This window comes from Zingiber officinale, chromosome 5B (genome assembly GCF_018446385.1).
Source record: "Zingiber officinale cultivar Zhangliang chromosome 5B, Zo_v1.1, whole genome shotgun sequence".
NCBI classification, from domain to species: domain Eukaryota; kingdom Viridiplantae; phylum Streptophyta; class Magnoliopsida; order Zingiberales; family Zingiberaceae; genus Zingiber; species Zingiber officinale.
In genome coordinates, this window is record NC_055995.1 from 16,080,295 (window position 1) to 16,152,383 (window position 72,089).

The 72,089-nt window shown below is 37.0% G+C and overlaps 3 protein-coding genes and 1 long non-coding RNA gene across 5 annotated transcripts; 2 read left to right on the forward strand and 2 right to left on the reverse strand.

The window, feature by feature from the left end:
- Positions 1-1,923: 1,923 nt before the first annotated feature.
- Positions 1,924-15,668, forward strand: LOC121984168 (pumilio homolog 24-like). The gene is made up of 17 exons (XM_042536984.1): positions 1,924-2,283; positions 2,578-2,631; positions 8,084-8,145; positions 8,212-8,293; positions 8,488-8,611; positions 8,699-8,782; positions 9,057-9,171; positions 10,051-10,201; positions 10,291-10,503; positions 10,811-10,882; positions 13,142-13,192; positions 13,262-13,312; positions 13,436-13,543; positions 13,621-13,794; positions 14,603-14,677; positions 14,902-15,146; positions 15,245-15,668. Exons 1-17 carry the CDS (start codon positions 2,035-2,037, stop codon positions 15,384-15,386), a joined length of 2,052 nt encoding a protein of 683 aa, XP_042392918.1. The 5' UTR covers positions 1,924-2,034; the 3' UTR covers positions 15,387-15,668.
- A 4,740-nt stretch (positions 15,669-20,408) lies between these two features.
- On the reverse strand, positions 20,409-38,112 carry LOC121984167 (auxilin-related protein 2-like). Of its 2 annotated transcripts, XM_042536983.1 has the most exons (8): positions 37,325-38,112; positions 32,604-34,290; positions 32,390-32,528; positions 32,190-32,287; positions 32,042-32,107; positions 31,822-31,911; positions 22,401-22,577; positions 20,409-20,746 (listed from the first exon to the last, which is right to left on the reverse strand). In XM_042536983.1, the coding sequence occupies exons 1-8, from the start codon at positions 37,978-37,980 to the stop codon at positions 20,708-20,710; spliced, it is 2,952 nt and encodes a 983-aa protein (XP_042392917.1). In that variant the 5' UTR covers positions 37,981-38,112; the 3' UTR covers positions 20,409-20,707. The 2 variants fall into 2 exon arrangements, 1 of the variants encoding a protein (XP_042392917.1); XR_006112801.1 differs by lacking the exon at positions 20,409-20,746 and having other exon boundaries at positions 22,466-22,577; positions 32,011-32,107.
- A 9,123-nt stretch (positions 38,113-47,235) lies between these two features.
- On the forward strand, positions 47,236-48,387 carry LOC121984174. Its single transcript, XR_006112803.1, has 3 exons — positions 47,236-47,773; positions 47,844-47,946; positions 48,322-48,387. It is a non-coding gene; the product is annotated as an uncharacterized LOC121984174 (long non-coding RNA).
- Positions 48,388-66,536: 18,149 nt separating this feature from the next.
- Positions 66,537-67,130, reverse strand: LOC121984173 (rapid alkalinization factor-like). The gene has a single exon (XM_042536991.1). The coding sequence runs from the start codon at positions 67,071-67,073 to the stop codon at positions 66,702-66,704; it is 372 nt and encodes a 123-aa protein (XP_042392925.1). The 5' UTR covers positions 67,074-67,130; the 3' UTR covers positions 66,537-66,701.
- Between the last annotated feature and the right edge of the window lie 4,959 nt (positions 67,131-72,089).

Below are 72,089 nucleotides of genomic sequence, written 5' to 3' on the forward strand. Positions count from 1 at the left end.
ATACCGGAGGTGAGGGTGTGGAAGGCAGAGTAGTAGGCGTTGTCGTTCCTTGACTCCGTGATGGGGAGCCACGTGTCCTGGGGGTCGAGCTTGGTCAGGTGGCCGATCTCCTCCAGGTACCCGCGCATGCTGACCACGACCTTCCGCATGGGGCTGGCCAGCTGCTGGGTGTCCTTAGCGTGCACGACATCGCCGTCCGCGGGGGTGGCCGAAGGCAGTAGGGGCGATCACATGAGCGATGGAGAGTGCAGCTGAGATGGAGGAGCGGAGATCGGCGGGCGAGAGTGAGCTGCCATTACCGCTACCAATTCTGGAGGCGCCGTCGGGGGGATGGAATGCAACTCCGTCACCTCGTCCTCCATGGGTTAGGCCTCCTACGCTGCTACCCTCTGCGTCCTTAGTCAAACAAAAGGCAAGCTGTGTTGTGCATCGATCTAGGAAGGGGAAGAGGGAGATGAGGTTGAGAGAGATAGTCGGACTGGTAGCGGCGAGGAGGAAAGTGGTGGTGGTGTTGCGAGACGGTGTGATATAGGTTTAGGTTTGGAGGGAAGAGTGAAGTGTTACAAATTTCGGCTAAGTATTGGTGGGAAAATTAAATTATTTTATTTTATCATAGACACCAGATTTTAAAAACCGCTGTTAAAATCAGTGTCTATTAACAAAAAAAAGGCGCGCATAGTCATTGGTTTAAAAACCGATGTCTATGAGCGAAAAAATCTGCACTTATAGACACCGATTTTTGGAAAAACCGGTGTAAAATACTCAAAGGCATCAATTTTTGCTTAAAACTGCTGTTGCTCCACCGATGTCTATGAAGGTTTTTCTTGTAGTAGGTACTCCACAACCAATAGGGCTTATAAAGTCTATAACAAAAGTACCCTATAAATTGAAGAAACAACTAATGTGATTTTTTATGAAGAAAATAACTTACTTCATTCAATAAAAGGAAATATTAATAAAAATATAGAAAATATTAATACAAGAAACATAGAAGATGAAGATATTTAATTTAAACCTAAAGAGTCAAAATAACCAGTTGTTAATCATGAAACAAGACTTTCTAGGATAAATTCCAACCACCTATTTGACTAAATTTTAGGTGACCCAACCCTAGGAGTACGAACTAGATCATCCTATAGAAACCTAAGTCAGATAGCTCTTATTTCAAAGATTGAACTCAAGACTATAGAAGAAGTCCTACCTGACCAAGACTGGATATTAGCAATGCAAGAGGAGTTAACCCAATTTGAAAGAAAGCAGGTATGGGAACTAGTACCTAAACCTATAAATAAAACCATAATTAACAATAAATGGTATTTAGAAATAAATTGGATGATAAAGGCGAAATAGTAAGAAATAAAGCAAGATTAGTAGCAAAATGGTTTAGTCAAGTAGAAGGATTAGATTATGATGAAACCTATTTACTTATCGATGATTCAGGGGTTTAAGATGGTTTAGTCGGGTTCTGCCGTCTCTCTGATTTGTACCTTCAACGTCGATGGAGATGACTTAGGGACGAAGTTGAGGAGTGCGTCGTCGATGGTTTGGAGTCACGGAGGTGGAGTGTGTCGCTGAGTTTTGGAGTCACAGAGGTGGAGTGCGTCGTCGAGTTTTGGAGTCATGGAGGAGTGCATCGTCGAGATTTGGAGTTATGAAGTGATGCATTTGACGTTGGGAGAGAAATGAGTAGTTGTATGTTTTAAATTCAAACGATAATAATATAATAATTTTGTAAGAGTTAGAGAGTTAAAATAAATAAACTGATTTGATTAGATATCATAAATAAATTTATTCTGATTCGGAGAGTGAATGTGAATGTTTAAATTTGTCTAGAAATTTATAGGCAATTTTCTCTATCTCTTTTTTATTTTTTTTTAATTTTTTTTATTTAAATGGTTCGGCCGATTCGCAGTCTTCAAAACTGTCGGGTTCGGATTTTCTTCACGGGTTGTGAAATCTGATTAGGGTTTCTCGAATTTGCCTTTTAAACCTATAACCAAAACCCTAACCCCGGAATCGAGTGTAACTTTGCTCATGGCGGCCGGAAAGGAGCGCGGCGGCACGAAGAGGAAGCGCACCGTCTCAGTGGCTGAGGGAAGAAGCGGGACCTGGTCGAAGAAGCCAAAGGAGTCCGCTCCGAAGCCGGCAAAGCTCAAATTGCTGGATGCTAAGAAGTCCAAGGAGCCGGGGTTCAAAGCTAGTAAGCCTCCCAAGTCTGATAATAAGGCCTCTGTTCGGTCGAAGGAGCCTCAAACTCCAAAAGAACGGCGTTTGGCCTCTAAGGTCCGTTTACCTATGATGTTTCTGCATGCAGCGTTTTTGATTCTATTTGGCTTTCAGGATGAGTTATTATGTTGATAATACTCATATTTGTTGAGAAATTTTATTTTATCCTGAGTTTTTGTAAGCTTGATTCGAAGTTCACTGAGTTCAATCGTCGTTGTTTTATTCCCTTGAATTTACTGAGTATGATAATGAGGAGGAACAGGACTATATTTTTTCATTATTAATTTGCACTGACAACGCAGGACCATAAAACCCTGCCAAATTCTCAGTTTTGTTTGTCTGCTGGTTCAGGAAATGTCAGAATCAAGGAAAAAGAAGAGGAAGCCAAATTACCACCTTGAGAAAGTAAGTTCGATTTTGATTGCACAATTGCTCCCTATTCGTGTAAATATCATTAACGACTAGTGCCACTTACAGAATTCAGTATTTCGGTGTTTTTTTTAAAGTTCTTAACCCACCCCTTTATATCTCATTAACTTCACTTGTTCCCACTCTAGTTCCAGGAATCAATGCATCTTGATCGTGGCAGACTTTTGTTGACTTGGAACCAGTGAATCTTGAATCTTGTTTACTAAATGTCTTCTGGCACATAATCCATTCACATGTCTCCCTAATGTTATGATAATATACTGCTTGGTTGATATGCTAAGTTTTTTGGAGTCGTATATGCAGGACATTGTCTGTTAGACATTTTTTTAAAAAACATTGAAAAAGTTAAACTTGGTTTGGGGTTGAGGTTATTCATTTGTTGTACAAGAAGGGGGTTTCCAGTTGACATAATTTGATCATATCACCATATATTTTAAGATAAAATTATTCCCCCCACCCTCCCCTCCCCTCTTTCCTTGTTTTCTACTCACTTTTGCTCTCTCTTTAGCCCTCATTCTCACTGCTTCCCATATACCCTTATTTAAATTTTTTTTTTATTATTCTGCTTCAACAACCACCAAGCTTACCCCACTAAATGGGAGATCAGCTATATGGGGATTATTTGAATGGTTAGTAATGCCCTTTGGGCTGAAAAATGCACCAGCGGTGTTTCAGCGGAAAATGGATATGTGCTTCAAAGGGTGTGAAGAATTTCTGGTAGTTTATATTGATGACATATTAGTCTTCTCGACTAATGAAGAGCAACATTCCAAGCATCTCTGTAAAATGATGGATATCTGTCTGAAAGAAGGTTTAGTCCTCTCCCCAACCAAAATGAAGATAGCTCAACCATAAATTGAGTTTTTTGGAGTAATTATTAGTAACCGGAGGATTAAACTTCAACAACACATCATCAAGAAGATTATCAATTTTGATGAAGAAACCCTTACAACACTAAAGGGGTTAAGGTCTTTTCTGGGCATTCTAAATTATGCAAGATCTCATATCCCTAATCTAAGCAAGCTATTGGGGTCTCTCTACTCGAAGACATCCCCTCATGGGGAGTTACCACCTGAAAATGCATACATTATTATTGAAACCGATGGTAGCATGGAAGGATGGGGTGGGTTTGCAAATGGAAACAGTCAAAATTCTTCAACAAGATGATGGACAACAAGCCATCCTGAGTAAGGTGGATATCATTCATTGATTACATTACTTGTACTGGAGTTGAAATAAAATTCGAGCACATAGAAGGGACAAATAATGAGCTGGCAGACGCATTATCAAGATTAGTGCATCACATAACAAGATGAGGTATCACTTTCGCAAAATCAAATCAAATTATTAAAGCAAGTTGATGACTCAGTGGAAGAAACAAAAGATGCCTCTGCCACGATTAAAGATATCCTTGGTAAGACTATCTTGGCGTTAAGCGCAAAAGCAATATCCTTTTAGATTCCTGTACGAAAAGAGACTGAGTCTCGGGGAGTCGTGTCTTTTCATAGGTGGTATTGTAAGTGGTATTGTAAAACCAATCTAGCGAGGACACACGAAAATAATTCGGAGTTCTACTAGTAAGTGAGTGTGAGAAGATAAGAAGATAGTGTTTGTAATCCTTGAGTTCAAGTGCCTCAGCACCCAGACTCAAAAGATCCTTTGTAAATTTGTGTGTGGCGCCCGGACACAAAAGATCCTTTGTAAATTTGTGTGTGCCACACACAAATTTACTAAGGATCTTTTGAGTCTGGGCGCTGAGGCACTTGAACTCAAGGATTACAAACACTATCTTCTTATCTTCTCACACTCACTTACTAGTAGAACTCCGAATTATTTTCGTGTGTCCTGCTAGTTTCTAAGAAGGGGTTTTTATAGGCTAAGTAAAGTAAGATCTTATAAGAGCGAATCTTATCTTTCTTCTCTTTACACGCCTGTCATCCCCAATTATTAACCATTGTCGGCCCTAAACCAGTGGCCGCCCATTGGTTTTACAATACCACTTACAATACCACCTATGAAAAGACACGACTCATCGAGGCTCAGTCTCTTTTCGTACAGGAATCTAAAAAGATATTGCTTTTGCGCTTAACGCCAAGATAGTCTTACCAAGGATATCTTTAATCGTGGCAGAGGCATCTTTTGTTTCTTCCACTGAGTCATCAACTTGCTTTAATAATTTGATTTGATTTTGCGAAAGTGATACCTCATCTTGTTATGTGATGCACTAATCTTGATAATGCGTCTGCCAGCTCATTATTTGTCCCTTCTATGTGCTCGAATTTTATTTCAACTCCAGTACAAGTAATGTAATCAATGAATGATATCCACCTTACTCAGGATGGCTTGTTGTCCATCATCTTGTTGAAGAATTTAATAATGGCATGACAGTCTGTACGTAAGGTAATCTCCTTACGGTCCAGATAATGAATCTTCATAGCATTAAGTGCCTCCATGCAGATGTATATCTCTACATCAATGGTTGATTTAATTATTGGAAATTTACCGCTTGCATAAGCGCAGATCTTCTCAGTCTTTCTTGAATCGAATTTTGACTGTTTCCATTTGCAAACTCCACCCCATCCTTCCATGCTACCATCGGTTTCAATAATAATGTATGCATTTTCAGGTGGTAACTCCAGGTCAGGTAGAGTTTGTACTAACTTCTTGACTTCCTTAATTATTGCCCAATCTGAAGTCTTAAATCTTCTGTCCCCATGAGGGGATGTCTTCGAGCAGAGAGACCCCAATAGCTTGCTTAGATTAGGGATATGAGATCTTGCATAATTTAGAATGCCCAGAAAAGACCTTAACCCCTTTAGTGTTGTAAGGGCTTCTTCATCAAAATTGATAATCTTCTTGATGATGTGTTGTTGAAGTTTAATCCTCCGGTTACTAATAATTACTCCAAAAAACTCAATTTATGGTTGAGCTATCTTCATTTTGGTTGGGGAGAGGACTAAACCTTCTTTCTGACAGATATCCATCATTTTACAGAGATGCTTGGAATGTTGCTCTTCATTAGTCGAGAAGACTAATATGTCATCAATATAAACTACCAGAAATTCTTCACACCCTTTGAAGCACATATCCATTTTCCGTTGAAACACCGCTGGTGCATTTTTCAGCCCAAAGGGCATTACTAACCATTCAAATAATCCCTGTGGTACCCAAAAGGCTGTCCATGGTACCGACTTAGGGTTCATCATGACCTGATAAAATCCTGACTTCAGGTCAAATTTTGAAAAGATCTTCCCATTTCCTATCTTTTTCATAATCAGATTAATACCAGGTAAAGAGTACTGATCTTTATGAGTATTGTCATTAAGAATCTTGTAATTGAAAACAAGTCTCTCTTTACCCTTCTTGGCCGGTAATAGGATCCATAATAGTTCCTAATTGAACAATGAATGTCATAGTTCTATGTCGGCTTGTACTTGGCCTAATTACCTTTAACTTCAGCAATAAATCAATATGAATTCTAAAGGAAGCTTCCATTGCCGGGGTAATATGTTTCAGAGGTTTATCCTGCATTGTGATGTCAGGATTAATAATATCTAAGGTACAGATTACCTTATTTTTTGCCCAATGTTGCACAGGATTATCTCCAATAAACCCAGCTTCCTTTAACCTTTGTAATGTTGGTGCAAATTGTGTCTTGAAATCAATCCCTATAAGAGCTTGTTGCTTAGGGATTAATAATTCCTCAGAAAGATTTAAATATTCATCCTCATTCATTTCTAACTCTGGAATTGCCTTGGCTGAAACATAAATTTCAGGAGAAGTATTTATTATAGTAATTTCTTTATAGAAAGTTACCTCCGTTCCTTCAATTCTTAGACCTCCTGCCATTGATTTAATAAAATTACAGCCAATTAGCATCTGAATTCCGTCTTTAAGATTCATCTCAAGTTGGTAAGTGAAAGGCATCCGAAATTTATGCACCCCAATCATCATATATCCATTCCTTAACTTCTTTGTTGACTCCCGCTGGGAATTAATTCCTGAAAAGATTACCTTGTAATTAATTTCTTCAAATGCTCCTTTAGGTAAAGTGTCCTTGCATATGCAGCAGGTTGTAGCTCCGGTGTCCAATATGGCTTGGATTTTAGTATCAGCTATACCCGGAATTTGTATCATAACCTCCATGTTATATAACCGGTTTATAAGAGATTTCTTTGCCGCTGAAAAAGCAAACTCTTGACTTGTAGATGCTTCTGTGATTGCTGTGGTTGAGCCAAATGAACCAGTAGCTCTAGCCGTTTCTCTCAAATTTTCTACCTCTATCAGGGGAGGGTTCATAATTTTTTCAAATATCAACTGTGCCACGCAGCTGCCATTTTCAAGTGAAAGAGTTAAAGTTGAAAAATTACAAACTAATAGTTGTACCTTACATCGCCTAAGTATATATTTGTTCCATCTTAGACATGTCTGTCGAAGCTATATATTTCTTTTATATTTTGAAAGAAAAACACTGTTTGTTTTTTCTTCTTGTTTTGACATACTCTATTGCTTCAGCTTTTTCTTCCTCTAATAGTCTATTAATCATTTGGTTCAAGGTAAATCACATAGAATTTGACTAGAATATTTGGAGAAATGGGATTACCATATGTTCTTTTAGGATCCACTTTGGATAGAAATTGTATATTAATTGAAAAAATTAATTACCATCATAAATAAAAGTCAGAGGTTAGAATTAAGAACATATATCTTAATTATGGTCAATAAAAATTGTTATCATAACAAATCTATTTTTTTGGATACATAATGTAATTAATGACATTTAAAATTTTGACTTATGTAATGGCAAATATGCAATTACTCTAATTTCGAAGAATCACTATGTAAACACTGCTAAAAGTTTTGCACATGTGATGTTTGTCTTAATCTGCTCGCCAGGTAATCTGCATTACTCTGCAAGATGACACTTCAATCCACTAAATGCTGCCTAATAATGTTTTGGTACCTGGTTCACGGCATCAAAGACCTAAAGATGAAGATGAGATAGAGTTACTATTTGTAGTTAAATCACTCATACTGAATATCTAGTTGGCCAACACTTATAACACCAAGTTTATAGCAATCTCAGAGAATCCATCCCATGCATTGGCCTTTAGGAGCCCAAATTCAGGGTCAACTTGATCCCATTTTTCATTCTATTGTGTTCTTGCATTCACAAGTTATAAATACATTAACCAATTTGTTCAAACATTTTATTCTTTGTTTTGCCTGGTTGTTTCATATCTTCATCGAAGCTGATTTGATGACATTTATTTCTTTCTCATAGTCATACTACATCGTCATTTTAAAATTTTTACACAATTTTCTGATTTTCTTTTGTTCCCTCTTCACCGTGTTGAGATACATACATTTTCAGAATATTCAAAGCTGTTTGTTAGATTTTTATCTAAGAAGTTAAAGTATCTTGCAGGAGCTTGCTTCTTTGTGGGAAAAAATGAGACGTTACAATGTTGGCAATGAAGAACGATCCAAGTAAGTGCTCAATGAGTTATCTCCCTCCCTATCTTGTTTATCTATAATATTGGTGTATATCTTTAGGCTAGTAACTCAAGCTCTACAGAAGATGAATGGAAAATATTTGGAGATTGCTGGCTCACATGTTCTTGCACGGGTGTTCCAAGTGAGTCAAGTTTTTACTATGGGCCCTATTATTCCATTATGAAATAAAAATCCAGTGCTTGATCTCCTTGTGTTTCAGTTTCATATTGTCACTATGTTACTTGCAGTGGAATATTAGACATAGAGTTCTTCATCAAATGACATGTTTAGGGTTTACATGAATTTAGTTCATTATTGATTTTCACTATTCCTCAGACATGTGTCAAGTACTGTACGCAAGAAGAAAGGGATTCTATTTTTGATGCTCTTCGGCCTCATCTTCTCGCCCTTTCATGCAAAAAATATGCAGTTCATTTAGTAAAGAAAATTTTGGATCATGGTATTTTCCCTAACTCATGGGTAGTAGATGTTTCTTTTATGCAAGTCTTTTGTAAAGTCGACTAAATTTCTTCCTTTTGTACCTCAGCTAGCAAAAAACAATTAGAAGTGTTCATATCCTCTCTTCACGGCCATGTTACCGCACTTCTGCGTCATTCAGTTGGATCTGCAGGTATGCATGATATAAGCAATTCATGCAATGCAATTTTTTTTTTGGATCTTTAAAGCTAATTTTAATTTGTTGAAAAAGGAAGTCGGGTTATATGCAAGCCTATTGTGATTATTCTGCAAGTGCAAGAATTATTGTTATAAATTATATCATCTCAATATCTCAGATTTGTATTAGATAGGATCATTAGCTTGAATCTACATAATCACATTTGATTTAAATAAAAAAGGATTGGTTCTGAGTTTTCAACACAGTTTTATTTTTTTCCTTTTTGCAGTCATTGACTACGTGTTCCATTTGGCGAGTGGGTCTCAAAAACAAAGCCTTTTGGTGGAGATGTACTCTACTGAGCTTCAGTTATTTAAGGACCTAACCTTGACAAATTCTGGCAGGTAAGCGATGGGAAAGGTTCTTTTCCCATATGCATCTTATTTTTGTGACAGTTTGTTGCTTCTCTTTCTCTGACCACCGATTCTGTTAATGCAACATTATTCTAAAAAATTCTACAAGACAGTTATTGGACTAATATAGAAGGGGAGATGGGAGAATGTTAACAAAGAGAAAAAGAGTGTCTTGGAGAAGGTTTTTTAAATGAAAAGTTAGAAATGTTATATTTACTGAGCTGTTTTGACAGTGTACCATGTTGGCACTCAGGATTTTGACATGCATTAAAATTTGGCATGCATTTATTTTAAAAAATAACACTAACAACTACATTGTCAATTGATTTGAAATATTTTAATAAATGCTGTGGCGATACTCCACGACATGTGATAAAGTGCGCCTTAATGAATTTACGCATTCAATCATCTTCAACTTAGATTTTTTTTTACTTTAAATATATACCAATTATACAAATGAATTTTCCTTAATTTTAGTATAACACATGTTGAGAAGAATTTGAGTAAGCATTAATTTTATTTTTAAGTAATTTTGTTTTCTTTTTCTTTGCTTAATTATTTTTGAAAATAAGACTAAAAATTAGGTAATGAATTAAACTAGAATTTTGGAAAACAAGTTACAAAAAAAATAAATTACGTGCATTAGTAAAATTTCACTTAAGCTCATCTCAGTCAGCTTTGATGCATGCTGACATGGGCCAACACAGTACGATACTAATTGGCCAACGCCAAGTTTTGCTAATGTATTGAAGTAGTACACTTTGGCAACCCCTGTCTGGCATGACATGGAATTTCAAACCATGCATCAGAATAACTTTGTTGTTATTTTTTTTTATCTTGATGATCTTATTATGTGCTGTCTTATTTCAGACTGGTGGATATAATTTCTAGGCTCCAACTACAAAAATCATCTGTAGTACGTCATATGTATTCTGTATTTCAGTCATTAATTGAGAAAGGGATTGTCAACCATTCAATTGTACACAAAGCAATCCTTGAGTTTTTTACCATTGCCGACAAGGTGATTTTCTCACTCTAACATTCATGCTAATAAGACTTTGTCTAATGTGTTTCCTCTTAAGATCTTATCTAATATGTTTCCCTCTTAAGTCCTCTGCTGCAGATGTGATTCAACAACTTATACCTCTTCTTGTGCAAGATTCACTTACTGAAGAGGATAATCCACAAATCTCAGCCCCAGAGACGCAGAAGAAGAGGAAAAACAAAAGCAAAAATGTAAAAGAGCCTCTTCTTGCACGAATGGTCCGAACAAGAGATGGACTAAAGATCTGTATCATCTGTGTAAAGCATGCAACTGCAAAGGTGTGTGTTATGATTATGTGTGCTTATTCATTTCTTTTAGCCAGCTCTGGTGCTTATTAGGGACAATTATTTAGATTGATAGCACAAGATTATGTTTGTCCTTTTTATGTTTTTTTTTTGTTTCTATGACCTAGTATTATGACCACCCCTGACAACTTGTTTTAGTAGGTGATTATTTGGCACTTTCATTTGGAAAGATGCAACTTAGTGATTTTCTTAGGATATAGATTATAATTACTTTAACCTCAGAAAAAATGTTTTTTCTGCAAAACCTTATCCTTGAGTTTGAATTGTGGTTATCTCTCAGGAAAGGAAAAAAATTATTAAAGGCGTGAAAAGTCATATCAGAAAGCTTTCTCTTGATCAGTTTGGAAGTCTTGTAAGTGCTCTCTTAACCCTTTAGTTCTGGAAGCATATGAAGCTATCCAAGTTTGATTACTATATCATGTTCTTGCTCTCCTGTAACTTTATTATTTGTGCCCTTTTGGTATGAATATTATTTTCTCTAGATAATAACACAGCTTTCATTTTGTCCGCTTTTCTGCCTTGTGTATATTAATTATCAGTTAGATACATCTATTAATAATTTTCATTATTTTTCTCAGTTCAAAGGTATAGAGTTGTTGGAGTTGCATGAGCATCTATCAAGGTTTTAGATAGTTTGATTTGTTTTTCTTTTGAGTAGAGTTTCATATTACAAGAAAATATTTTTTTGTTAGGACTTTTTTGCATGATTTGTTTGTTTAGTTGGTCATCTTTTGATCTCCTAGTCTAACAATAGTTTAGATAGTTTTAATTGTTTGATATGATTTGTTTGTAAGGGCCCATTAGTAATAATAAGATCTAATGTGTTGTAATTGATTTTTCGGCAATTTACCAAACAACGCACCTAAAGTTTTAAATTTACTAAAAGGCGTACGTTACTTTGCTATTTACAAAGGGAGCACCTTTTCAAATGCAATTCCTGTTTTACCCTCCTGACAATCTAACCTTTTCTATCATTTTTCTCTCTCCTCTTTTTTACAAGCATGCATAACATATGAATAACATTACATAGATTTAGTCAATTTTTTAATAACATTTTAATACATCTAAAGAAGCCAAAATAAACAATAGATAGCATATTTGAACTCCTTGCAATCTCAGAAATCCACTAGAAGTGAAATGAGTGTAATCGGAGCTCTCTAGGTCCATCAGTGGATTTCGTTCAAAATCCACTGATGGATCTAGAGGGTTACGATTGCACCCATTTCAGTTCCTATGGATTTCTGAGGTTTCAAGGAGTTTAAATATGGTATCCATTATTTATTTCGGCTTTTCATAGATGTTAATATGTAAAATGGAAGAATCATCAAAAATGCTCAAATTGAGCCTGATATGGAATCATATCAAGCCCAACGTGGGCCTGGTATGAAATCATATCAGGCCTGACGTGGGCCTGATATGAAATCATATCAGGGCAGTGGGCCTTTTTGACAATTTTTCCATTTTACATATTTACATCTATGAAAAGCTGAAATAAATAATGGATATCATATTTGAACTCCTTGAAACCTCAGAAATCCATAGGAACTGAAATGGGTGCAATCGGAGCTCTTTAGTGCCATCAGTGGGTTTCGTTTCATAGAAATAAATAATGGATGTCATATTTGAACTCCTTGAAACCTCATAAATCCATAGAAACTGAAATGGGTGCAATCGGAGCTCTTTAGGGTCATCAGTGGGTTTCGGTTGAAATCCACTGATGGCCCTAAAGAGCTCCGATTGCACCCATTTCAGTTCCTATGGATTTCTGAGGTTTCAAGGAGTTCAAATATGATATCCGTTATTTATTTCAGCTTTTCATAGATGTAAATATGTAAAATGGAAGAATCATTAAAAAGACCCATATGGAATCATATCAGGTCCACGTATATGGTATCCATTATTTATTTCGGCTTTTCATAGATGTTAATATGTAAAATGGAAGAATCGTCAAAAGGGTCCACATTGGGCCTGATATGGAATGATATCAGGCCTGATATGATTCCATATCAGGCCCAATGTGGGCTTTTTTGACGATTCTTCCATTTTACATGTTAACAAATCTGAAAAGCTAAAATAAATAATGGATACCATATTTGAATTCCTTGAAACCTCAGAAATCCATAGAAATTGAAATGAGTGTAATCGGAGCTCTCTAGGTCCATTAGTGGGTTTTGATCGAAATCCACTGATGGATCTAGTGAGTTTCGATTACACTCATTTCAGTTCCAATGGATTTCTGAGATTGCAAGGAGTTCAAATATGCTATCCATTATTTATTTTGGTTTCTTCAAATGTATTAAAATGTTATTAAAAAATTGACTAAATCTTATGTAATATTATTCATATGTTCTGCATGCCTATAAAAAAGAGAAGAGAGAGAAAAAGGTAGAGAAAAGAAAAACACGGTAGAAAAAGTCAGATTGTCAAGAGGATAAAACTGGAATTGCACTTGAAAATGTGCACCCTTTGGTAAATAGTAAAGTAACATACGCCTTTTAGTAAATTGAAAACTTTAGGTGCGCTGTTTGGTAAATTGCCGTTGATTTTTTTAAGATGAAAGAAAATATCTGACATCATGAATTCATACTAATTTTACAATATTTTATTTCAGTTGCTTGTTTGTACCCTTTCAGTAGTGGATGACACAAAGCTTCTAACAAAGGTTAGTAGTTCCTCTGTTTATTTGATAAAACATTGTCAATTCATAACAAAATTGGAGATCATCTTACAGATTGTGATACAAGAACTCCAAACGATGCTGAAGGAGCTAGTATTGGATAAGGTATTTGCTTTTGCATTATACAAGCTGATGCGTTGCACAGGAACAATTATGTCAGTGTTTGTGGTTTTAACTAAACCTGTTTTCTTGCTACTAATGAAAAAAAGGTTTTTTATCACTTACCAGAATGGAAGGCGAATGATACTACAGCTGCTTCATCCACATAGTTCACTATATTTCACACCTGAGGACCTGGTTTGTTTGAATTTATCTGTTGCTTCTCTCTTTGAACAGGCAAGCACATAATTCTACTCACTTTGTGCTTTTCACCAGAGTTGGGAATAAATCTAAGCCCTTGAAATTCATTGCAGGCGGATGAGACAAAGGATGTCTCAGAAATAAACCAAGTTCCAGTAGAACAAGGGGAGAACTTCTTGATTGATAATAATGAAAAGGAAGGTAGAATAGTTCAGTCTGCTACTGGAAGCAAGAAAGACTCGTTTCGTAGGAGACATGAATTATTAGTCGAGAGTGGGCTTGCTGAGGTAAAACTCACTATTTATTTATTTATTTTTTTTTTTTTGAGAAAATAATATACTATTCTGCTTGTACAATGTGCATACAACACATTATTCTCAAGGAATTATTCTTTTTCTACCTCTTATTAGCCTGAGCTTATTACAACATAATAATATGCAGTGGTGTCTCATGCATGTTCAATATTTTAAACTGGCACATAGTTATTGGGATCTATTGTAAGCTATGCTCTTACAAACTGAAGCACATAATATTGCTAATAAAGATTTTGATACTGCATGAATATACTTGACTCTTCTTTAGCTATGACTTGTAGATTACATTGATTTAATGGATATTAGAATCTAAATTCCAAACGAATTGAATAATCAGATTATGCAGCGGGCTGTTGATGAACACTATCACATATATGATGTTCATGTAGGGATAGATGGAAGGAAATTGTGGGCTCTGTAATCTAGAGGATCAATCAGATATTTAGAAGCATAAGTTAGTGGTATTTAGAAATGGAAATTGTCATATGTTTTCTGAAGTTGTGTTCCTTATGGAGAAAAGGTGGGGAAAAAGAAGCGAGGGTAGGGAAAATGGGGTAAGAAAAGAGTTTTCTTCCATTTCTTTGGGTAGAAAGGGGGAAGAGAGGGAATATCCTCTCGACTGATTTGGCTTTCTCCCAAATTGAACCTCTTTTTTCTTTTTCTAAACAGATCTCTAGTATTTTTAAAATGTAGATGTTGGGAATCCAAAATCAAGTCTACTGTTTTTTAGTGCATGCAATATGTGAATATAATAAAGAAAGTTGTGATGATTTTATTGCAGGGACTCTTTGGAATTTGTATCGATAATATTGGCGACCTACTCTGTTCGAACTTTGGCAAAGATGTTGTTTATGAGGTTTGGCCTGCCATTTCTCTTTTTGAACTACATAACTTATTTAATCTGGCCAACAGCCCTGGAATTTCTCATTTCCTGGTTATTCTGGTTCCTGTTGATGATCCTTGGATTTTGTTTTTAAATTTAATATTTAAGGGTTTCTCGGCAAGTGATTTTTTTGCATGGATTTAATCCTCAGAGATGACCCCTCATATTTTTTGTCGTACCAATCCCCTCTGTTGCAGTTAGCTGTTGGTGGAAGCGATGGCATCTTGCAATCTTTTACTGATAGAATAAATGCCTTGCATGAAGCAATAGCTTCGCTAGCTGTGTTGCCCAAGACAAATGAAACAGAAGAGGAACATGTTTTCGAGAACTTTCACTCTAGCAGGCTGATCAGGAAACTTGTTCTCAACTCCCCTAGTTTTGCCACTACTCTGTGGAAAATGGCTCTAGAAGGCAAGTGTGACATTTGGGCTCAAGGTCACAGGTAAGAAACAAATTGCTCTTCTTTGGTAAAAGAATCATGAATGTGATATCCATTAATAGATTATCTGCCAATGTACATCTTCTGGTGACCTCTTACAGTTCCAAAATACTACATGCATTCCTACAATCATCAGTTTCTTCAATCCAAGATTTGGCAAAGCCTGAGCTTCAGCTTTTGATGGACCGCGACGTTCTGAAAGCCCCTGACAGCAAGCTTCCAGAAAAAGCAGCTGATTCCTAAGAAGCAAAGTTTCTTTTTTGTCCCAAGTCTTTAATGTCTTTAATTGCCTCTCAGTATAAGCACACTCCTTGTGAAGTTTTTCTTTATCGTACCCTGATGCAAATTTGGCTTTAGTAGGGTTTATATATCAGCTGAAAGAAGTTGCAGCATTTCTTGACAAATCCGGATTCAGGCAATCATGATTGACTGTTTATTCTTGCGGGTTAATAGCTTCATGAGAGGAGAAACGATTTCTAGTTTTATGTGTATAACTATAGCAGAAAAATGTTCCTTTTATCTTCAGATTGATTTCTAGTTTTAGACTGGTATGTTGATGCCATGGATCGAGTTTGGGGGTTTAAATATGGTCATTCATAAAACTAACGTAGGAGGGAAGAAAATCAAAGAAATGTAAAATATATCTATAATATTAAATTACGTTGAATCAAAGAAATTTATTCTGTTAAAAAACTTACGTTAGATCTCATTGTCACTTGCAATGTAAATTTTAATAGAAAATTTCGAGTGCAAGTACCTTACGGGGTTAAGTTACAGTTTTGTAAAAGCTTTCTGGATAAGAATTTAAGTTATTCTGTGTTTAAGTTGTGTATCTAAGTGTATAGAGATTTAGGTAAACACATGAGCATCTGTGATGGTAAAAGACACTAGTGGTCGTGAATAATGGGGAGTCGATGGGTTTAGTGTATTTGGGAGACAAGAAATTGCATAAAAGTATTTTTAGAGTGAGAAGGATGCACGGGGTGTATTTAAGAGATGAGAAATCAAAAGGAAGACTGCTTGAGGAGAAGAATGAAATTGAGTTGTAGTGAGCTCAATTTCGAGGTGCAATCACCCTGACGATCGGAGAAGAAAATAGTCAACTTCACAAGTTGACCATTCCAAGTGACTGGAACATTTCTAGATGTCCAGACTCTAGACACCCGGAACAATTCAGGCATTTGAATGTCATGGACACGTCAGCAGGAGTATGGTCAGAACATATCAGGATGGCGTCCACGTCACTAGACGCAAGCGCCCGAAATGTGAGAAGTCATCCAGAGTCTTTAGTGGACCATTGTCAAACTGTATCGAGTTTGACAAGTCCAGGCACCCAGACTATTTCCGAGCGCCCGGAAGGTTCCACGTAAGCAAACGGTCAAATCAAAGATGGAGACTATAAATGAAGGACTGAAGCTCGAAGTTCAATACAATACACCTACTTAGTTCATGTTCATTCAGCTCTTTATTAGTCTTGTACTGAACTATTGTAAAAGGTTTCTTCGTCTTCAATTTGTTTTGGAAGAATGAAATCTTAGTGGAGCTTTCATAGTTTTTGAACTAACAATCCGAGCATTGTAACCAAGTAATTCATCTAATCTCTTTCCTTTCTTTTATGTGTTTTTTATATTGTTAATATGTGTCTTTGCTAGATCTTTAACAACAAAAATAGATTAACTTTATTTGCATGTCAATATTCACCCCTCCCCTCTAGTTATTTGAACCTCTCCTGCTACACCAAAAGTTTGTTTCAGAGTTCGGACCACCAGAAAAACTAATTACTGTTTGTGCAACAATAAAGAAGGGATCAAGCAATGACCGGATCAAATATCCACCTACCTAAGATTGAGGGAGAATTCACAATATGAAAAAAATGAAAGTATTTTTAAAACATAATTTTGAAATTATGCTTAGTATAAAATATGGTTTCGGAGTACCTAGGACAAGGATGATAAAGAAATTGAGGAGCAACTATGGATCAAAAAAACGAGATGATTTCGCTGCTAATGATATGATTGAGTTTCACTTGTTAAGCGTATTACTAGCGCAAGAACTCACCAAATTGGCTATTACAACTGGCAAAGATCTTTAAGAAAAATTCTCTAAATTCCACGAAGGCATCTCGAAGACAAAATTGATAAGACGAGATATGCTCAAAAATCAACTTAGCAACTTCCGATTGGAAAAGGATGAGACTCTTATTACATGCGACGCTAAAAGAGATAATCACCAGTCTCAGCAACCTTGAAAAGATGGTTTCAAATTGAAATGCTCTAAGTTATGCATTAAATGTATTTCTGAGAATCCAAGAGTGGATATCAATAGTAGGCTCTTATTACATATCGAAGAATTTAGAGGTAAGTATTTTAGAAGAGTTATTGTTGACTTTAGAATTACATGAATTTAATGTGCAGAATTTAAAGATAAAAAAACCAAACAACATCGCATTACAGGCCAAGAAAAATGACTCAGATTTGGACACCTCACTTGATGAAGATCAAGAAGCCTATTTGACAAGGAAAATGAATATATTTTTTTTAATTCTAATAAGTTTGATAAGAAACATACCTCAAGTTTACTAAGAAGAAAGGAGGAAAGGAAAGTAAGGTGCTTCAATTGTGACGAGGCATGTCACATCAAGAACAATTGCCCCAAGCTCAAGAAAAAGACAAGGACAAGAAATCTTACAAATATAAGAATCTAAAAGTACCTTGGGATGACTCCTCAGAAGATTTGAAGTCAGAATAAATAGCGGAGCTTGTAATGATTGCAACTCATCGCTAAAGATGACCTCCTCATTGGAAGAAAACACGATAAACTAAGAACCAAGCATATTGAACTAAAAAAAAGGGTCAAAATTAGAAAATCTGTGCCCAAAAGAAGTTGAAAAATTATCAAATGAGAATTTAAAGTTAAGGGACCAATAGATTCCTTGAAATTAACCAGTTCAAATTTGAATTTATTATCAACAAACTCTTTCCAACAAAGTTTAGAATATGAAAGACTAAATTAAAATTTAAAAAATAATAAGGGCCAAATTAAAAAGCGGTCAAGATTTTCAATTCCTACCAAATACATGGTAAATTCAATAGGTAAGCATTTATTTTGGATATCAAAATTAACTTTAAAATATTAAAATTTTATGAGAATGAATTTTTTTATTATTTTTTATCAATTATTATAATTGCATGTGGTAAAATAAAAATGATTCGCTATATCTTCTGTTCGAAATTTGCAAGGAAATATTTTTTTTGTGAAAAAATAATATGCATTATGTGGTTAGGTAAAATTTCAAATTTTTCTAAATATTTTTCTAAGCAAAATCACATTTATGAGAATGAAATATTTTTTTATTATTTTTTTTATCAATTGTTGAAATTGCGTGTGGTAAAATAAAAATGAGTCGGTATATCTTCTGATGGAAATTTTTAAGGAAACACTTTTTTTTGTGAAAGAATAATATGCATTATGTGGTTAGGTAAAATTTCAAAATTTTCTAAACTTAAATTTTTAAAAATATTTGTTAAGCAAAATTACATTTATAATAATAGAAATTTTGAATGGATTTTTCGTAAAATTTATTATAAAACACACTTAGCCTTCATACTTTGTCAAAATTTGAGAATTTTTGAGAACGTATTAGTATTTTTTGATAAATGTTCAAAGAAAATCATGTAAATTGTAAATAGAAATAATTAAAATGAATTTTCTGTGACAATTAATTTTGTGTGATGGAAAATATTGTGTGCTACAACTAGTCAATAGTTTATATTTTTTTGTTAATTTTAAAAAAATATTTTTTAAAATTAGTTTTTAGCCCCAAAATTTTAATGTTATCAGAAGAGAAGGGAAGATATATAAAGTTAGAGGGGGAAAATGCATAACTCTAAGGGGAGTTTTTAATATTTATTGTTTGCTACTTTGAAATATTTATTGCATTGTAAATATTTTTATTTCTAACTTAACGTGTGTTGATTCATATCAAAAAGTGGAGATTTTAAATATATCAAGTGGTTGAGTCACAGTTCTGATATGAGTTCAACATAAATCAAGTTAGGCCTTGTGGATTTAACTTGTGTGTCTAATTATAAAAGGACTTAAGGAAATACACAAGCATTTGTGATGGAAGAAGACACGAGTGGTCATGAAGGATTGTACAAAGGAGCCAATAGGTTTAGTACATCCGATAAACAAGAAGTTCCAGAAAAGTATTTCGGTAGTGTGAGAATGACATACAGGATGCATCTGAGGGACAAGAAGTCCGAAAGAAGACTGCTTGAGGAGAAAAATAAAATTGTGTTGTAGTGAACTCAATTACGAGATGCAACCACCTAGAGAAGAAAATGATCAACTCTACAAGTTGACCATTTCAAGCGCTTGGAACATTTCTAGGCTTCCAAACTCCAAACGCCCGGAACAAATCTAGACACTTAGATGTTGTGGACATGTCAACAAGAGTCGTTGTCGAAACGAATCAAGATGGCGTCCACTTTAGCAGGCTGCAATCGCCCGAAACACTTCCAAACGCTCGAAATGTGAGAAGTCATCCAAAGTCATTAACGGACCGTTGCTAAAGTAGATTGAGTTCGACAAGTCAAGGCGCCCAGACTGCTTCCAAATACCTGGAATATGTCATGTCAATAAAAGGTTAAATCGAAGACTATAAATGGAGGACCGAAACTCGAAGTTCAATACTACGGTTTAGTTCACATTCATTCAATTCTTTATTAGTCTTGTACTCAACTATTGTAAGAAACTTTTCCACCTCTAACTCACGTTCAAAGTAGATCTTAATAAAATTTTCATTATTCTTAGACTAACAACCCGAAAGTTATAATTAAGTAATTCTAGTCTCTTTCCTTTATTTTATGTGTTTTTTAATATTATTAATGTATATCCTTGCTAGGTCGTTAACTAGAGAAATAAATTAACTTTATTTATAAGTTATAATTCACCCTTCCCTTCTCACTAGTTTATTTGTTTTACCACATCATAAAACTTTCACTGACGACATCATCATAAATATCATAAGGGTTGCCCCCACAGATTGACACAGTTAATACATGTATAAATAATTACTTCAATAAATATTAGATTGAATTTTCAACTGAATATCTCACTAAATACCTAACCTCCCTAATACAAAAGTCCACTATGCTTGAACAAATATCTCCGTGATTTACTCCCTTCCAAAAAGTATAAAACCACTCTACTTTTGCTCTAATAAATATCATCAACAATGCATGCAATCTTATCAAGGAAAAATAATGCGTAACGATAATTTTTCATTCTTTCGAAGAAAATTCTCAACTGTCAAGGAATAGTGAAAACAGTAAAAAAGGGAGAAAAGTAAGGACGAAAAAACACCAGAGAAGAAAGAATCTGCAAGGCATTACACAAATCGAACAAATAGGCAACTTTCTGGATATGCAAATTGATGAAGGCACTAGTGGTAAAAAAACCCAAACTAGAATACACAACCCATAAACATGAGAAGAAAAAAAAACGTGAAGACATCAATATGCACCCAGCAAGTCATGCAACAAAGTCGCCTCGTGGACTTCTTAAAAGAGCTCTTCGGAGTTGAACTTGTTCCAAGCCTCCTGGTTTACATCACAAAACATTCAGAAAAGGAAGGCAAAGTAGTCAATGCTAAAATAGGGTTTTCAGTCATTTTTTTTTCACCATAAAGGAAAACTATGAAACTAACATTTGCTAAGCATCTCCATATTCAACCCAGCATCTTTAAGGATATCTTAACTAAGTCGAGAGCCAAACTCTTTACAAAATGGAGACTTGAAAAAGTCATCAATGATTCTAGTAAAGCAACATCTAGAAGTTCCAATCGAGAAGAAATGGAAAGGATCAATCACCATCTCATATTTCTTAGTTGCAGCAGTTATTTCTTAGTTCTGTTCTGTTTTCAAAACTATAAACAATAGTTAGTACAATTACAAGGAGTCTAAATGTTTTTTCATTACCTCATTAGATCAAAACTTCCTAAAAGATCCTGAACCTTTATACTTGCATGTTGCTTATGAATTTTTTCTCCCTATACTTCCCCAAAAAATCTCGTCTTACTTTTTTGAAAATGTCCAATCAGGTAATCAAAGACATTATAAAGGCAGTTGCACAAACCAAAGCAAAACCAGCAGTCAAGTTGATTCAATATTAACTAAACTCGTAAGGAATTTTACAGACTAAACTCTAGGAATTTTACAGCCTAGAATATCTTACATAAAGCAAAAGTACAAACAAACAGCTCTATGAGAACTTATGCTTTGCTAGTTTTACATGGAGAATTCAGGGTTTAAACTACAAAGCAAAAAACAATTGCACAAGATACTCTTCCCACATTTAGTCATTTATTGTGTGTTTGGTTCACTAAATGGAATTTGAAAAGATAAGGATTAGGTAGGTATTCCTTTGCTGGGTACATGGAATGAATAGATGCTTTATTTGAATTCCTATGGGTTAAAGAATGTTATAGGTAATACACAAGTAAATTTACCAAGAAAATATTTTATTATATGCATGTTTTATCTTATAATTTTTATAGAATAAAATTATCCAATTATGTATGTTTTATTTTAATATTTTATTGATTAGTCACAACCTGCAAATGCAATATACAATTATTTAAAATGTGTAAGTAGCATTTGCAACTTCAAAGCCCTTTCCAGGCCACCTGTCCTTGCAAATAAGTTATTTGCTAAACCAGATAGTCACTTCGTCAAATATGGATCCAACATGATCAAATAAATGCCATGTTCTTTAACTATATGTCCAGCAAATTTTCTCCCATTAGTGCTATAACACTAAAAATTTAAATAGCAGGCCATTATCCACCATTAAAGCTCAATATTAATGTTATTAATGTTAAACATTATCTTGCCGAACCATGTCATGATTCTTAAGCACAAATTCATTTTGGGGGGGCGTAACTAAAGGATGCTAGGCTTCTGGGCTGGCCGCCGTGTGCACTTCTAGATTTACCTGGTGACCGGTGGAAAACTTCTATGGAATCAGGCCGATCACTCCCAGAGATAGTCAATGAGGCTAACTGGAATTATTATTTTTTTTTAAGCACAAATTTATGTTTCACGTATGCAAAAGCACGTGGAATCATGTTTGTAGCTTCATTATGGAGAACAAACCATTTAATACTCTTATAAAACTCACAAGGTTAAGTGAACAATGACAATGATTTCAATTAATACTTCTAAAACAAGGATATATTAGCATGGGAATACAGACCTTCAGGAGATCAAAAACCTTCTCAGCTATGTACTTTTGTTGAAGAGTAGCACCTTTTTGTTGCACTTTATCAGGATGGATGCACAGAGTTGATTTCCTATAAACTTTTTTCACCGCCGCACCAGTAATAAGATCCGTTAATGATACAGGTTGCCAGCCACACTCAGGCCAAAGGACCTATGTGCATGTTTCAAAACAAAAAAATAGGTAAAAGGACTGCAAAGTTTTCAACTGTACTCCTACCTTCTTTTTAAATATAAAATCATGTTAATAGGTTTCTGCTGAGAGGATCACAGAGACGTCCCTTCTAAAAAAAATATTTCTTTTACACACACAAAAAAGACTACTTTTCTAGTTTGGCTGTGAAAATTTGTGTGATTACTTGATAAGGGCATGTGCAGCATAGATCTTATCGCAAATCGACATGCAAAAAATGGATTGCAGAAAGCTTAAAAGTGAAAGCTCTATAATAAGCTTGCTAGATAAACGGTGATAAAAAACTGGCCACCTTGAGTTGAGGAACAACTGAAAAAAGTTAATCTTAAATCAACTATGTGATGTGTGATACCCTAGTTCAATCCTATGGGGCATTGTGGGCTAATATACTTTAGTTTTCCAATTACTAAGGGTAGACAGCAGTATTGGACAAGTAGTTTATGGGTCTCACTGGAAGAATTATTCTAGAGATATAGAAATGTGTGTTTACACAATCCTCAAAAAATATACTAGAGAAAGCTTCAGATAGAGAAATGGCTGTTGACACATTCCTCATAATTTCCCAAAATATCATTTAGTCAGCTAAATGAGCAGATATATTAAAAAAAATCCACAGAATTTGCAAAACCCTCTTTGCTTTTACATTGCTGAGCAAGGAATTATCTTGGCAATGCAATTCAAAAGAAATTGGTCATTAGTTATTGAGCTTACAAGATTAGACCTGACCACGGTTCGGAACCGACGGTTCGACGGTTCGGAACCGCCGGTTCGACGGTTCCAGGCAGGTCGACCCTTAACCTTAACCGCCCAAGACGGTTACGGTTCACGGTTCAGAACCGCCGGTTCACGGTTCGGTTCACGGTTCGTCACGGTTCAAGATTAATATGTTAATAAAAATTAAAAATTAAACATTAAAAATTAGAAATTAAAATTTATTAAAAAAAGGGCTTGCACTTATTTAAGTTGCCTACGTATCCCTTTAGGGGAATCAAAGCCCACGTAGTTCTTTTACATTTTCATTCACTTCCATTTCCTGTTCCTGTCGTATTTGTTCCTTCAGTATCAAAATCTTCAACTTCGTCATCTGAAAGTTGCATTCCTTGGATTCTTTTCTCCGCTCTGGTCCAATCGTCCAGTAATGCTTGGGCTTCCAATGAGTCAGGAGACAAAGTTGATCGTCGTTCATCTAATATGTTGCCGCCGGCACTGAACGTCTGCTCCACAGCAACAGTTGACACTGGACAAGCTAAAATTTCTTTTGCGATCACGGAGAGAACGGGAAAGCTTTGAGCCTTCTGTGACCACCACTTTAAGATATCGAAGTTTTCGCTATCTGCTTCATTAAAATCAAAAGAAGTCGTAAAATAATTCTCAAGTTCCTGTGTGGAACTTGAGGATCCCCGTGGACGTTTTGTCCGTTCTTTTAATAAGAGTTGTGCTTTTGTAAGTTTTAAATTACTACTAGTAGTTTGTTGAATTTCAGAAATATTAATTTGTGTTCCATATTTTGCATAATATTGATTATAAATATCATATAAATAAATTCTAACATTATATATAATATTAATTGGATCAGGGAAGAAGAATCTTTAATTGGAATTAAAGCATCATAATATAAAGTTAACATTTCTTGTAAAACTTCTAATTTAAATCTAGGATCTAAAGCAAATGCAATTAAATAAATTTCAGGAATTAAATAAAAATATTTTTCCCATTTAGTTTTCATAGCTAAGATGCAAGGAGATAAAGATTCATTATTAATATGTTCATTTAAAACTAATACTATATTAGAAAATTTTCTAAAACTAATTGAGCAGTGGGATAATAAACACCGGAAAGTTGTTCGGTTGCATCATTAAATACTTTTAAAATTTCACAAATACTACTACAAATATTCCATTGTTGTGAAAATAAATATATATTAGCATTAGTGTTTTGTGCAAAAATGAACATAATAATTCTTTATATTGAAATGAATCTTGTAATAATTGGTATGTTGAATTCCAACGTGTTGGTACATCACGTGAAATTTTTAGGTCTCATTCCATTAATTTTACAAAACCTACCCCATTGTTTCATTATAGATGGATGAGACCATAAATAAGAAATTGCAATTCTAATTGGTTTAATATAACTTTCTAAAATTTTAAACCATCTTGAACACATAAATTTAAAACATGGCATACACAACGAATATGAAAAATAAACCTCCAATAATAGGTTGACAAACAAATTTTAGATCATCTATACAAGCGGTATTAGAACTAGCATTATCTAATGATATTGAAAATATTTTATGAGTTAAACCATATTCTTCTAAAATTAAACATAATAATTGTGCGATATTATGAGCATTATGTGATTCATCAAAACCTCTATAAGCTAATAATCTTTTTTGGAGATTCCAAGAGTTATCGATCCAATGGCAAGTCACACCCATATACGAATGTGTTTGCCAATGATCACTCCAAATATCGAACATAAAGAAACTTTATTATCTAATTTACTAAATTCATCAATTAAATTCTTTTTCCTTGTTTTACTAATTTTTTAATTGTACAAGTAAGTGTAGTCCTAGGAACACGTTTAGCACATGGATTAAGAGATTCTTTACAAAAATCTTCAAATGTGCATTTAGATCCAAAACTAAAAGAAAGATGTTCTACGGAAACAAATTTAGCTAATGATTCTCTTAATTTATTATCCGAATATAAAAATAAACCGGAATCGGTACTACCGCTAGTTGAAGAAAATCTTGATAATTGTGTTTGAGAACGGTCGAGTCCATATTCCGTCGGGTGCTTCGTTTCTACATGTCGTTTCAACGACCCATAGCCGCCGCTGGCTTGGAATTTGTAGGAAGCATTGCAGTGCTTACATTTTGCACGCATTTCTCCCGACGGAAGAGTGACCTTCTCAAAATGTTTAGTAAAAATAGAAGATTTTAGAGGAGGAAGTTCCCGAACCTTAGAAGTAATTGCATCGGTACTTCCTTGTGTGTCGGGTGTCGGATTCGGAAGATGCTCGATCTCATCATCGGTGGATTGAATGTTGGGGTCCTCCTCCCGCGGATTCATTATTTGCTTTCCCTTCCGAGCTCGAGATGATGCACCTCCGCGGCCTCCTTCCATTGTAATTGAAACCAAGCGTTTAGAATATGAGAATATGAAATTAAGAATAAAGATGTGTGTGAAAAATGATGAAATAAGCTCTCTATTTATAGAGTTTTGATAGTAACGGACACTAAATCATAGCCATTGATCAAACGGTCAAATGATCCTAACCGTTGAAAAAATACCTAAAAACCCTCCCAACGGCTATGAACCGCCGGTTAACCGGCGGTTCAAGCCGTTTAAAGAAAAAAAATTTGCGGCTGAACCGCCGGTTCAACCCGCTGGTTAACCGGCGGTTCGCCGGTTTTACAACCAATGAACCAGAACTGGCCCGGCAACTTGCCGGGCCGGTTCCGGTTCGACCCGGCGAACCGGGTCAACGGGCAACCGGCCCGTTGACCCAGTTACGGGCCCGGGCCGGGTCCGGGCCAGACCCGGCCCGGGGTCGGGTCTATACAAGATCCAATACACAGGCTAGTATAATTAAATAAGAATAAAATGTGATCAAGTACAAAAGACAGGCTGTCATTATTTAAAGAAATGAAAAAAGGTGAAAAGTAATAGTCTGGTTGAAAGTCCTTAAATAAAATGTCAGGAAGAAAAAGTGTTCAATACTTCAACTCCTAGCCTTGTGTTAGTTAATCTTTGGCTTTCTCTAGTTAACCTCACATTCTGTCAATAGTGCACATGCCATTATGATAAACAAAATTCACACTAGGTGGAACAAGTCCATTATAAAGGACTTGAGGGATTGAAGGATTAACAAACTAGTAGATAATTCTCTAAATGAAGGTGCAACAAAACACAAACAAGCACCACCAATGGTAGTTGTTCCCTTCTCCACACGTTCATCTTCCCAACTATCAAGTAAACAAAACATATAAGCAAGAGCCAATTTTTACTTGTGAGATTCCAGAACCAGTATCCATATACCAAATGGTGGTCCAATCCTAGCATCCATACTTTATTTGACAAGAAATGAAACTGCACACAAAGTAGGGAAAAACTTGACTAAGAAAGACTTGCAATAAACTAGGATGACTATCATCAACAACTTTAGCAAACCAAACACTGAAATCTATCTCAATCTGCTAGGTAGAAATCAACCTTAGTCTTAATGAGATGAAGCTTGGACTGGATTTTGATAGACAACATAATTTAATAAGACAGGCAATAGAAGCCACTTGATAGGATAGTGGTTTGTTCAAAGTTCTAGTGCAACATAAATTTGGCCAACAAGTAGAGAAAGATGATGAGGGTTATATGTTACATAGTATTTGCTTTCTTTTCAGTGACCTAATTGAAAATTTTTAAAACTAATGGACTCATTTGCAAAAATGTTAATCAGCAACCTAACCCCACTTCTCCCCCCAACCTGTGTTGTGCTTTCTCTTCCCTCTAATCCAGCCGCCACCACCATGCTGCACTCATGTCAGAACCACGGCCACCTATGCCTAAAGCAATTGTTGTCATCAAAACCACCACCTCTTCCATCTCCAATCTCTTCCTTCATGATCTCTCTCTCTCTCTCTCTTGATGTCCCAATGCTGCCTTGGGTCATCGCCACCATTGCTTCCCCTGAAGCAATCACCACTTCGTTGATTCTTTCACATGATGTGTGACCTAACCGTCTACAAGGCAAGCCACCAATCACTATCCTATCATGGTTGTAGGTTGTGCTTGCCAATCTCAGGGAATCACTATCCTTTTGCTGGAATTTTTGGCACGATCAATTCATTGATGCAAGCGCTAGTTTCCTACTGAGCCACCTTTATTGTCTTGCTCAGAAGGAGAGCAATACTAACTCAGTCGTTTCCACTTTGTGGCCTAGTTATTTGCATAAATATAACATATTTAAATCGGATATTTGTTCAATATTATGACTTATGTTCTAATGAGTTGGAGATAGAGCTAGGCGTAAAAGGATTCATATAATCAACCCCACCTAGTGGGATAAGGGTTGGTTGTTGTTGTTGTAGTATGTTCTAATGAGTCAAGACTCTTTTTCATAAGATGTTATGTTGTGTATTTCGTAAATCTTGAGGATTAAGTAGTTTGTACCTTTTGATGGTGAGCATGAATAACTAAAGTGTACTTGTCATGAAAATTGCTTTATGTTAAAAATGTGTTATCATTCACATCTAACATATCTAGTTACTAGCATAACATTGGGATGACGCAGTTGATCCCTGCACAGGTGGTTGCTCCAATAGGTCTTGGGGTCAATTCCCAGTGGGTGCAAAATGCCTCGTTGGGTGTTTGACCTCCCCTATGCAAAGAGTCACTGCGCTAAAGCAAAATGTCCCTCGTGATTTACCTGCCTCTTGCCGTGGGGGGTCATCGATACTAGGCCACTTAGGGTGAGCGATATCACCTTTTGCTCCAATAGCATAACCCCGAGATGTTTTTAGTCATCTTGTATGTTATGTGAATTTCTTCTTTCAGGTAGTTTATTATTCCTTTCAGTACATTTTCCTTATGAATGATTAAATTTATAACAAAGATCAAATAATTCTAAAGTTGTTGGAAAGGAAAACTATTTTTGTAATTGTCTCTACTCTTATTTCTTGATATGTGTTTATCTACTGCTTGTCCATTTGACATTCATAGTTGTCTAGCATGTTTTGATGGCACCTAATAAAAAAAGGGCAGCCCGGTGCACGAAGCTCTCGCCATGAGGGGTCCCGAGGAAGGATCCATTGTACGCAGCCTTACCCTGCTAAAAGCAGAGGCTGTTTCCAGGATTCGAACCCGTGACCTTTTGGTCACATGGCAACAACTTTACCGTTGTGCCAAGGCTCCCCTTCTTTGATGACACCTAATAAACAAGAAAAAATAAGTATACTGAAAATATGTGAATTAAAGCATAACTTTCAATAAACAATAAAACAAAGAATTCATTATTTAAATATGTGAATTAAAGCATAACTTTCATTAAACAATAAAACAAAGAATTCATTATTTATATCTTAGAGCTTCAGCTCCACACTTTGAAAAGAGTTCTGTGAGTTTGGACCTCACGCTCTATAGGGGTTGCATGATTAGTTATATAAATTAACAAAATAATAAATGCATCACTTATACCATAGGGCTCTAGCAGTCTAGCTTCACACTCTAAAGGAGTTACATGACCACTTATATTGAATTAATAAAATAAATAAAATGCTTATATCAAAAAGCATTGACTCCACACTCAAAAATGACTCTCAAGTCTTTTTGCATGTGTATGCTTTGACTATTTTATAAAAAATATTTTTTTATTTGGCGGACAGCAGGTTATTCACCCTTTTTTTTTGTAAGTTGCATTTCATTGTATTACAGGTCATTCACACTTTGATTTATATTTATATATAATGTGTTCTCGTATTGAGTAGATTGCATATCATTCACTTTATATATATGCGAGATATCTTTATCGAGTGAATTGCAAATTGTTCATAAGATATATATATTTATCTATGTTTATGATGCATTTTGTATTGAGTAGATTGTGGGTTGTTCATTTCTATGTGAGTCGTTTGCCCTTATGTATAATGTTTATAACATTCCCTGATAAATACAAAAAGTAATAATTGTAAGTGTATAAAAGAGGAACCAGGAGAAATGATAAAACCATCTAAGAGAATTTAAGAAAAAATTGTGATAAGAGAGCAACAAGGTTAAATATAGAAAATGATAAACCTGACTATTTACCACTCATTAAATTTTGTTATGAGATATATTATTTGACATCATGCACTTCCTTCTCATATCCACTTTACATTTTTATACTCACATTTTTTACTTCTAAATTATTTTTTGAGATTTGTGTATAATATTGGTGGAGTTTTTTCAAAGGTTGCATTTAATTAGTTTGGTTGGCATCTGCATATATTTTTGATTTGGCATTATTGCAGTTCATGTGGCAAGCAAAGGTAGCTTCATGACAAGTCTAGCTCATGCAAGGCATGGCATTATACATTAAGCAATGACTATGATAATGGCAGTTCTTTATTTCATGAGGATGACGATTGCATTATCTTAGATTTCAAGGTTATCAGTTATGGTTATCAGAATCAATAACAATATAAGGACTACATAGTTGAAAAGTCTAAATGCTAGTGGTATTGATTGGTAGGATATGTGAAATCAATTTCATTAAGAAAAAAAAGAAAACAATAGAACAAATTCATAGATGGCATGTGCGTTGATGTTGAATTTTAACAATATTTATATTATTCTGGGAAAAAAGATCAAAGCAGCGGCCTTTATTTCCAAAATCATCAAAGGGCATCCCTATTTTCAATATTATCAAAGGGAAACCCTATCACTTATAATATGCCCATTATACTCATTTTTATCCACATTATACTCATTTTTATCCTGATTTATTAAAAATAATCGATAAATTTAAAACCATTTACTTTTGTGAGTTTCAAGCAAAAACTTTCCTAATTCAAATGAAAATGTATTTGACTGTTCACTTTTCAAACCATTGACTATTCATATGTAGAGTTGGAAAGGCTTCAAATTAACAAATTGAATCTATTCATTTTGTCAGTTTGAGAATTCAATGTGAATTGCAATATATTCATTAATTAAAGTGTTCAAGCAGTTCAATGAGAATAATATATATTCATTTTGTAGCAGGTCTAAAGTTAGAACTTAAAATGATTTTTATTTCAGAATGGTAAAAAAGGCAGTTTTATTAGATAAACTAAAAGGGTATAATAAGTAAAAAGGTGATTGGGTGCCTTTGATAATAATCAAAATAAGGATGCCCATTTAAAGATTTTGAAAATAAGGGGAGCCTTCTATTTATTTCTTTCTCCTATTATGTTTCTTTAAATACCAGAATTTTAATAATACAAATCATAAATAACAAATTGTAGAATTAATAGAATTAGATTAGCAACACATATATTACTAAAAGCTTATTATAACTACCTGTTCACTATCATCGTTCTTATTTAATATCATAGTTTAGAAATCTTAAATAAAATCATACTATCATTAAAAATTATATTTGATTAGAAAAATAATATATATTAAATCATATTTATTAATGTAGAATCAACAAAATAATACAAATATGTCTTAATAAATGATAAGATCAAATTTATTAATATAGATTTTTAAAAAATAGAATAATATATCTTATTTGATAAAAAAATATATATCTAGTATTACAGGGTGTAATTGGGACCTAAATTAGATCAAATTGACATTATAGGAAAGAAGGATTTTAGACAATTGTACATTGAGAGAAAGTGAATGAGATAGATGAGGCACTCGGTTTATCTAGTCAAATCATGAGCATTCATTGAAGCTGACCATGCAATCTCGTTATGTATCTCAAGAGGTGATGACCCTAAGGAATTTAACATAGAATTAATATATCAATAAAGGCTCTCTACCCCTTCCATGCATATTTACTAGGTTTTAAGTTGGGATCGGCCAAACTTTGGCTAGATTTACCTGACTCCCTGGTGTCTTGAGTTAATTCGACCAAATTTCAACTGATTCCATCATTTTTCACTCTTAATTTAACCAAAATATAATTGATTATATGGTTTCCATCTATTTTCTAGTCAATTCTAATTCAGTTCTACTTATATTTTTCAAATCCTTAATATTTTAAATTACAACATCAATCTTTATGAGATTTCTAAATGCCTATGCCAATACAAATACAACTTAGTATCAAATGATAAGATGGGACCGAAAACATGTTTAAGGAATAGATGACTATCCATATAAAACTTGAGTTTATATTTCTATCTGGGTTTATTGAAGTGTTGCTTATTACTAGAAGTTTCTGAATTGTTAGTGAGTTACAATTTCAGTTGCATACACATATACATTGCACATGCAACAAACTCAGATATGAAATTATATAAGCGTGTCCCTTGGTTTTGCTAGCATGTGCCTTCATCTTATCTCCTAAGCCATATGTTCATTAACTCCTAGTGTCTTTAAAAACATTTACCAAAGCATATAGGAGAATTGAAACAGTGATAATCACTCAGCAGATCAGCTTTAGAACTTTTTATGCAGTAATGTTTTTTGAGCAACATAGGCAAGACATTCAACCATATAGAGTGAGAACTCACATATTGTAGTGATGAGAGTAAAGCACGCAGATTGCCTTCTTTTCCAGCAGCCCAACGTTTTATCTCAATATCTAATGTTTCAGCAATCCTCTGAAATTCATCATATAGCATATGTATCATATAAATAAATGTATTGACAATTTTAAATCAAGATCTAGTGAGATTACAGAAGGTAGAAAAGATTCCAACCAAGTTTAATTTGGAGAACTTGGTAGCTTACATGTCTCTCTGCTTGCTCTTTCTGGATTTGTAAATCACGTTCATTTTTCTCAGCTAGGGCTTTCACCTGTGAACAAATTCCAATAGGGCTAACTGCCTAAAATTAGCTTATTTCAGTTCTATTAAAGTAACAAAGCTGTGAACATTACCGCACGTTCTTGCGTCCTCTGATGGCGCTCAAGTCTAGCTCTTCTTCGTTCTTCAGTCTCGCCTTCAATATCTTGAAATTCTCCAGATGATGGGGGCGCTTTTAGAGTAAACGTGTTATTAGTTGAAACAAGCTATTTATCTCACTAGCTCTGAAAAATTACAGGAACCAAAAGAATGCTGCACTAGAAAAAACACTTACCTCCAAATATGGAACTAAGGTCATCCACAATATTAGCACTAGAAGATGCCTTCCTAACGGTAGATGAAGAACCTGAGGCCGTTCTCAGTGATCCATCAGAACTCCCTCTATTCTGAACTTTAACTTCAAACATTGTCTCCTAAAAACAAAGACAGCTAGTGTTAACAAACAAAAATCACATGGTATTGACCCCAGAATGGATTTTGTTTCTTACTGAAGCGGTAGATCTTTGCTTTGGGGCACTAGTTGCTCGGGAGCTCATGCCAAAAAATGACTCAAGATCATTTTCTTCCTTCTGTTCTTCTCTTGCAGCAGCAGCAGCCGCCTTTTCTCGAGCTGCTGCAGCAGTCCTTTCCCGAGCTTCTGCAGCAGCTCTTTCTACTGCAGCTCTCTGGGCTCTTTGTCGTGCTTCTGCAGCAGCTCTCTCCACAGCAGCCCTTTCCCTAGCCACATTCACCTTTTCCCTTGCTTCTGCAGCTGCCTTTTCATCTCTTTCTCTTGCCTCTGCAGCAGCTCTTTCTCTAGCCTCTGCAGCAGCCCTTTCTCTAGCCTCGGTTGCGGCTCTTTCTCTTGCCTCAAAGGAAGCCTTTTCCCTTGCCTCTATAGCAGCCTTCTCCCTTACCTCTGCAGCTGCCTTTTCAGCTCTTTCCCTTGCCAATGTGGCAGCTCTTTCACGTGCCTCAGCAGCCGCCCTCTGAACTGCTGCTCTCTCAGCCCGTTGTCGTGCTTCAGCAGCTGCCTTCTCTGCTTTTTGTCGAGCTTCAGCAGCTGCTCTTTCCCTAGCCTCTCTTATAGCTCTCTCTGCAACTTGTCTGGCCTTTTCTCTTTCCTTCTCTAGTTCTTGCTCTCTTTCCTTTTCTAATCTCTTTTCCTCTTCTCTATCTTCCCTTTCCTTTTGTAATCGTTCCTGGTCCAATCTTTCTACTCTTTCCGTACCTCCAAGATCTTTTCCATCTAATTTTTTTTTTCCATTTTTTTCTTGGTGCGCATATTCATGGTTCCTAGAAAATATTGTGTCATATTCTCTCTCCATTAGCTCCTCACCATGTTGGAACTTTGCCTCACCTCTGTCCTTCATAGCAGCTGCTGCAGAAATTTTTTGATTTAATTCTACACTATTGAAAATGTCTTCATTATGCATAGCATATGCTTTAGATTTGCTCATAGCAAAATCTTCAAGGTTGTCTAATGGAAATCTGTTTATGGAACTTCTATCATAAGGATGGCTATGGGTGAACTGTTGAAGAGGCTCATTATCATTTGTTTTTGCGTCAACATTGAAACGTGTGTGTTTTATGACAAGTAGAGGTGGTTGCCTTGAAGGAGGTGGAGCATTTGTAGGTTGAGTGTGAAGGGGGACTTCTGAAACAGTAAGCCAGACATCATCTCTGGTTTCAGTATGTCTATAAATTTTGGGTGCTTGATCCCTTGTAGTGTTTCTTTCATGCGTGTCTGTATTAGGGCCATTTCTACCAGTGGGGCTGTGCAAGTCATCGAATTTCCTGACTTCCACCTTTGGCATGATGTTATCAAATACATAAGTGAAAGAGGGGTGAGGTGGTTCCGTTCCTAATTCATCATAACTAGAGCTTTTAGTTTGGAAATCATCTAAAAAACTACTCTCCTTGTACCTCTCATCTATTTTGTCTGAGGATGAAGTCACTGACTTTGAGGCTCCATCAAAAGTATTGCTATCAGCAAAGATCCTCTTACTAGTAGAATGCATGGCTTTTGAACTTACAGGCCTCCTAATGTTTTCTAAAGGGTCAGAAAATAAACAAGATGATGAGTATGCTGAGGTAGATACAGACTCCAAAACAATGAATGGAGCTTCTGCTTTATTTGTAGCTGGTGTAGCTGTTGAGGCATCTGGCTTCTGGTGTCTGGCCTCTGGAGCTTCCCTGCAAAAGAGCTTTATATTATAAAAATATGGTGATAGCAAGAACAAAAATTTGACATAAATACAAAAATTAATGAAAAATGAAAAAATGGGGGAAAACAAGGGCCAGAATCTATATAATCAATGGAGACTTGGCATAAAAAGAAAAAGATCAGAGAGGATAGACTTCAAGGAATTCAGTAATGTGATTAGAATCTGGGGAGCAGTTCGATCTGTTTTCTATATAGAGAGTGGAAAGCAAGCTAGATAATGCAAATTAAGGGGGTCTTTGGTTGATGAGTTTAGGAATGAGTGAATGGAATGATAGTAAAAGATAGTGTTTGGATTGTGGGCTTGGGAATGATAATTTGGGAATGATTTCTAAATTTATGGGAATCAACCAAACCCATATAACTAGATAGGTTTCATTCCCATTCCCATTCTACCTTACTATCAAACTCATACCCATAGTCATTCCCGTCATTTAACCAAACGCCACCTAAGAACTTAATACTATTAAAGTATGTAAGAGTTTATTTTGAAGATCCTTATATTTAGAAGAAAAAGTTAATTAAGGTAATTTAGTTTTGGAAATTGTCTTATATAGAGAACAAAGGGTATCCAAGTTTAATAGAATCCGTTTAGATATGTGGTTATTTCTTTTCTATAATGTTCTAGGCTATTTCCAATTTTATTTGAGTTGATCTTTAAAAAAAGTCTTCAAATATGTGGTTATTTCTTTTCTATAATGTTCTAGGCTATTTCCAATTTTATTTGGGTTGATCTTTAAAAAAAGTCTTCAATTGCCCCATCTTAACCATCTTTCAGACCTTTAGAAGTTTTGTACTCTATGTATGGAGTACAAAAACATCCAACTTGACAAAGCCACCTCAAAAGGTTAACAAGTGGTATGCCAGCTGTTACAGCCATCCCAATAAAAGTATATAGTTCATCAGCTTCGAGAGATATATATGCATGTAAGTCAAACATTGAACATGAACCATTTGGTACATTGTTTGCACAATTAACTGAATGAAGCTAAGAGTGTGACAAAATTTCTTGAAAATACAAGGAATCAGAGCAAAACAAATATTCAACTGATAAAGCATACATTTCAAATAGTTCACAGCTAAAATTAGTACAACTGGAAGAAAAATAAAGAATTTTATTGGCCATGTGGCAGAATGCATATAGTGATAGCAAATCCTAGAAAAAATGGGTTAACTATAAAACATAGCTCATAATTTGGGTTAGCTTCAAATCGAGTTCATTTTGGAATATTTTTAATTATATGTATCATGTTTTAGTTTTGTTTCAAGTCAAGCATTTACTTTAAAATTACAATTTCAAGTCTCATGTCTTAATTTTGTTGTAATTCTAGTCACATACTTTCATGCCTCAAGGGCTACTTCCACTTTTAAGCTTTCAGATCAAAAGAGAGTAGAAAGTCAACCATTTTTAAAATTCACAACTTACTTCAAAATGGTGTTTCTCATCATTTATCAAAGTGTCTCCTGCAAGTTTTCATCAAGGAAATGTGCAAATAATGAATGGTTACTTTTCCATCACAATTTGAGATTGCATACCCTATGCTTGACTTTTGCCAAAAAGGACAAGAGAGGTACCATTAAAATAAGTATGCCAAAGTGCATAAATCACAAATTATAGGATTAACTCAGATGATATGATCATATAACCAACTGGTTTGTCCATTTGAACTTAATGCTAAAGTTGTCCCCTTGATTCTATCTCTTATGTACCTTATAAACATCTTACTATCACAAAGAGAGGGGAACCAAAGTGTAGAGAGGTGAAGGAGGAAGTGGAAGGGTGAAGGGAATTAAAATAGTTCACTGGCTTGTAAATTTTAAAGGTTTTATCACCTAACATAGCATTCATATGGTGAGAGCTTATTTACCCACGCATTAACCACTGAAACATGGCAAAAGCAACAAAGAACATGCCAAAAGATGCAGTTGTAGATTGAGCAAATGCATTGAATCTGCCCAACCAAACATCATTACCAATAATTACCCCAATTGACCAATCAATAGATGATATCCCAGACTAAGCAATCCAATGATAGCCATCACTATCATCATCTTGTCCCTGTGAATATTGTAAATTTTCGTTCCTTAGATGACACATGCTCCCATAACTACATAGTAACCAGTTGATAGTTACACGTCCTTGTAAGATTATGTTTACCTCAACCCCTCAACCTAGCCCCTGTGAGGACACTATGAAACAACACAGCAAGTCCTACCAGCCATAATGCAGACACATCCATTCAAATTCCATATATGTATCTCAAACTAGCCTGCTTGGTTGCTAGGTAGCTTCGACTATCCCAAAGAATGCCATAAGGCAACTTAGTTTAATTTAATCAATTGGTTTAAGGCATTTCTTAGGCCCACACGAGCACCATGAGGACAATAAATGCCAAGAACACTGATTCCTTATCCAATAAGCTCACTTGGATACCTTGATATGATAAGCTATAAGCATTTGATTCAGTTGACAAGGAAAAGCCATGTCCACTAGTGTCTCTAGCAAGTTAATTCAGTTGGTTCCAAGAATCTCCTTATATAGCATATTTTCAAAAGAAAACTAGGTCTAATCAATGAAGCACATATATAAAAGCAAAGGTCAACAATTTAGAATACTTCCACTTTAGTTTATTGCCCATATGTTCAGTTGGAGGGTGGAAAATAATCGCATCAAAACAACATCAGGTGCACCACTTTTTCTTTCTGATAGACAATTTGCATATTTGCCTCCATTTTCAACAACTAGAAGATATAAGTCACAAAGTTCAGTTAAAGTGGTGTACCACAGATCTAAAACAAACATACATCAGAAAATTGGACATGCACAACAGGTTACTATCCTGAATCTCAATATAAACATATTTAGTAAACTGCTTTGATTCGTGACGTAAATGTTTTCATTGTCGCCCCAAGTTCAATTAAGGGGTAACAACAAAATTTACTCTGCAATTGTAACGTTCAGCAAACAAGCAACAATCAAATTCACCTATTAGTCAGACATCATACCTGTCTTTCAGCTGGCTGTTCTTACTGAATCCTGATATCAGCTCATCAAACTCTGAGATATTCTGTTCCTCCTTCTCCAAAGATTTCCCATCACTCCTGCCTTTAGACTCTGGCATTTGCTTCTGAAAGTTCTGAAGAAGATCCGCAAACGGAGGTGTCGAAACATGACCGGATCCTGACAAAATGGAAGAAAAAATACCCTCATACTTCGATGATGACGAGTTCTTCAGGCCCGGAGGCCCGTCGAATATGTCGTCATCATATACCGGCTTATCATAGACAGGCAAAGCAGACGAGGTCTTTGTAGTCGAATCCGCGAGGCCATCAAATATAACATCCAAGGATGTCTGCGATGAAGAAGTAGCAGAACGACCACGAGAAGACGAATTTGATGATCCCAAGACGCCAACGAAGACATAATCATCGGAGATGCCAGCTCCGCTGTCGCTGACGAAGGGGTCGTTAGTCGAGGTTGGATTCCGTCCGGATCTCGCCGTGCTCCTGGATGATCCGGCAGAGTAGGATCCTTCTCGTAGTCCTACCGCCTCGGTTTTGGAGGCGGACATAGGGGCGGACTTACCCTGCGGCCGGAGCCCGAAGTCGCGAGCAAATTTATCAGATAGCTCGTCCATGGAAGAGGAAGATTCCGATCGCATCTTCCACTGTTTGTACTTTGGAGAAAGAGGTCTCCGCCGGCGGAGGTCTCCGGCTGCCGGGCGGCGAACGAGGGAAGGGGAGGTAGAGGAGCAAGGGAGGTTCGGCGATGAGTTGGGATTTAGAAAAAGAAGGGACTCTGACTCGACCGAAAATAATTTAACTCGGGCAGGAGTACGGAATCAGGATCCCTCTCGGAGTTGATGCTTTTTCATTCGTTGGAGATCCGTGTCCGCTGCTCGAAGCGGAGCAGTCGATGAGCCTGATTCGGAAACTGGAAGAAGATCGATATGTTGTGAAGCGTGCAGATCCTTCCATAATCATGATCCCTTCCGGTACATTTAATCGTGATTAGAATCCGATTAAAAATATCTGTGATTTTCCTTAAATTAATCTTCCCTACTACTAGATTATAATTAGGACAGGTGGACGGACTATGTCCCTGTTCTATGCCATATAGTATATTCATCATCTTATTCAAATTATAATTTAATGGAAAGATAAATTTAAGAAATGATAGTCAATTTTAATTGATTCTAATTATAATCTAATTTACTGAAGGGATTAACAATTTTAGATCATAGAATCTCAAAAAGGGATCCTGTGATCCATAAACACTGGACAATATCTTGATCCAATATTTACATTAGTGGAAAGTAATAGTCGTCATCTGTTTAAATGTAGATATCATTATCTCTCATCAATTTATTTTTATTGGTCCAAAAATGAATAAAAAAAAAAATAAGGTCCAAAAATGAATAAAAAAAAAGATAATCTAAAGGATCTCATTCTATAGAATCTCTCTGTGTCAATGGCATAAGGGAATAGGAGAAATGGTTGGGATAGGATGCAGTCTCTTGGACCAATCAGTTTAGTACGCCGGAGTGGTCTGTGTAAAATGCAGAAAAATGAAGTTTTTTTTTTCTTCCATTTTTCCAATTGTAAGACTTCTGTATCATAATTGTACCATTAATGATCATTTTTTTTAAAAAAAAAAAAATCAATCCATACAATTTTCTCTTTGTGATTTATGTGCAAAGGTTTAGTTTTTTATGACAATTTACTGAACAACGTAGTAGATTTTGTATATAATAAAAAAATATATATCCATTTTGGAATTGACTAAATCAAGTATTTTATTTCATTTTATTTTCTATAATGCTTCTCTTCTTTTTTATTTTATTTTATTTTTAAAAAAACTTAATCTCCAAGTCCTCTTCTTTCATCTATGTTTCCTCCATCATTAGAGCATCGATCGCAGTTGTATGTCGTCGTTCCTTCACCTCCACCCAGCAACACAAAAAGACATGACACATCAATAACGATGGTAAAATCCGTCGATTTTAAAAGAGACACTGGGGTGATATTTTCTCACCATTCCATTCCAACTTCATTCACTCTCTTTTCATGATTTCCACATCGTTGCGTTGCATTATTTTTTCAGTATTTAGTCTCGTTTTTGAGTTTCTTGTTATTGTTAGAGGTAAAGTTCGACGAGTCGGAGAAGTTAGCCATAAGAGGATGAATATGAGTGCTTTCGGAGGATGAGACTGACTTCGTTGATTCTTCATCGGAAGGTGACTCTAGTTGCAAGAGTGTTGATGCGTCCCTAGTGGTGAAGTAAGTTTTTTATTTCATATTAAGGATCTAAATTTCATATGTTTTAGGATGGTTCTTTTTTTTTACCGGTAGTTGTTTGATGAAATGCCAAGGCAGACGATGATGGAGGAGACTCGTCGAAATGAAGATGAAGAAAGATGGATGAGAGATTAGATTTTTTTAGAGGAAAATATTGTAAGTACCCCAGAATAGTTTTGATGTAATCAACCGAGTTAAATTATGTTATGTAAATCTGATACCTTATGTCTAAGTGTGTAAAGACTTAGCAACGCAAAAAGTTAAGCGGAAGATGTAGTGAGTGAAAAGGATGACACGGAAGCTAGTGTTGGTGCTACAAACACTAGCTAATCTAACTTGAGTTTTGATATTGGCAAAGGTTCAAAGTTAAGATATGTTATTATTTTAACAAGTCTAACAAGAGTGCAAGAAAGTCCTAAGTGATCTTAGGTAAGGTGAAAGTCCTAGTTAAGGCTAGGTAAAGAAGTCGTAGTGGACACTAGGCGTGTGAAAAGTTCTAGCTGCGGTTAAGGAACGAAGTCCTAGTCTGTGGGATTGAGCAAAGACTTGGCAGGTCGAGGACGTTGGGCAAAATCCTAGGATCGAGGACACTTAGTGAAAGTCCTAGGGGTTATAGACACTAGGCGGAAGATTGGATGGGTCAGAGTTTGGGCGTCTAACGGAAAGTCCTGAGATCTCAGATGCTAAGCAAAAGTCCAGACAGTCTGGAGGATTGGTCTGTCAATCCTGAGACGAGTAGGTGAGGGCGCGCTCCTCAAAGAGAGAATAGTAGACATCGATTTGATCTAGAGTTTCAGCAAAATTCAAAGTCAGGACTGGACAGTCCAGAGACTATCAAAATCATTTTACTTTACATATTATTTATACTTGTACTAACCTTGTGATACAGAAAGCGGGTAGCTGGAAAATAGAGCTCCAGGTTCCCAAAGCTTGTCCTGGCACCCGGACGTCCAAGCGCCTTGACGTCTGAACGCTCGAAGTTGCTTTAGGCGCTCGGGTAAGCGAAGATGAGGGAGCGCCTCGGGTGGGTGCCTAGCCAGGCACCCGGACAGTCCAGACGCTCGGAGTTGCTTCAGGTGCTCGGACAAGCAAAAAGTCATCTTCATTCTAAGTTTGAGTGTGATGACTGGCTGACCCACATCAACGGTCCAGGCATCCAAAAATGGATAAACTTCTCGGATGGAGTTTCGACGAGAGCTCGCCACGCCAGCACACTCTAGGAGCCCGGGAGGGGATCCAAGTGCCCGAATGGGGCTATAAAGGAGGGTTCGACTAACAGTTTCTACACAACAGTGCGAATGACTTTTTCTCCTGCGTGTTGCTCCGAAAACGATTGTACTATGCCAAAACGTTGCCCCGACGACCAAAGGCTCACAACTTCAAATCTTTAAAGTTGTTAGTATAATTTTGTTTATAATTTTTCAATCATTGTAGTTCTAATACTCAATTCTTGTAGTCTTATTTGAACTACTAGTGGATTTGTCCATCAAAACCACTCAACGAGTGCAAATCTTGAAGTATGAGTCGTTATAGGCTCTGAACCAAGTAAAACTAACTTGTGTCATCTCTTTATTTATTTTCATTACTTCTTTATTCTCGCTGTGTATTCTATGTTTTCTGAAAAATGTGGAAAGCCGCGAGCGCTATTCACCCCCTCTAGTGCAATGATCCTACAACGAGTCGACGGGTTCAATGCATTCGAGGGATGAGAAGCTATGAAAAAGTATATCGATAGATGAGAAGAAATCACGTGGAGTGTCCGAGGGACGAGAAGCTAGGGAGAAAGTCAGAGTTGAGCCTGAGTGAGCTCAACTCCCAAACAACCAAAGCATCACCCAAGCGAGTAGAGCAAAAGAATAGTTAACAATAGAAGTTAGCCATTTTCAGATGTGCAGTGCTCGAGGCACCTTGGATCGAACTAGAAGCACCTCTGATGAATAGTGCTAGAGGCACCTACAAGCCACATCAGTAAATAGTAACTTTTTCCAGAACACTATAAATAGCACACCGGACCTAGGACTTCAATAATAATCACTGTATTCATCTTCTAAGTTGTTCTTGAGCTTTTCAAAGTCTGTAAGAGACTACTCCGCCTTCACGAAGGAGATTTTTAGTAGAACTTTTCAACTATCTTGGATTAACAACTATCTAAATTGTAACCAAGTAAAAATCCTTAGCCTTTTTTACTTTTTTATGTTATTATTTTTTATGTTAATTAATTGTTATATAATATTGTGTCCTTGCTAAAAATAGTAGCAAGAGAAATTGTTCTAACTTATTTTGACAGGCTCACCCCCTCTCTAGCCAGTCCACGATGACCCAATAAGTGGTATTAGAACCTAACCGCTTTAGAAGGACTAACAGCCAGGTAAAGTAATAAGACGATGGCTGAATCGAGCATTCACCCACCAAAGTTTAAGGAGAAATTCGCACTTTGAAAGCACCGTATAGAGGTATTTTTCAAGACCAACTTTGATGTTCTTCTTATAATTAAATATGATTTTGTAGCACCCAAAGATCACCACAGAGAAGAAAAGGAAGAATATCTCTAGAGTGAAAAGGAGCAAGCTGACTTTGTGGCCAACAATAAAACAAAGTTCTATCTGTTGAGCGTACTACCACCCTAATAAGTTAATCGGATCGTTAGCTACGACTCGGCCAAAGAACTCTGGGAGAAGTTCATGGAGCTTCACGGAGGAACATCAGAGACCAAACAAGCAAGATGGAACATCCTCCGAAATTAGATAACAAACCTTTGAATAGAAAATGGAGAAACGGTGGCTCAACTACACGCAAAGATCAAAGAGTTGATCACCAGACTCATCAACCTTAGCGAAACAACAATGAATCAAGACTTAATACAATATGCACTCAATACCTTTCCAAAAATCAAGAGTGGGCATCAATAGTAGATGCTACTATATTTCAAAAGACTTGGAGGTAAGTACTTTAGAAGTGTTATTTTCAACTTTAGAATTACATGAGTCCTAGTGTGCAGGACAAAGAAAGGATACGAATCAAAACCTAGCACTGCAAACCAAGAAGTATGAACCGGATTCGGAATCTTCCCTCGACGAAGAAGAAAAACCCCACATGGTAAGGAAGTTTAATAAATTTTTTAAAACTAACAAATTTAATAAGACACATGCCAAGAAACTTCTACGAGGAAAAAGGAAAGTGAGGTGCTACAACTGCCAAGAAGGACATATAAAAGACAACTACTCAAAACTGAAAAACAAAGAAAAGGAAGTCAAAACAGAATAACCTCAAAGCAACATGGCCCGAGTCATCATCATCCGAGTCGAAGATGGGACAATACACCGGACTAGCACTATTAGCTAGTCATTAAGAAGAAGATGATAGAACAACTTCGGATGAGCGCATCAATGAAGGGGAAGCATCAAACTACGAGTCTGACATGGTAAGTGAAGTACAATTCCTATCCTCCAATCAATTATACGATGCTATCATGATGTTAAGTAGATCATTATGAAAAATTAGGACCAAATATATAAAATCAAAGAAAGATCATGCATACCTACTAGAAGACTTTGATAAAATTAAAATTGAGAATGCAAAATTAACTAAAGAAATAGAAACATTAAAATTGAAAAATTCTGTGTGCTCTAATTCAAACATTTTTCAAATTCAAAGTTTAGAAATTATGGTTGGCTTAATTGGTATTTGAAAAAATCACAAGAGTCATATTATAAGAGTGTCAAAAAATAATATTCTTAGAATACTTGATAAATCCAGTAGATAGGAATTTATTTTGAATTCTAGAATCTATTCTGACCTGTTAATTTTTTTATTTCGTTAGAAATTTTTATTGCCAAAAAGTTGCATTTATTTTGAAAAATTATTTTTAGCAACCCTTCTATTCAATTTTAATTTGATTTAAATTTTTGCTGATAGAAAATTATGGGTGCGTTTGGTTTGTGCATTTTTCATTTTCATTTTTTGAAAAATGTGCATTTCTGAAAAATGGTGTTTGGTTTGTATTTTTCATGTATGTTTTCTAAAAAAAATAGATAGTATTTTCTGAAAAAATAGAGAATGTCTTAAAGTCATTTTCTATTTTCTAGAAAACGTGTTTTTTTCTAGAAAATGAAAATGAAAAACGTGCAAATCAAACGCGCTCCTATGTTTTCTGTTGCTGGAAAATATTTTAATTTTTTTTAACTATTATATAATTTTTTATGAATTTTTTTACCTAAAATGAAATTTTAATATTAAAAATTTTTGACAATAAATTTTTGAAATTTTTTAATTTTTCAAAATTAATTGCTAGATTTTGAATGTTCAGAAAAATTAACAAGATTTTTAAAAGTCAAAATATATTTTTAAGTATTTAAATTCAAAAATCACTATTTCTATATAAAAATATTTATTCTGGTTACAAGAAAAATATTATTTTTGTGAAAATTTTTATCACGATCCAAATGTTTTTATTTGACGTTGATAAATTTTCATGATTTTTTGAAAATTTAAAATAATTCTAAAATTATTTTTGAAAAAACTGAGGATTAATTATTAAAAATAATTTTGGTAAAAATATTCCTTCTTGAGTAATTTGTTTCCTACCCACAGAAAAATTTTCATATGTTTTTGTCTTAGTTTCTCTTATTTTTTTATATAATCAAATGGGAGAATAACTACATGTTAAGTTTAGGGGAGATTTTATTTAATTACAATTTAAATAATTCTGTTTAATACTTGTACTTAAATATCATATTTAAATTATAATTGTTTTAAAAAACTTTATTTGTTTGTTTGTGCTTTAATCTTAACTCTGGTTTATTCATATCAAAAAGAGGAAGATTGTAGATAGTTTTGATGTGATCAACCAAGTTAAGTTAGGTTCTGCGAATTTGATGTCTTGTGTCTAAGTGTGCAGAGACTTATAAATACAATAAGTCGAGTGGAAGACATAGTGAATAAGAATGATGGTACGGAAAGTAAGTCGATGAGTTCGGTGCATCTGAGAAATGAGAAACTACAGAAGAGTACATTAGTAAACGAGAAGGACGCTCGTGGTGTTGGGATATGCCCGATGTGGTGTGTGCTTAACACATTTTGCAAAACATGCAACGAAAGTAAAAATACAATAATAAAACTATTTTATTACAATACACATATCACACACATGCAGGATACAACTCACGTAGACATAATCATAAAATTAAAACTTAAGAGTAACAATTATTCTAGGCATACCTTATGGTACGGATGATGTGTAAAGGAAAGAGCATCAACTTTAGAAACATCCACGAATCTCACCTCTATTTGTATCCATGCTGAATTCTTCAAGACAGCTTTGGTGAGCAACAAGGTTCACTTCCGATTGGTACTAGTTAAGCATAGAGGCGATGCGATCCAAGAGAAGGAAGAAGAAGCAAAAACTTGAGGAAGAAAAACTTCTTCCTTAGCTTTTGGTGGGCGGTGCCAGAGAGAGGAGAGGAGAGAGAGGAAGGCTAGGTTTCTAAAAACCTAACTCATGAATAATGAAATTCACTTATAAATTTCTCCCTACTATATCATTATATAGTTTCTCTTGATGAGTTAGATTAAAAAGTCCAAACCTGGCCTAAATTCCTTAATTAAAATTTAGCTCATTAACCTCTTGGTTTGGTTCACAAATAAATCAACTTGGTTTAAATCAAACTAATTTGGTTCATTACTAAATCAAATAGGGTCTAACTCTTCCATAAGAGATGTGACACATTCGCGCTCCCGTTTTAACAACATATCTTCCATATTTGCCCTTTGTTTGGTCCAATCAAACATGTTATCTCTTGATCTAAAAATTAAACTCTTAAACTTGTTTTATGTCTTTTAAATACTCATAGTGTGTGTGACTCAAAAGGTTCCCAGTTTATCTTGGTAATCCATAATTAACTATTTAATTATGGATTGATCATGAGTGACACCTAGTAGTATATCATAATCCTCAATTAACTAAAAAATTACAATTGAATCCATAACTAGTTCTGAACACTTCAGCAGCTACAGTGAGTCATGCCTTGTTCCTTTCACTCGTCTTATACCCATTTGGTTTAGATCATGGTTTATGTATCTCCTCTTACTAGATTTACTATGTTACACCTAGTTCAAGTAATACTTTCTCATCTTGTGGATTTAAATTACTCCTATATGTGTCTAAGAGTCTCATATTTTTAACATGTGATGCTTTGTAAAGACTTTGAGTAATAATCCTAATAAGTGGCTATATAGTATACATCTTCTCGCAAGGAGCAGTGAATTCTTTGTGGGCTATCTAAACACATTTGGGCACTTTGACTTATACCTAATCATCCCAACTTCACATCTCCAAGGAGATACTTTGTTTAAGATGTTAAAGTATAAACTTTCATGACCAAGATGACTTTAATACCTCAAGTCGAAAGGAACTCTCACTCAAGCTGCAGTAAGTACTTCACAGACATATTCATATATGTAGAGAACCATATGAAGTATTACAATAGGTCACTCTAATGAACTAGCTACCATAACTAGCATCTACGTTTAACTGTTGACATCCTAATATCTCTAGCTAATGTGTAATAGTTGCTTGCTTAGACTAAGGAGTATAGCCCGTGCAAGTCTCACATAATTGATGATGTCCGAATATATTAAATAATTAACTAAGGAATATTTCATAATTACACATGTAAAGACGGTCACTAGTTGTGATCCAATCATAAGTTCTCTTATGCTATAAATAATATTACAGACATTCAATAAATGAGTTTAAGATCATTCAAACATATAAGTAAAGTACACTCAAATAGTGAGTCTTTATTTATCAAAATAATAGTACAAACCATAAGGTGATTATCTTAGAACATCTCTCAAATATAACATAATCTCACTTGGCCTATATCAATCACCATGGTATCCTAAACCATAAGCCTGGACGTGACTCTCAAACTTACTTTGTGGTAGAGCCTTTGTTAAAGGATTCTCTAGGTTCTTTTTAGTGAAAATTTTCTTGAGTTGTATTTCTTTCCTACTAATGATCTCCCTGATCAGATGATAGCGACAAAGCATATGTTTGGATTGCTGGTGAGATCTGGATTCCTTTACTTATGCAATGGCTTCAATGTTGTCGTAGTAGAATGGTAATAGTTCAACAATGGTCGAAATCACTCCTAGTTTAGTGATGAACTTCTTGATCCCAACTGCTTACTTTCCTGCTTCCAAAACTTCAATGTATTCCACCTCATAGGTAGAATCTGCTATAGTTTCTTGCTTGGAACATTTCCAGTTAATTACGCCTTCATTCAATATGAATATGTATCTAGACTGGGACTTGGAGTCATCCTTGTCTGTCTAGAAGTTGGCATTCGTATACTCGCGTATAACTATATGTAAAATATGACAAATTTAATAATAAATATTATTGTAGTAATAACTTTATTAGATTTTTCTAGAATTTTTAGAATTTTTTCTAGATTTAAATGGAGTCTGTATGACATGTTTAAGGGGATGAATCGATGAGACTAGGGAAAGCCTGTTTAGATATCATAATTAAAATGGGAGTTGATTAATTAAATTAACCTAAAGTTATATTAATTAACCTAAGTTATAAATAAAACCCTAAGTTATAATTCTCTAATTCCTGATTCTTTCCTCATTCCCTCGATCTCGCCGAAGCTTCCTCCTTCTCCCTTCCTTTCTTGTGATTTCCTTCTTACACAATCGCCGTGACTCGTCGTCCGATCTCTGACACCGACTGCCCCTCTCTCGATCCCGTCACCACCGTCGAATCACCGTTGCATCATCGCCCCTTCCGTGGAGTCCAACACGACGACGCCATAGTGCCGCTCTCTTCGGCAGTGCCATCCCCTCTTCGCGGATGCGCGATGTTGCCATTGCCCTGGCTATCGTGAGCTCATCGCCGACACCACTCTTCCCCTCCAGTATGCTTCACCACAGTCGATCCCTCTTCACTATCAGGCCTCCTTGATTCATTATGTCGTGCCCTAGCTTTGAGTAACACCACCATTGCCTTCAACCAAGCCCTATTCCTATCGACAGATCGCCCGAGCCACCAGATCTGCCACTCCGATTAGTCCCCTACCTTTGGAGATAGTGTTGGATCTCTTGGCTTGTTTGATGTGAAGCTTTCGTCCAGTAATCAGATACTAAATTGGGGTAAGGCTGTGAACTAATCTTGTATTTCATTACAAGGTTAACTGATAGATTTCTTTGATTGGGTTGTTAGGTTAGTAGGTGATGGAGGTGTGGGCAGCAGTAGGCACCGCCAGTGATTTTTGGCTGTGGGTTGCACTTTGATCATGAGCCACCAGTGATCATCATCAGATTTGGTGAGTATTAATGTCGAAGTTATTGTTAGGGCTAAATTAGTGGATTTGTTGGTTAGATGGTTAACTAAGTTATTAGATGAATTATATGAGTTAGAATCATGATGTGTTGATTAGTGAGTTTTGGATTGATTATGCTTGTAGTAAATCCTAATTGGAAGATGAAATGGTTAGGGATGCTTAATCTATTTGGTTATGGATTAGAGATTCATTTATGAGTTGATTTCTCTAGTTGGATTAATTCACAAGGAGATTAGATATGAAGGAAGTATTGGATTATAAATGGAATTGAAACATAGTTTCTTAATTGGATTAGGATAATGTTTAACTATTTGGTTTATGATAAAACTTAGCTATATTGTGCATACTATGTTGCAGGACTTTGATTTGAGACGAGCATTTCGACGTGAGAGTTATATTAGTATGATCTACATAAAAGGCGAGTATTTCTTCCTTGGACTCTTTAGTTCTTTGAACTTAGTGCATGATTATTTTTGATTGATGGATCAGGTTGCTTTTGTTGGTTAGTCCTAGGAAAACGTATCGGTTCCACTGTACAAAAATTTTGTACAAGTGTCGAACATTTCCTTAAATAACCTATTGTGTTCTTTAGAAGTTAAATTAGGAATCACAGACGGAACTTAACATCATTGATTCCAAATTTAACTTATCTGTTCTTAATGGTTTAGATTTGAATCGCAAGCGAAACTTAACACTATTGATTCAAATCCACCTACGTTATAAATTCCATTAAATATTAATTTCCAAAATTGACTTCCAGAACTACATGGCGAGACACATGACCTTCTTGGATATGGGAGCAACCACCATCGCCTAGACAAAGATTTTTTAAGGAAAGCTAATATTTAATTTCCTTAAATAACTCTAGGTTAACCAAAAAGAACAATCGAATCACAAATTTGAAAAACAAAAAAAACACAAACTCGAAAAATAAATTCGAAAAAAAACTAGATCTAATGTCTCTTGTGTTTGGAATTCATACAAAGAAAAATAACTAGTATGATGTGGAAGAAAATTACTAGTTATACCTTCTCTTTGTATGTTAATGACCTCGAGATCTTCTGTCATATTCCTCGCCTCGCCTTGGACGTTGCGTGGGTGACGATCCTCAAAGATGAACACCACCCAAAAAACTTTCTTCTTCCTCCTCTAAAATCTGGCCACCACCACCACCAAAGAGCAAAAGAGAGCAAGGGAAAAAGAAAAGGGAAAGAATCAGCCACCACGAGAGAGCACAAGCAAGAGACTAGAATTAGATGACACCTTCTTCTTCTTCTTCTTCTTCTTCTCCTCCTCCTCCTTCTTGTATCCGGCCACTTAAAAGAATCACAAGCAATATGTGGTCAGCCCTAGCATGATAAAGAGCTAGGGGCCGACCCTAAGGAGGAGACTAGAGAGAAGAGAGAAAAAGAATTCATTGATTCATGAAGCCTCTCCTTCCTTTCTTTTATAATGCTTGCCCAAGGCAAATAAAGTAAAACTTTTACAAAAAATTAAAATCTTCTTCATGTTTTTCCTTTTCCCTTTTAATTTTTCCTTTTCTTTCCTCTTGATTGAATCAATCACCAATCATATATTTGATTGGATGATGATTTAATCCTATTGGTCGGCCCCTTGCTTGGGCACCAAGTAAGGGTGGACGACCCCTATAAGGAAGGAAAAATAACTATTGTAAAAAATTTATAATTCTCTTATAAAATTTTACAAGCTCTCTTTTAATTTCCTAAAGCGGAAGTTAAAATAGGAAAGTTTCAAAAATTAAAACCATGTTTTAAAATTTAAAACTTCTCTAAAAAATTTCCTTTTTTAACATGGTGATAAAAAATTTAAATTTTAAAACTTCTCTTCCCTTTTTTTTCTTAAACCATGAGGATGGTTTAAAAAGGAAAGTTTTAAAACTTTTAAAACTCTCTATTAAAACATGTGGCCTAATTCAAATAAGGAAAGTTTTAAAAATTAAAATATCTCTTTTAAAACTTATAGTTTTCTACAAAGAGAAAATTTTAAAAATTCAAAACAACCCTCCTTATTTGAATTATTGTGGTCGACCCCTACTAGCTTGATCACCAAGCAATAGGCCTTGCTTGGTCACCAAGCATTGGACCGACCCCCTTCTTGGACACTAAGATGAGCTTATATTTAGATGGACTTGAGGCTATAATGAGGCTACAATAGGGACCTAGAGGAGAAATTGGTTTTGACCTTCCGATGAGCTTGAGTATCCCGTGTTCGCCCCGAACACACAACTCAAGTTCATCGATAATAACTCATTCCACTAGAGAGTTATTATCGAACTACCGCACCAATCCCAAATTACATTATGGGCTCATTCTTATCATGAGTGTGTTAGTCTCCCTGTGTTTAAGATGCCGGATGCCCACTGATTAATTGAGTTACTGACAACTCATTTTAATTAATGTCTTAGTCCAAGAGTAGTACTACTCAACCTTATCGTCATGTCGGACTAAGTCCACCTGCAGGGTTTAACATGACAATCCTTATAAGCTCCTCATGGGGACATTATCAACCTAGATTACTAGAACACAGTTTCCTTCTATAATCAACAATACACACTATAAGTAATATCATTTCCCAACTTATCGGGTCTATTGATTTATTGAGCTAAATCTCACCTTTTGATAAGTCAAAGAAATGAATACTAAATATATGTGCTTGTTATTATATTAGGATTAAGAGCACACACTTCCATAATAACTAAGGTGTTGTTCTTTTATCAAGTCAGTATAAAAAGAACTTACCTTAAATGCTCCTGCTCAGTACACTCAAAGTGTACTAGTGTAATTTATCAGTCAAGATAAACTAACACCTAATTACACTACGACTATTCCAATGGTTTGTTCCTTTCCATCTTAGTCGCGAGTTACTGTTTATAATTTATAAAGAACCGATAACATGATCTTCTGTGTGTGACACCACACACCATATTATCTATAATATAAATTAATTGAACAACTACACTTAGCATATAAATGTAGACATTTGACCAATGTGATTTTTATTTCTAAATAAATGTTTATACAAAAAGCTAGGCTTTTAGTATACACTCTAACAATCTTCCACTTATACTAAAAGACTATGCTGCCATAAATGTTGTCATACATCTAATTCCCAACCCTTCAATATGTCCATCAAAATCTCTTGCCTTAAGGACTTTAGTGAAAGGATCTACAGGTCATCACCTGATGTAATCTAGGCGGCAACAACTTCTCCTCGTTTATACGATTTCTCGTATTGGGTGGTACTTGCGCTCTATTGTGTTTACTTGCCTTATGGTCTTATGGTTTCTTCGAGTTTGCTACTGCACCAATAAATTGTAATAATTTTTGGGCAAACCAGAAAATATTTCTAAGTCCATCATGAACTATCTGATCCATACAGCTTCTATGACTGCCTCAGAGGCTGCCACTTACTCAGCTTCTATGGTGGAGTCCGAAAAAGCACCTTTACTTATCACTCTTCCATAGTTATGACTTCACCTCCTAAAGTAAACACAAAATCCCGAGATCGACTTACTATTGTCCCTATCCGATTAGAAGTCAAAATCCGTGCAACCCACAGGGATCAAATTATCTGCCTTGTAAGTTAGTATATAATCTTTAGTGCCTCTAAAGTACTTCAATATATGCTTTACCGCAGTCTAATGTCCTTGTCCAGGGTTATTTTGATATCTGCTAACTATGCCCTCGGTAAAATAAATTTCTGATCTCGCGCATAGCATACATTATGCTTCCAACAGCCGAAGCATAAGGAACTGCTTTCATTTCCTCTATCTCCTTTGATGTCTTCGAAGACATCTCTTTAGATAAAGCTACTCTATGCTGAAAAGGTAAGTAACCTTTCTTGGAGTTTTGCATGCTTAAAACAAGCAAGGATTGTTTCGATATATGAAGCTTGGGATAAGTAAAATATTATTTTCTTGCGATCCCTTATTACTTTGATCCCAAGAATATATGCATTCTCCCAAGTCCTTCATATCGAATTATTTGGACAACCATACCCTTACTTTTGACAACACTTTGATATTGTTTCCAACTACCAAAAATGTTATCTATGTATAGTACAAGAAATACCACCATATTTCCATCACACTTCTTGTATACACAAGACTCATTTGGTTATTAAATAAATCCATAGGTCTGGATTACTTTATTAAACCGGATGTTCCAAGACCTTGAAGCTTTACTTCAGTCCATAGACTAATTGAGCTTACACACAATATGCTCTTTACTCTTTGCAATGAGTCCTTCTGGTTGCTATATATGGATGTTTTCTTCAAGACTTCCATTAAGGAAAGCTGTCTTAACATCCACTTGCTAAATCTCATAGTCCATATGAGAAGTGATAAATAAAAGAATCCGGATAGACTTAAGCATGACTACTGGTGAAAAAGTTTCCTTTTTCAACAAACTTACTTTGAAAGTTTCTACCTTCCCATCTATCCCTCTTTTCCTATTGTGGACTTATTTTCATCCAATGACTTTTACACCATTTGGTGATTTTATAAGCTCTCAGACTCTATTAGAATACATATATTATAATTCTGTATTTATTGCTCTTTGCAAAGATGCTACATCTTTATCTTGGAGTGCTTCGTCATATGTCCGGGGATCAGGTTCATGTCCACCAGGGATCAAGTCCAAAGTCTCTTCCAAAACATGAATCTTTTAGGTTGCCTAACAACTCTCCCACTACGACGAGAAATTTTCTACAATTGTGTATCATTTGTGATACGTGTTGTAGTTTCTTGCGATATTTCATCTTGTACAGTTGATACTAGATTAGACGTGTCCTTTAATTTCCTTAAGAATAATTTTTACTCATGAGCTTGTGGTTCATAGTATAGTCTTTTTCTAAAATCGGGCATTGGTGCCAACAATGACCTTCCGATTTTAAGGACTATAAACCTCTTTTTATTTTTCTAGGATAACTCACAAACAAGTGAACTCATGTCCAACTTATCAGTGTCTCTCATGTGCTAGACCACCCAAATCCGAATATGCTTCAGACTAGGCTTACATCCATTCTGCAATTCTATGGGAGTAGAGAGTTTTGACTTAGAAGGTACTATGTTCACTTTCGTTTCTAGTGTATATCCTTAAAACGAATTTGGTAATTTTCTGAATAACTCATCATCGATCTAATTATTCCATAAGAGCCTTATACCTTGTTTCTACTACACCATTCTGTTGGGGTGTACCAGGTGCAGTTAGTTGGGATTAAATCCCGACTTCTGATAAGTGACTCCTAAACTCTCCTAAGCGGTACTCGTTACTACAATTTCACCGTAGTGACTTGATACTTTTACTTTGACGTTACTCCACATCCGCCTAGTTACTCTTTGAACTAATCAAAGTACTTAGACTTGTGGCGCGCCAAGTAAATGTATCCTTATCTCGAATAGTCGTCTATAAAAGAGACGAAATATTCAAAACAACCTCTTGCCTGGATAGTCAAAGGTCTACACAAATCAGAATGAACCAATTCCAACATATCTTTGGCTCCATACCCCTTAGACTTAAAAGCTTCTTGGTTATTTTTCCTTCCAAGTAAGACTCGTAGGTTGGAAAGATTTTCACTACCAATGAACCCAAGAGTTCATTGGTTATTATCCTTTGAATCCTACTCAAGTTAATATAACCTAGCCTTAGATGCCAAAAATATGATTGGTTCATTTCTGAAGGTTACTTTCTCTTATTAAAGTTAGAAAATATGTTATTAATTTCCATTTATTGCATCGTGGGAGTTATTGGATTATAAATTGTCAATCAATGTACCAGAATAGATAACTTTTCTATTTTTCTTGATAACAAGTTTATTATCAAAATAGACAGAATACCTATTCTTTAATAGCTTAGAAACCGAAATCAGATTCTTTCTAAACTTAGTACGTAAAGACAATTTCTGAAAATCCATATTTTATTCCTATCAGAGGATAAACATCTCCTACTGCAACAGCTGCTACTTTTGTAGTAGTGCTCATGTAGATGGTGTTTTCCTTTTCATATAGTTGTCGGATTTCCTGGAACCCTACAATGAATTGCAGACATGATTAGTGGCATCTGTATCTACACTCCAGGTACTGGTAGATAACACCACTAAACATGTTTCAACAACTAATGAATTAAATACACCTATATTATTCTCAGTTCTAAGAGGACAATCTACCTTAATGACTACTAAGTCTTTTCTATAGTATAACAACTAGGGGATTGACAAACATTTAAAATCCTAAGAATCACAAAAATATTTGGTTAAGACCAACACTTTAATATCCCCGTGAATTTTGTATGCCACGAAAACAAAGAGGAGATTTTGTCCATTAATTTTATTATCTCGTCATCCTAACTTCATGACAAATAAAATTAATAGTTGGTCTATCTTTGATTAAATATTTTGGCCAAAACTTTAAATTTAAAATAACATTGATTCCTGAAACAATATTATTTAAATTCACCAACACCTCAAACATCGGAAATTTTGCATGTCACGTTAGTGTGGACGTATACAAATTCAATATTCGTAAGAGGAGGGTCTTACCCATTAATTATCTTGTCAACCTTGAATAAACTCAAACACCATGAAATTTGTATGTCACGTTAGTGTGGGTGTATACAAATTCAATTGTTTGTAAGAGGAGGTATTACCCATTGTATATTGTCAACCTAACTTTATGACAAATAACATTATCTCAAACACCATGAATTTTGTATGTCACGTTAGTGTGGACGTATAGAAATTCAAACATTTGTAAGAGGAGGAGTTTTACTTAACTTTATGACAAATTAATAGTTGGTATTGCTTTGGTCCTGCAAAACAATAGCAGTGACTCCGCTGGGGAGGATACTATTGAATGCATCTAAGTGTATACCATTACTTGATACTTAGTCCATTAAATAGGATTATGCCCCTTCAGTTGGAGAAGATCACACGTCCCTAAATAATTTCCTATAACCATCTATAAAGGAAGTTTGATCTAGTGATCCGCAACAAACCCATCCGTTGTGGAGGGAGGCACTCAGAGCCAACACGCAAGCTTGTTGCATCACTTACAAACCAGTAATGGAGACCGTGGAATTTATTAAAATCTCTCTCCCACTTAGTTATTTAAAAATGAGGATTTTAACCTATGCTAGCATACATCACATGCATATAAACATCACAGTAAATAAAAGTAATAAATTTGAAAGTTAATTTTCCAACTATTATGGTCTTTTCCATCACTATCTTCAGTATGCTCCAACCCTAGCTGCTGCCATCTTTAGCCACCGCCATTGGGTCGAGACATCGCATTCATCTTGCTTCTTATTCCGCTGTGCCTCTGGTGCTTCAAAAGTATCACGCCTCACAAGCATCCGATCCGCGACAAAAATAGAATTTTACATGTGTCGATCCTATATTCTACGAGGGAATGTACATGAAATCTAGATCGAAAATAAAATTCTAAAATCCTAGGGCTAATACAGCTCCTGCTGTATTAGTTACATACAATCATGTACACACACAATAATGCCCTTGACATGTCTAAGGGTCCAATCACACACAATATTTATAAGTCATAATAGTTAGAGCCTACAACCAAAAAGTTAGCACATCCTACTATTATCCTGCCTAAATTATGTATGACATGTGCATAACATATTTGAATTCTAAACACACAGAGACAAACCCTAGCTCTGATACCAATTGTTAGTTAGTCCTAGGAAAACGTACCGGTTCCACTGTACAAAAATTTTATACAAGTGTCGAACCTTTCCTTAAATAACCTATTGTATTCTTTAGAAGTTAAATTAGGAATCACAGATGGAACTTAACATCATTGATTCCAAATTTAACTTATCTGTTCTTAATGGTTTAGATTTGAATCGCAAGCGAAACTTAACACTATTGATTCAAATCCACCTACGTTATAAATTCCATTAAATATTAATTTTCAAAATTGGCTTCCAGGACTGCATGGTGAGGCACATGACCTTCTTGGATATAGGAGCAACCACCACCGCCTAGACAAAGCCTTTTAAGGAAAGCTAATATTTAATTTCCTTAAATAACTCTAAGTTAACCAAAAAGAACAATCGAATCACAAATTCGAAAAAAAAAAAAACACAAACTCGAAAAATAAATTCGAAAAAAAACTAGATCTAATGTCTCTTGTGTTTGGAATTCATACAAAGAAAAATAACTAGTATGATGCGGAAGAAAATTACTAGTTATACCTTCTCTTTGTATGTTAATGACCTCGAGATCTTCTGTCATATTCCTCGCCTCGCCTTGGACGTCGTGTGGGCGACGATCCTCCAAGATGAACACCACCCAAAAAACTTTCTTCTTCCTCTTCTAAAATCCAGCCACCACCACCACCAAGGAGCAAAAGAGAGCAAGGGAAAAAGAAAAGGGAAAGAATTGACCACCATGAGAGAGCACAAGCAAGAGACTAGAATTAGATGTCTCCTTCTTCTGCTTCTTCTTCTTCTCCTTCTCCATATCCTCCTTGTATCCAGCCACTTAAAAGAACCAATATTTGAGTTTTGAGAGTCCTCCAAGTCAATCGGTTCATCTGGTTGTGAATGATGTGATATATTTAATGAAAAATCATCCTAAAACTCTGACTGACTCTGATTTACATGAGAAATATGCTCAACATTTTGCATGCAATTATAGTCCAAATTTTGATGGTCCATCCAAAATTGATTGTAATGTTGAGGCGGGTTAAAGATCTGCTGCTGGAATAATGACTGCTCACTCAGCTCTTGAATTAGCTGGGGTTGAAGGTTTTGAATTTGATGATTCCCCCAGTCATAGCCATAAGTATCAGGAACTTGTTCATATGTATCTTGATGTTGAGGTTGAACCAAATGTTGAAGTTCCGGAGTATTAGCAGATTTTTCGAAAAAGTGACAAATGGCAGCTGGATGAGATGTGCTACCACACACTCCACAAAGGAATTCAAATTCATCATCATTTGCATCATTATATTCATCAATGGAAGATCTTGCTCTTACGCTCATGGGTGTGAAAAATTCTCTTGAAGCCCTGCTTGACATATTAGTGCTCAAGATATCTAAAAAAAATTACAAGAAAAACTAAAAATGCAGAATTAAAGAGAAGAAATAAAATGCATAATGAAAACAAGAAAGTAACTGCAAAAAGAGAAAGAAAAATGTATAATCTTCTAATGATCTAAATACCATGTTTAAGTTGCAAAAGAAGAAAATTAGGAGATACAAATTGCAATTACAAAGATCAAAAAGAATTATTTAGAAGTAGTAAGGTATACATGATGAAAACAGAATTCTAAAGATTTGTTACAATTATGCTAATGAAAAGAAAAGTTATGTTTAGTCTAACTCAATTGATAATCTCTAATGTTATAGCGCAGTCTCCGGCAACGGCGCTAAAAACTTATTGACGTTCCGCAAGTGTACGGAAATGTCGTAAGTAATAATAAAAGATATCGCATCCACAAGGACTGGAATAACCACTAAAGATGTTTCAACATGAGTTAGCTAAACAACTAATCAATGGATTGACAAAAGCAAAGTACAACTATGTAAAGTAAAATATAGAAACTAAAGAATAAGAAACAAGAATAAGGGCTATGATAAAGGTATGTTCTAGGAGTTTCGGTTTCTTTGTAAGGTTATTCAATGTAAATGATCTACCAAATCTTATTCATCAATTTTTCATCATTTATAGAAGGTTGTCGGTTCCCTCTTGCAATAGACAACCGGCTTAGGACTGCAATTTATATCTAAATGTGATCAATTAGGTATGAATCCTATGATGTCCTTACACGGACTTGCCTGTCACATGCGTCCCTCGGATAATCAACATAGGAACTCATTGCTTCTCAACCTCATCGAGATACAAAAGATTAATGCACATAATCTATCCTACCTCCTTGAATAACCCTATTTCATCCTCAAGATTATTCCCTCAAATGTCCTTACACGAGCTTGTTCCTGTCACGAACGTCCCTCAGAAAATTGAATGAGAAACAATCTCTACAAGATCCACAAGATATTCAAATATTCAATCAAGTATGGGAATTAGGTCCAAATTACAACAAACCACACAAGATCAAAGAGATACAAATAGGACAAAATCATAGAAATAGGGAATTGGCAAATCCACAAGTAGATGCGCGTCAAAAACATGCATAAAAGTGTACATAATCTACGCACATCATTTACTTATTGATAGAATGTCTTTACCTCACATGATACCTTCGTAGTGATGAACAGTTCAATAGTCAATTGGTATTACTCCTGATCTTCTATTACCTAGCCTAGGATATGGTTTCAGGTATGAGCATATATTATAATTTTATTTTAGTATCTGTTATTTCCCTTATGAGACTGTATACTGTTGGCTCACTCTTTATTTGTATATTATATTCATGCACTATCTTTCCTTTACCCGCTGAGGCCCAACACTCACCACCTCACAAACTGGTTTTTCTTTCGCCAGGTAGCAGGTAGATGAATCAAGGATGCTTGGAGAGTCCTGGCTGCCAGTCCCACTACATATTCGAGGACGATTTTCTTTTTGGTCTTATTACTGTTTGGGTGGTATATTGATTTCGCGTATTTACTTTCTAATAGTTGATGTGGGTTTGGGATTTAGTTTGGTGGTTGCAGGTATTTTGGTTAATGACTTTGTTGGTCGTACATTTGTATTTTTTTTTGTGATTTCCGTTGTGTTTACTTCTAGCCGTGTGGGCTGTTTATAAACTTTATGGTTGTGTTTACTTTCAGCCGTGTGGGCTGTTTATAAACTATATGGTTGTACTTATATTCATCCGTGTGGGCTATTGATTATGTTTATATGTTCAGTGTGTATGTATATTGGCTCCAATTTGTCACGGTTACAGGGGAGGTGCTGTCTGATTTTCGATTGGACACCCTTACCCTCGTGGTGTGATAATTTATTGGTATCAGAGCGAAGTTTTATGATGCCTATTTTCGGTGTTTCGATTTTTTGTTTCCCCTTTGTAATTTGATTCCTCGATGTGACTTTCGAGTTTTGGGACCAGGCAGCAGCAAGATATCTCCGAGCTATAGGATGTAAGTTGTCTACTGTTGAATCATTTTCCTAATGGTACTTATATACTTATTACTAACAGGAATGACACGAAGAGGGTCGATTGTTATGTGCACCCGTGGACAAGGTCGACCACGAAAACAACCCATGGTGTCGATGAGTCCCAAACCTGCTGCTCAAGGGATGGAGTATACAGGAAACCCGAATGAGGTTGATTCAGGTAGCAGCGATCGGAACCCTCCAACCTCTACTAGGGAGCATGAGTTACAAATGCAGGGAGTACCATCTTCTATACCTGCTCTAAACACTACTGGGTGGGTGATGGATAGAGCCCGAATACCTTTGTTGGCGAAGTCTGTAAAAGATTGAATTACTCTATTCCATGGTGGCGCTGATCCTTGGGTGGCTCGTAGTTGGTTGAAGAACTTGGAGGACGCATTTGGGTATATGAAGTGTACAGATGAAGAGAAGGTGGAGTTAGCTGCATATCATCTTCAGGATCAGACCGTCACTTAGTGGGACATGCAGAAGATGATCTTTGGGGAACAACACATCACGTGGTCGATGTATCGGGAGGCGTTTGAGAGGCAGTATTTTCTGGTTGCATTTTATCTAGCTCGTCGCTAGGAGTTTCTGAACCTCAAGCAAGGCGACCGTTCTATGATGGAGTATAATGCAAAATTCAATAGGTTGGTTGAATTTTGTTCTCATCTGGTGGCTCAGGACTATGATCGGATGCATCAGTTTACTCAGGGACTTGCGGCATACATTCGGCTCAAAATGTCAGGATTTCCGGGTATTTCTTATCGAGAGGTGTTAGATCGGGCATTGTTCATTGAGATGACTTAGCAATAGGTGACCCTGGAAAAAAGTAATGACAAACAGATGACGCAGAAAAGAGGAAAAAGAGGTCAGAGCTCACAGGTTACTCCTGGAGGGTCCCCTCAACCTCATAAGTCAAGGCGAACCTCGGATGGAGGTTCTCGTTCCCCTCAGCAAGACCGGAAGAATGACATTAGTGGAACTAGATGTTTCCAGTGTGACTCGAAAGGTCACCTCAAACCCAATTGTCCATTCGACCACTCTATATGCTTTTATTATAAGCTTCCGGGCCATGAGAGTCGAGATTGTACTCTGAAGGCTCAGTTGGAGACTACTAAAGTTATCTCTCAGGAAGGTCGACCCACCCAACCATGCTAGTAGGGAGGACCTCAAAGGACTGAGAGTGCTTCACGTCAACAACGACCGTCGAGCCCCCAGGGGCAGGTATATCATATCCAGAGTTAGGAGTATCCAGTGATGCCAGCGACCACGTAGTACTCTGCCGCAACATCTCCTTATCAGACATATCCTATACAACAGGACCCTTCCCTTCCATCTTAGCCTTATCTGGCATTCCAGCCGCAGCCTCAGCCTCAGTACCAGCATCAGCAGCCGGTTGTCGCTCCTCCGATTCCACCTCAGCCTACTTCAGGGATGCCACCATCGAGTGCAGAGGTGGGGCGTGTTTATGTCGTCACACGAGAGGAGGCGCAGGGGCCGAGGGATTGGACTTCCGAGGTATTATTTCACTTTATACATTTAGTGTAGATCTATTGATAGATACGGGTAGTTCTCATTCGTTCATCTCTCGGGTATCTTTGGATAAGATTGGGGGGGGGGGGGGGTTACCTACATGCCGGACACATGAGTTAGCAGTATCTGTACCATCTAGAGAGGTACTTATTATTAGTCAAGAGGTCAAAGAATATTCTTTGGACTTTGATGATTAGACACTTGTGATGGATCTACATGTGAGGGAAATGGTGGAATTTGACATCATCCTAGGCATAGATTGGTTGGCCATAAAACATGCCATTTATTGTTTAACGTACTTAGGTCGTAAATTTGGGGACCAAATTTTTATTAGTGGGGGAGAATGTAAAATACGATAACAAAATAATAATTAAATAAAAAGGTTATTTGAGAAAATAATCTTATTAGAATTTTTTAGAAATTTTAGAAATTTTTCAGGATTTAGTCGAAGCTCGTATGACATCCTTTGAGGGGATGCATTTATAGGCCGGGGAAAAACCTGTTTGGAATACCCGGAGGTGGGAGTTGATTGAGAAATTGATCTAGGATTTAATTGAGAAATCCCTAAGTTATAAAAACTAAATCTCGTGCCCTACCTCCCAAATCCTCTGCCAACCACTTTCTTCCCCGAGCCTCACCTTGCGACGTCCCCTCCCCTCCTTCGTCGAACCTTTTCTCCCCAAGATGCGACCGGCCTCGCTCCCTCGCACGAGCACCACGACCACCTTCCTTGTGCCCTACCGCCGACTCCTCTTCCCTGAGACCTCGCAACGCCGCCCTCTCCGCCTTCGCCGAACCCCTTTCTCCCCAATCCATCGCTGATCCTCTTCTCTCTCGAGCCGCACACCATCGAGCTCTCCTTTCTTCCCTCTCCCTCTCGTGAGTTCCCGCACCCCAGCCGCCAATATCGCTCCCTCACACGAGCAACCACCGTCGAGCCCTTCCCTGCCAACCTCAATAGCCACTGTGGTGGTCTTTGGTTGGGAAAGAAGTTGCGACACATTGGGGTAAGACATTTACAACTTTGGATGATAGATCTGTAGATCGGGGTGTTGGTTTTAGTATGGATTACGTGCTGATTGGGGTGATTGTTCCTGATTATAGATTCACAGTAGCTCCGGTCGTAGATCTTTGGCAGCAAGCACCACCAGCGAGCAGTTTCCGACAAATGCGCTTCCTGGCCGTGGGTCAATAGGAGCGACTTCATCTTAGAGTAAGGTTTTGATATTTGGATACTTATTGTAGCTTAATCTGTATTTGTTCATTAATAATTAGGGGCAAATTCATGGTTGGTAACCCTAATTGTGATGGTGTTTGGATGGAATTCTGTGAACAAAGGGCTTTACATAGTCTAAATGTTGAAGGGTTTAAATTAGGGTTTGGGTTAGTTCTGAGTGGATCAGTAAAGGGGGATTAACAAAGGGTAATGAATGAGCTAGGGTTAGTTACCCGTTTTGTATATTGGTTTAGCTATTTTAATTCATATGAAGTTAGTTAAAATTGATACGTTGATACAGGACTTGATTGACGCGGGCGTCGTGATGAAGGGGGTATTGGATTCAGACTTCGTTTAGAGGCGGGTACTTCTTACTTTGACTCTCTTTAGTTCTTTGAAACTTGGTGCATGAGCTATTTTATTTTTGGATAAGGGCTGCTTTACCTTAACTCCACTCGTAATATTTCCTGTGCTTGATACTTCCACTCAAACCTTTGAGATATTCATTTCTATATCCATACAGTCTCTTGATGTCATCTATGATGTTTAGCAAATATTAGATACCCACCTTGTATGCTTTGATTGTTGTTTATTTATGCACCATATTGATCATGCTAGCTTCATGTAGCATACATGATTCCTGTTTATATGTATATGATGGTTGTTGTATTTTGTGCATTATATCATTGTATGCATGTTAACGTTAAATTCTCCCTTGCAGTCGAGAGAATTGTTGACCAGGGCCGCACGCTTGGCCACTCGAGATACTGGTAGCTGGAGTAGATGTCGCTTGTCCTGTCGTGCCCCCACTCGCTCACTCATGAGTAGAGAAAGCTGGAGTTGCGAGCAGCAGGGACCCCCATCGCAGATGTAGCTAGTTAGCTATTATGCAACTGCCCACTCGGTCACTCAAGAGAGTGGTAGCTGGAGTGTTGTATAGTTTGTCACTGACCCGACCTCTCGACCATACAGGGGTCATGGTGCAAAGGGGTGGGTGGGAGTGACCATTAGTGCATACGCTTTTATTATTGTTATACCTGCCTATACTGTTATTTCTTTGTTGTCGCTTTCTTATGTTTACAGTTGTTTGTTTTGCCATGTGATACATTTATACTTGTTGAGGTATATATGTATTGATCGCATATTGTTCGACTCTGGTTTACTTATTGATAGAATGTCTTTACCTCACATGATACCTTCATAGTGATGAACAATTCAGTAGTCGATCGGTATTACTCCTAATCTTTTATTACCTAGCTTAGGATATGGTTTCAGGTATGAGCATATATTACGATTTTATTTTAGTATCTGCTATTTCTCTTATGAGACTATATATTGTTGGCTCACTCTCTATTTGTATATTATGTTCATGCACGATCTTTCCTTTATCCGCTGAGTCCCAGCACTCAACACCCCACAAACTGGTTTTTCTTTCGCCAGATAGCAGGTAGATGAATCAAGGATGCTTGGGGAGTCCTGGCTGCTAGCCCCACTACACATTCGAGGATGATTTTCTTTTCAGTCTTATTACTATTTGGGTGGTATATTGATTTCGCGTATTTACTTTCTAATAGTTGATGTGGATTTGGGGTCTAGTTTGGTGGTTGCAGGTATTTTGGTTAATGACTTTGTTGGTCGTACATTCGTATTTTTTTATGATTTCCGCTGGGTTTACTTCTAGCCATGTGGGTTGTTTATAAACTGTGTGGTTGTGTTTACTTCCAACCGTGTGGGTTGTTTATAAACTGCGTGGTTGTGCTTATATCCAGCCGTGTGGGCTGTTGATTATGTTTATATGTTGAGTGTGTATGTATATTGGCTCCAATTTATCACAGTTACAGGGGAGGTGTTGTCTGATTTTTGATTGGACACCCTTACCCTCGGAGCATGACAGTTTGGAGACTAGAACTTGCTTACCTTGCCAATGGAGAGAATCTCCTTTTTTATACTACCCCATGTAACCTCCATAATCATGAAGTGGTTCTCGGTTTGTTAGAGTTTGTTAAGAGATAAAGTCATATTCTAAGGTTCGTGCAATAATCTTTTAAGGAATCTTTTTTGTGTACCTCTTTTGTTGTTTGTGACTCATATTTATGATGAGAGATGCATAGGAACATGTCGCTATAACTGAAAAAGCTTCTAGAAGATATTTCCCACCAAATTTACCAGACTGTCATACTTATATACTTCTGTTAAGCATGTCTTGACTGATAATTCAAGCTAATCGTGTATATATTGAGAATACCTTTTGTTAATAATGTTTCGGTCAAGAATGTCTATGAGCTTTATAAAGCTGAGCGCCCTTACGCTTGGTCAGGCTTTGCCTCGCCGAGCGCATATACGCACACTGATGCTCGCTCGGTCTTCGGTCGGTCGATAATATACTAAAAACTATATATAAGGCTAAGTGTCTGTATATTCGGTCGGGCTTTGCCCGGCCGAGCGTATATACTCACACTAATGCTCGCTCGGCCTTCACTCGGGCGGTAATATATTAAAAACTATATATAAGGCTAAGTGTCTTTACGCTCACTCGAGCTTTGCCCGGCCGAGCGTATATACACACACTGACGCTTGCTTGACCTTCAGTCGGCCGATAATATACTAAAAACTATATATAAGGCTAAGTGCTTTTACGCTCAGTCGACTTTGTCCAGCCGAGCACATATACGCATACTAGTACTCACTCGGCCTTCAGTCGGCCCACAATATATTAAAAGTTATATATAAGACTAAGTGCATATACGCTCGGTCAGGCTTTGCCAGACCGAGCGCGTGTAAGCACATGAGCGCTCACTCGACCTTCACTCGGTTGGTAATATACTAAAAGCTTCTATAAGGCTAAATATCTTTACTCTCGGTTGGGTTTTGTCCGACCGAGCGTTTGTAAGCACATGGGTGCTCACTCGGTCTTCACTTGACCGGTAACATACTAAAAGCTTCTATAAGGTCAAATATCTTTACGCTTGGTCAGACTTTGCCTGACCGAGTATGTGTAAAAAGTCTTTTATTTGGTCGTTCATCATCCTATTAATCATACATTCACTCAGCTATATTCTCCTTCTATCTTTCCCGACCATTACATCTATTCTATTTGTCAGACCGCTCCATCATAATCCATATCAGTAGGAATGAAGTTACGTATATGGCAGAGAATAAAAAGAAATAAAAAGAAATAATATATTTTATTAAAAACTTAAACTCATTTTAAATAAATTAAACTAATTTAATCAATTAAATTGATTTCTATCATAACTTTACTAAATCAAATCCAAACAATTTTAAATTGGACAAATATATTCATAATTATCTTCTCACTTATCCAATAAATTTTATTTGATCCCAATCTAATTTTAAATAAGCACCACTACTTCCTATTGTATTTGATTAATAGTTAAGAATAAAATAATTATTAAAATTTTTAAAAATTAATTTTAATTAATAAAATCATATTAGAATTCAATATCTATTATTTAATCATTATTTACTAATTTAAAATCCTAACTCCTATTTTCCAATGCAAACGAAGCGCAAGGGTTGAGCTATAGCTCATGGCTCCGTCTCTGATGGTCACGATCTATTTGAACTACTGTACATTAAGATTATGTTTAGTTGGATGTAATGTAATCGAACTTGTAATGTAATCAAATTTGTAATGTAATGTAATCTTAATTACATTACTATGTTTGGTAATATAATGTATGTAATCTTTGACTACAAGGATGATTACATTCTTTTGTTTGGTATCCATTATTTTTTATAATGAATGTAATTCATATTATTATAAAATGACAAAAATATCCTACGACTTCTACCGACGGTTGCTGCACTTCTGTCGGAGCTTGCGTCCGGTGATCGATGATGGTCGGTCGATGACCGGTGATGACGGTGACGGTCGGCAATAGATGATAGCGGCGGTCGGCGGTGACGGAGATCGGCGGCCACGGCGGCCGGCGACTGGCGGCGGTCGGGCAATGACCGATAGGCGATCGGCTGACTAGGGGTATATTCGACATTCAAATTTTGATTAAACAGCGACCTCGTAATGTAATCGGATTACATAGTATTTGCTTTGTAATCCAGATTATAAAACTTCATTACCTTTTATAATCGAGATTACATTACATTACATATTTAAAGTTAAAACAAACAAAATAATTAACTTTATAATATAATCCTGATTATATTACAAGATAAATTACATCCTACCAAACGTAACTTAATATCTAAGTGACCCCATACACTTCAAAAGTGGTCCGGTTCGATTCGTCTGACTCGAAGGCAATGCCTTGGCCCCCACCCGAGAAACTTTAGCTGGTTCAGTTGAAGACTCAAGTCAAGGCACAATTGATTTTGATTGCGTTTATTTTTAATTTTTAAATATTATTTTAAAAGATATTATAACCTATCTGTCCACCAATTGCGCATCAAGGAGCATATCCATGATTTGGATCACTTGTGTAGCTGCTGGATAAGTCGGCCATGATAAATCATTCATGGCCCCAGCTCACAGCCAACTAGCCAAGACTGGGCATGCATGTGTGGCGAGGTGGCACTCACATGGAAACGATGAATTCGCACGACATTATTTTTATTATCTTTAGGTCAAATCAACAGCTCAGTCCAGGCTGCTGAATTCAATTATAATTTCACGTCCATACGAATTTTTTATATATATAAAACGATGAAAATATATCGTACATCATCGGTTCTCGACGACTCAAAATATAAATTACTGATGAATTACTGACGTGAAAAAGAGAAATTTAATTTGTTTACAGTAGTACGAAATTATGAAAGAACAAAGAACACGATCCGTGAAGAAATTGGAGAAAGAATTGTGGCACTGGATACAACGAGACGGAGTTCGATCGATCGATCTGATTTACCTTCGGCAGCGGGTGATGGCGGAGCAGCTGCGGGAGTAGGGATTGGCTTGGGCGCCGGGGCGGCAGTTGTAGTAGGAGGCGCCGCGGCGGGAGCAGGGGACGCTGTCGCGGCGGAGGGCGGCGTAGCTGATGTAGTAGGAGCGGGCGAGGATCCGGCGGCTGGCCTCCGACGCGAGCTCGAACTCCGTTCCGGCGAGGCACTCCCCGATGCTCCCGCGGCAGCCGGATCCGGCGCCAGGGTTCCACCCCAGAGTCAGCTCGCCAGCGGCCCCTGCTGCTGATGCGGCGCCGGAGGCGGGCGCTGCCGCGAGGATGAGGAGGAGGAGGAGGATGAGGAGGAGAAGAGGTGAAACGGTTGGTCTCGCCATGTGACGTGCGGAGGCGGCGGTTGCTTGGATGGAAGTTCACAAGCTGTAATGGCGTCGTGGGACGGTGCATTGTGGCTTGTAATATATAGAGAAATAGCGGTGGTGGTCAGAATTATTATTCATATTAAATAATAATAATAATAATAATAATAATAATAAAATAAAAAGAGAACTAATAAATCTGTTTTTATTTTTTAAAAAGAGAAAGAGAAAGAAATATTAGCTAGGTTACACTCAGAGCTCTCGTGCAAGCAACCTAGTCACATCCACGAGCCAAACAACTATCTTGGTAAGATCTTTGTTCGGTTGGATTAAGTCACACGTGAGAGGGAGAGGATGAATCATGTGTTTTTTAAAAATTGACCTTTTCAATTTTCAAATCAAAATATGAACTCAGCGGAGAATAAGCGACAAAATCATATGAACACAAGCGGTTTACTTGGTTCAGAGTCTTCGGCAACTCTTATTCCAAGACACAGATTCCGTGAACTTATCGATGAGTGATAGGAGGAGGCCCACCTGGCACGAGATCAACCGCCAGGGTGGAGGTCAAAGTCAAGATGGTCAATGCCCAAGTGTCAAAGGGTCGAACGGAGGATAAATGCAACGGCCTGTCGGGACAGGTAGGGCTCGGTCAGCGAGAGACATATCCGAGCGGACAATCATTCCGACTCGGGAGAATACTATAGGCAAGCACTTAAGTCATATTATCAAGACCCTAAGGGAGACCGAATATTTTGTCCGAATGGAGGAAGGTAGGTTACTACACAGACACCGCATGGAAGGGCAACTGAAGTTGACAGAGCGGAGGACTCCCGGCCGAGCGGCTACCTGCTTGGCCAAGACGCGGGACGGTGGTCCTCGCGACATCCTTTCATAGGACATAGTGGAGGACGTGGCCTCAAACATGTTTGAGAATGTGACCATGAATGCGTTGGAGAACGTGGCCATGAACATATCGGAGAACGTACCCACACCTCGAGGAGCATGTGCGTTTCCACCAGGACTCTATATAAAGGGGGTCCATCACCGGAGAAGGTACGGGAGATTTACTATTTGCGAATAATTCCACTGTTTTATTTCTTCTCTGCATTTTGGTGACTGACTTGAGCATCGGAGGGCTAATGCCAGGGACCTTTTCCCTGGCTTGGCACTGATGTCATCTATTTTGCAAAGCGGAGCAGAGTCCACATCCAGTCAGCGAAGACACCACATCCCAGCTTTCCACTCGCTCGCTTTCAGACAGGATAATTTTGGCATTGTCTGTGGGAACGTAGCCTGCATCTGAAACGAAGAGATGGAAGACACTGGATGACACCACACAGTGACGATAACACAAGAAGAGCTCGACGCGTTGATACAAGTCCGAGCAACGAAGATAGTGGAGCAAGAACAGCAACAAGTGCTGGTCGAGCGCCAAGCACAAGAACCTGCAGCGGCGGCGGATCTCCAGGCTGAGCGAGAAGACCAAGAAGAATAAGTATCCGCTCGGGGTCAGACCAAGAAATCGATCGGCAACTATGAGGAAGCCCCTAACGCGCCAATCTCATTCCGTCGAGCGATGTTCCAGACTCCATCAGAAGAGAAGGGTCGAGCGGATAGAGACCGGGGATCTTCTTCAAATGATGTGCTCGTCCGGAATACACGAAAAAGAAAAGCGACAAGGGAAAATGATTTGCCCGAGCGGGTCAATCAACAGTTCTCACAAGGAATTCTGGACGACTCTCTGCCGAAGCATTATACCCCATTGATGGTCGGGGAATATAATAGAACGACCGATCCGGACGATCATTTGAACAAGTTTGATAACGCGACCACACTTCACCAGTACATGGATGGGGTGAAGTGTCGGGTCTTCCTAACCATGCTTTCAGGATCGGCACAACGCTGGTTCAAGCGGTTGCCGAGAGGCTCGATCCACAGCTTCAAGAACTTCCGAGTGGCCTTCCTGCATCACTTCGCCAGTAGTTGCCGTCATTAGAAGACAAGCGTCAACTTGTTCTCATTGAAGTAAGGGCCCAAGGAAGCGCTAAGGTCCTATATCCAGCACTTCAATTAGGTGGCGATGGACATCCCGGCGGTCTCCTCGAATGTGTTGGTGAACGCCTTCACCCAAGGACTCACAGAAGGGGAGTTCTTCTGATCACTCATTTGGAGGCTACCACGGGACTTTGAACATCTTCAGAAGAAGGCCACGGAGTATATTAATATGGAAGAAGCCCAAGTGGCAAGAAAAAGGGAGATGCTCGCCGAGCCAACAAACACATCTGAACGGAGGCCGCCAAGCAACCATCAACCTCCGAAAGGACCCCAATCGGGTGGAGCCCAATCCCACCAAGAGACCAGAACTCATACCATACAGCATGTGGCGGTTGATCTCCTGAAGGTCGCAAAAGGCAAGGTATGGACGACCCTCTTCTACTCCTTCCACCAATCGGTGACACACAATACACGGGACTGCTACGATCTGAAGTCGATAGCTAGCAGACCGACCCCGCGAGGATATTGCCGTCGATCACCATCTCCTGATCGACTACATCGGGGATGACCTACAAAGCGAAGGGAAGAGGAGAGGAGGGTGGCTGAGCCACGCCATCATCAATCCCCATAGAGGACCATTCGAGCTTCTGTCGAGCGGATTAGACCATCAGAACGGGATGAGAAAAATCGGAGCAATGACGCTCGGGGAGAAATATGAATGATTGCCGGTGGGCCAACTAGTAGTGATTCTAACTGAGCGAGGAAGTTGCAGGCTCGCCGACTTAAGATCCATGTTGTTCGTTGTAGCAAGGAGAGGGTCGAAGGATCTGAGATTAGCTTCGGCCCGAGATATTTAGGAGTGGAAATCCCTCACTATGATGCACTTATCATCTGAGCGATAATCGTTAATTACACAATTCATCGAACTTTTGTTGATACAGGGAGTTCGGTGAACATTATATTCAAGAAGGCATTCGATCAATTGTAAATCGATCGGAGCGAGCTACTACCGATGACGGCTCCGCTCTACGGTTTCACGGGAAATGAAGTGTTGCCGATTAACCAAACTAAGCTGGCCATCTCGCTCAAAGAGGAGCCTCTGAAGAGGACAAGGACCACAAACTCATTGTGTTAGACGCACCGTCAGTCTACAACGTCATATTGGATCGATCGACCCTCAATGAGTTCCAAGCGGTAGTGTTTATCTACTGTCAGAAGATTAAGTTCCCGGTGGATGACAAAGTGGGAGAAGTCAAAGGTGACTAATTAACCGCTCGACTATGTTACATTGAGATGGTCAGATCAGAAGTAAGGGCCGCTCGGGAAAATCCACGTTTGGAGGTGAACGCTATCACGGAGAAGCCTCATATGCTGGTTTATGGAAAAAGGAGGAGATCCAGATCCACCCCAGTATATCAGAAGTAATCACCTTAATTGCCACTGATTTAGGGAGCGAGAAGAAGGCAGAGCTGGCTGCTTGCCTTAGACAAAATCATGACGTGTTCGCATGGTCGACCCACGAGCTCTTCGGAATTTCACTGAGCATGATGCAACACTAGCTTCATGTCTGACCAGACACCGGACCTGTAAAGAAAAAGAAAAGAGACTTCAGTGTGTAAAGCATGAACTTCTGCATCGACTTTCATGACTTAAATAAAATGTGCCCGAAGGATTTCTATCCACTGCCTAAGATAGATCAGATGGTGGATTCCATGGCGGGTTACGAGCTGATCTGCATGCTCAACGTGTATCAGGGTTACCACCAAGTGTCGTTCGCCCGAGACGATCAGGAGCTGACCGTACTGCTACAATGTCATGTCGTTCAAACTGAAGAACGCCGATGCCACCTATCAGAGGCTGATGAACAAGGTATTCCGAAGGCAGATCGACTGTAATATGGAGGTATATGTTGATGACATTTTAATAAAATCCCTTTGAGTTGTCGACCTTTGTGCAGAATGTTAGTTAGAGCCCTAGAGCCAATCATTTGATGATTGTATGGACTCATGTATATCATATTCTTGTTTATTAATAAAGGCATTTGTTTGGTTATTATACTTATTTATATTAGTGCCAAATAGACTAAGTATAATAGCGTCCTTGAGTAGAAGGTTCATACCTATATCAATCGATTAGTTGAATCGATAGTGAGATGATATAGGGAACACTACTCTAAATCATTCCTAGTCGAGTATTAGCATTCAGGGACAATGTTAATACAATAAGACTAGCATGTAGGTCGGCTCGATGACTTGATCTCATAAGTCATGGATATAGAGATATCAAGCTGACACATGGGTATGCATTAGAGAATGTATACTGAATGACCCGCCATGAGAAAGTATCATGGATCATTATATGAGTGTCATATACTTTCTCATGTGGCTATTAGTATGACTATTAGTCCTTAGACCTGAAGTCACCATGGATCCCTACATAAGGAGTTATGTACTTTAGTTTCGTCAAACGTCACCCGTAACTGGGTGGACTATAAAGGCAATTACTGGGTATGTAACGAATTATGCAGAGGGATGTGAGTGATGTAGATGAGATCTATCCCTCCCATATGACGGGAGCGACATCGCTATTCTTGATAGAGTGAGACCACTAAGTGCATGGCCATGCCCAAATGAGTCAACATTAGATGTTGAGCTCATTTGATCGAGTGAGTCTACTTGGAGTTCAAGATTTAGATTGATTAGAGGATGACACGGTCTATGCCTCACATTGATCAATCTAGATGTCTAGGATAGAAGGACACTTGTCATTATTTTGTGAGTAGTCACAATTGGTAGTCACAAGGTGATGTCGGATCTCGACATTCTTGTAACTTGGGTAGTAATGATGTGTTGCTAGATACCGCTCATTACTTATGCTCCTAAATGGGTTTAGGGCATTGCCAACGTTACAAGAACCTATAGGGTCACACACTTAGGACAATTAGGTGGAGATTAGGTTCATATGATGAACCAAGAGGATTAGATTCATTTGATGAATCAAATTGGATTAAGAGTAATCCTAATTGGGCTAACTTGA

Excerpts from the sequence above, each read along its gene's own strand:
- LOC121984168 (XM_042536984.1), top strand. The coding sequence starts at position 2,035 with ATGGCGGCCGGAAAGGAGCGCGGCGGCACGAAGAGGAAGCGCACCGTC. Across the intron at positions 10,504-10,810 it reads TAAAGCATGCAACTGCAAAG|GAAAGGAAAAAAATTATTAA; the intron begins GTGTGTGTTATG and ends GTTATCTCTCAG. Across the intron at positions 10,883-13,141 it reads TTGATCAGTTTGGAAGTCTT|TTGCTTGTTTGTACCCTTTC; the intron begins GTAAGTGCTCTC and ends ATTTTATTTCAG.
- LOC121984167 (XM_042536983.1), bottom strand. The coding sequence starts at position 37,980 with ATGCGATCGGAATCTTCCTCTTCCATGGACGAGCTATCTGATAAATTT. Across the intron at positions 32,288-32,389 it reads CCTTAGTTCCATATTTGGAG|CGCCCCCATCATCTGGAGAA; the intron begins GTAAGTGTTTTT and ends TTACTCTAAAAG. Across the intron at positions 31,912-32,041 it reads AAGAGCAAGCAGAGAGACAT|AGGATTGCTGAAACATTAGA; the intron begins GTAAGCTACCAA and ends GATGAATTTCAG.
- LOC121984173 (XM_042536991.1), bottom strand. The coding sequence starts at position 67,073 with ATGGCGAGACCAACCGTTTCACCTCTTCTCCTCCTCATCCTCCTCCTC.